At 43.9% G+C, this 70464-nt stretch overlaps 4 protein-coding genes, 1 long non-coding RNA gene and 1 pseudogene across 7 annotated transcripts; 3 read left to right on the forward strand and 3 right to left on the reverse strand.

Moving 5' to 3' along the window:
* Positions 1–1329: 1329 nt before the first annotated feature.
* UBR7 (ubiquitin protein ligase E3 component n-recognin 7) lies at positions 1330–23004 on the reverse strand. The gene is made up of 11 exons (XM_032287574.1): positions 22619–23004; positions 19702–19835; positions 19259–19319; positions 18124–18219; positions 15845–15898; positions 15225–15330; positions 13494–13696; positions 12870–13019; positions 11816–11978; positions 8625–8686; positions 1330–3582 (listed from the first exon to the last, which is right to left on the reverse strand). Exons 1-11 carry the CDS (start codon positions 22766–22768, stop codon positions 3490–3492), a joined length of 1272 nt encoding a protein of 423 aa, XP_032143465.1. The 5' UTR covers positions 22769–23004; the 3' UTR covers positions 1330–3489.
* GON7 (GON7 subunit of KEOPS complex) lies at positions 22940–25775 on the forward strand. Its single transcript, XM_032287575.1, has 2 exons — positions 22940–23230; positions 25381–25775. Exons 1-2 carry the CDS (start codon positions 23023–23025, stop codon positions 25473–25475), a joined length of 303 nt encoding a protein of 100 aa, XP_032143466.1. The 5' UTR covers positions 22940–23022; the 3' UTR covers positions 25476–25775.
* Positions 25776–26387: 612 nt separating this feature from the next.
* LOC116557846 lies at positions 26388–27699 on the forward strand (annotated as a pseudogene). Its single transcript, XR_004271728.1, has 2 exons — positions 26388–27314; positions 27372–27699. The product of XR_004271728.1 is annotated as a protein phosphatase 1 regulatory subunit 7-like (transcript).
* A 251-nt stretch (positions 27700–27950) lies between these two features.
* On the reverse strand, positions 27951–28670 carry LOC116557848. The gene is made up of 2 exons (XR_004271729.1): positions 28596–28670; positions 27951–28284 (listed from the first exon to the last, which is right to left on the reverse strand). It is a non-coding gene; the product is annotated as an uncharacterized LOC116557848 (long non-coding RNA).
* Positions 28671–44717: 16047 nt separating this feature from the next.
* TMEM251 (transmembrane protein 251) lies at positions 44718–46834 on the reverse strand. Of its 2 annotated transcripts, none has more exons than XM_032287579.1 (2): positions 46752–46834; positions 44718–45544 (listed from the first exon to the last, which is right to left on the reverse strand). In XM_032287579.1, the coding sequence occupies exon 2, from the start codon at positions 45526–45528 to the stop codon at positions 45133–45135; it is 396 nt and encodes a 131-aa protein (XP_032143470.1). In that variant the 5' UTR covers positions 45529–45544; positions 46752–46834; the 3' UTR covers positions 44718–45132. The 2 variants fall into 2 exon arrangements, with proteins under 2 accessions (XP_032143470.1, XP_032143469.1); XM_032287578.1 differs by having other exon boundaries at positions 46298–46754.
* Positions 46835–46868: 34 nt separating this feature from the next.
* On the forward strand, positions 46869–49584 carry MOAP1 (modulator of apoptosis 1). The gene is made up of 2 exons (XM_032287577.1): positions 46869–47229; positions 47426–49584. Exon 2 carries the CDS (start codon positions 47545–47547, stop codon positions 48601–48603), a length of 1059 nt encoding a protein of 352 aa, XP_032143468.1. The 5' UTR covers positions 46869–47229; positions 47426–47544; the 3' UTR covers positions 48604–49584.
* Positions 49585–70464: the final 20880 nt, after the last annotated feature.

A 70464-nucleotide genomic window follows, 5' to 3' on the forward strand; every position in this document is an offset into this window, starting at 1 on the left:
CAGGTGTTTATGGCAATGCAAAAAAGGATGAACAGTGATCCAAATGGGATGTGGCCTTACTGGCTCCTGGGAGGTCTGCCAGGTTGGTTTCCTGTACTTCCCAAGTTCCCCAGATGGCAATGACCTTCAAAAGCGGCTGGACCAGGCCGCTTCCTGGTCCTGTAACCATGCGGACTGATCTTTCCATTTTCTTCTGCTCCACTAATGTCTTTCTTTCTTTCTTTTTTTTTTTTTTTTTTTGAGACGGAGTTTCGCTCTTGTTACCCAGGCTGGAGTGCAATGGCGCGATCTCGGCTCACCTCAGCCTCCGCCTCCCGGGTTCAGGCAATTCTCCTGCCTCAGCCTCCTGAGTAGCTGGGATTACAGGCACGCACCACCATGCCCAGCTAATTTTTTGTATTTTTAGTAGAGACGGGGTTTCACCATTTTGACCAGGATGGTCTCGATCTCTTGACCTCATGATCCACCCGCCTCGGCCTCCCAAAGTGCTGGGATTACAGGCTTGAGCCACCGTGCCCGGCCAATCCACTGTCTTTCAAGGGAGCTGGAAGAACTGCAGACTTCAGGCATTGATTATAGAGTCGTCTCTTCTTAGCTATGTAAGCAGCTCCAGGACTATAGAGAACACTTCACCCACTTCAGTTTAACTTGCCATGGTGATGACCACAAGTCCACATCCAAGGTAGCAGAAGTTGGGAGGAGGCCAAAGATGGGCCATTACAGTGGCTTTTGGGTTCTTTTTATGCTTACTTTGAAATAATGGCTACTGTGTCGGGTGGACCTCACATTTTTCCTCAGGCTGTAGGCTCCAGCCCTCTCCCTCTGCACACGGAAGGACCTGAACACTGTGACTGGTCATAGCCCAGCCCATTGCTTTGTTCTGCTGTTCATCTAGACCCCAATTATTACAGCCCGGGAGGTATGGCGAAGTTGGGGGATGAAGGAGCTGTGCTCAGACCTCAGATCAGGCTGCATTTTACAGAATAGGAGGAGAATCATAAACTACCCCATGTCGTGAACAGTCCCTCTGCTTTGAGAGCAGGACCCCAGGGTAGGAAGAGCTGTTAGAATATACTATTATGTTTCTTCTTAAGAGATGAGGTCTCGCTCTGTCGCCCAGGCTGGAGTGCAGAGAGTAGCTATTCACAGGTGCAACCATGGCACTCTATAGCCTCCAACTCTTGGGCTCAAGCAATCCTCCTGCATCAGCGTCCCAAGTAGCTGGGACTACAGGTGTGAACCACCATGTCTGGATATATGCATTTTCTTATAACCTGCAGAGGAGGCTTTATAGACTTAAATATGACTAAAAACAATCTGAAAAGCAACTATTTTGTATTGGTTTTATTTAAATTTTACAGAAACCTGATCGGAGTTAAGTATGTAATTATAAGTCCAGTAACAATTTCTACAAAAATGCACATACAATGCCAGAATTCCTTAAAAGCAACTAATATCATATTTGTGTTTTGCATAAAACATGCATTAATATGTTGGCCAAAATCAGTCTCTACAAGAAGAGATGGTCCAATATAGTCAATAAGAAAGCTAGTTGTGAATAACAGGTAAAAAAAGAGGTTTCCAGTTAATGTGAAAGACGGAATAGTACCTTTCATAAAACGAGCCCTTCAGCGCTGGGATAACTGATTGGTACTATTGTGCTGCATGTAACGTAACGCATCACCTCCAAGACTTGGTCCTGATCGATCCTAAGAAGTAAGGGACTTTCTGGTAGTCACATCAGATATTTGAGAAGATTAAAAACTTCCAGGACGTGATGGTATACTAATAGTGCAACATTGCAGAAAGGGTTCGAAACATGCTCAGACTTGGAAGAGTTCCCAAGCTTGATAAACAATCTCAAAGACACCTGAGCCTTTGAACAGAACCCTCTGCAGAAGGCCAGCTCAGGGCTCACCAGCATGTCCTGCGGCCACAAGACCTTCCAGTTACACATACCACCCTTTGTGAGGATCTGTTATTAGAGACTGAATGCCAGAGAACATGGTTGTATCATTTCTTTGAGGCTTTGACTTTCTGTAAAGCATACATAGTTCATCTCGTCCAGGGATTGGGCACTCAAATAAATACATGAATGCCGGACACAAAAGGAATATTAATATACATGGCTGGCCCCACAGCCTCAAATGCTTTTGTTAACATACATCAAAGTGTGTCTCCTACTGTTCGTCCAGAGGGAGAGAGAAGCTGAGGCTCTATATAGATCACAAGGTGTTTCCCACATAGACTGAGGGGCGTCTCACATTAATAATAAGGAGGTGTCACATCAACTGAAAGGACTACCCCTCAAATGTGGGGCTCTATACAACCTTCCATGAGGATCTTAAAAAAAAAAAAATCTCATAGTTGTTATATACGTAAAACTCGTCATTCGTGCAGCCTTGGGCCTTGTTTGGAATCTCTTCCGCAGTCTGTCTCTTCCAAAACAGGGCTCACTGTCCTGCTTATTACACGTAAGCTAACTCAGGATCGGTTTTCTTCAGCACAGATTCAAGGGGAAAAAATAATAATTTATTGGAGTTCTAACAACATTTTCATAACAGAATATCAAAATAGGTCCATTTTTTATATATGCTTATGAATATCCCTGATAATATCAAGAAATCCAGAGGACTTCGTAAATCACCAAGATTTCACAGGGGTGAGACCCGGTCTGTTTTCTAGGCAGCAGAAAAGGGACTAGTATACTGGCAAATGTTCTCCAGGAAGCCCTGTGAGCGCTACAGTACTGAAATTCTAATTCTAGTGCCAGTGGAATAGTGAAAGAAAATTTCACTTTAAATGTATTAGTAAAATTCGTAACAAAGGTTTGCTTCCTCAACACTGTCATCCATTAATTTCCCACCTGTGACGGACATTCAGACCAGAAAACCATCAGTTCTGGTTACTCTGGAGGCTGGGCCCAGAGAAAACAAGTTCTAAGATCCTTTCTAAGCTATGACCAAACCTCAGAAAGCAGGGATGTGAAAGAAGGAGCAGACCAAGCGTGAGGAAGCTTTGACCCAAGGCACCACGATCATAGGGGTGAGGTGACCTGTTTAGGTTCTAGGTGACAGGAAGAGAGCCTTCTATGATGCCTGCAGAGGAGGTCCTAGAAGGCAACAGCTCTGTGGCAAAACACACACATCTGGGAGTGAAATAACAGATCATTAAACAAGAAACCAATTTGCTTTCTCAAAACCAAATCAAACTTTTAAAAACGTATGCAAATAACCCTGGGTGCACTGGAGTAGGTGTATACTGGAGAAGTCTCTGGAATGAGCTGCATTAGCTATGTCACAAAGGATGCTGGCTGTGAAGTCAGCATCCACACTGTGGCTACTGCAGCTAAGGAGAATGAAGGGAGCGTGAGGCCTCTCCAGACAGAGGACGGAAAGGGGGCCAAATGCGAACCACACCTCTTTTATTATTCCAAGAATAGGAAGCGGCATTTTCATTGGCCTGAATGAGAAAGCTTCACTCTCCACTCTAGCTGCAGTAATACTGCATCCCGTCCACTCTTCTTCTCTTTTTTGACTGAAACTCTTCAAAGAACTGCTGAATGTCCTCTCTCTTAACAACCTATTGATGAAAAGCAAAGATTATGAAAGAGAACTAACAGAATCACAATACAAGGCCATAGCATTCACAAACAAGTCAAATGATACTGCTAAGAATTATGTTAATGTGCAGTTAATGAGACCATCTCCATTTTCTAGAAGGGATACTCAGGCTCACAGGGCTGACCTACACAGAGCCGCACAGCTGGCCACAGCAGCAGAATAGTTCAAAGCTTGGTGACCCCTACCGCAGTTTCCCTTTAAAAAATGAGACAAAAGCAGCGCCTATCCAGCAGGGTCAGCTGAAGATCGGATGAGCGACAATGCCCATAAAACACTGCCTGGAATGTGGCAAGTTCTCAAGATGAGCTGAAAAGTGGCAGAGCCAGCACACAAACTGAGAACCCCAAGCCCTTCTCAGACCACTGCCCACACCCTCTTACCACAGCTGTTTCTGAATGTCCTCCAGCTCTGCAAAAGCACCCACAAAAAACAAAATGTACTATGCTGTGAGATTGTGCTTTCTTGACCAGTAACAGAGGTTTTAAGAAAAAGGAACTAAAATACCTTTCCGTCTTTGTCATCGATAAAAAAACAAACTTAGAATAAAAAATTAAAGATGTTTGCTATATTCACAGAAAAATAATTGGGAAAAAACCCAAACTATAGAAGCAGCACTTTAAGTAAATAAATCCATCTTATGCAATAAAAATGGGAAATTTGGCTGGGCACAGTGGCTCACGCCTGTAATCCCGCACTTGGGAGGCCAAGGTGGGTGGATCACGAGGTCAGGAGTTTGAGACCAGCTTGGCCAACATGGTGAAACCTACATCTCTACTAAAAATATAAAATTTTGCCAGATGTGGTGGCGAGTGCCTGTAATTCCAGGTACTAGGGAGGCTGAGGCAGAAGAATCGTTTGAACCTGGGAGGCAGAGGTTGCAGTGAGCCAAGACTGCACCATTACACTCCAGCCTAGGTGACGGAATGAGACTCTGTCTCAAAAAAAAAAAAAAAAGAAAAAGAAAAAATAATAAAGGGAAATTTATCTATTTTATTGGAAAAAGGATTTAGTGCTCCATACAAAGGTATTTATGATATTAGCAAAATAAAATATTACAAATAACAAAATAAGACAAAGGAAAATTACAAACAAAAAAACAAACTGGCCTAGGTGCAGTGGCTCATGCCTGTAATCCCAGCACTTTGGGAGCTGAGGCAGGTGGATCACCTGAGGTCAGGAGTTCAAGACCAGACTGGCCAAAATGGCGAAACCCCATCTCTACTAAAAATACAAAAATTATCAGGGCATGGTGGCAGGCACCTGTAATCCCTGCTACTCGGGAGGCTGAGGCACGATAATTGCTTGAACTGGGGAGGTGGAAGCTGCAGTGAGCCAAGATCACGCCACTACATTCCAGCCTAGGCAACAGAGTGAGACTCCATCTCAAAATAAACAAAAAAGCCAACTGGGACAACCCAGCAGTCCCCGCTCACCCCAACAGCGAGTCTGTGCCAACTGATCCAATTGAAAGCTGTGTAATGGCCATCACAAGAAACAAGTTCATTTATTTTTCAAGACAGAGTCTCCCTCTGCTGCCCAGACTGGAGTGCAGTGGCACAATCACAGTTCACTGCAGCCTCGACCTCCTTGGCTCAAGTGAACCTTCTGCCTCAGCCTCCCAAGGAGCTGGACTACAGGGTACACACCATGCCTGGGAAATTTTTAAATTTTGTGTAGATATGAAATTGCACTATATCGTCCACGCTGGTCCAAACTTCTGAGCTCAAATGATCCTCCACCTCTTCCTCCTGGAATGCTGGGATTACAGGTGTGAGCCATAACACCCAGTATGTTTATTTTTTAATAAGGTAACACATGTTTATTGTTAGGAAGGAAGGAGAGTGAGACAGGGAGAGTAAAGGAATGAGAAGAACACGTGAATGCATGTGAGCAAAAGGGGAAAGAGATATAGACAAAGTAAGAAAGAGGGGTATAAAGTGAAAACTTCTGTTTCATTCCCTGCGGTAAGTGCTACTAACATACTCAAAACGGCAATGCAATAACTTTGTCAGACCCATAGCTGATACACCAGTTTCATAAGCACCAAGAGTAATACTGCTGCTCAACCAGTGAGGAATCTGAACCCCTAACAGATTCAGGATGCAGAGGCTGAACACATCCTGAAATGACTGCAGCTCAAAATTCTAATGTACTTGGCTAAATGCCACAGCAATTTACACTTAAAAATGCTAACAAATACGATACTTGCAAGTTGCAAAATGAAGGATGTGTCCCTACCTCGGATTACAAACATAACCACTGAAAGGCCATAAGCAAGGATACTATAGGAGGAGACCTAACAACAGACAGATTAGACTGTGCAGCTTTTGGTTTCCAGATATCCTCAAATGGTCATAGCCAGTGTCCACAGTAGAAATGCTAGTGAATACTTGGGTTCAATAACAAATCAGTTTTTAATTTGCTTCACAAAATTTGTAATTTCTAAGTATTATTAATTATTACTGATTTTTAGAGACAGGGTCTTGCTCTGTCACCCAGGCTGGAATGCACAGGTGTGATCATAGCTCACTGGAGCCTTAAACTCCTGGGCTCAAGTGATCCTCCCATCTCAGCCTCCCAAGTAGCTGGGACAACAGGCACAAGTCACCATGCCTCGCTAATTTTTTTCTTATAGAGGCTGGGTATCATCATCTTGCCCAGGCTAGTCTTAAACTCATAGGCTTAAGCAATCCTCCCACCTTAGCCTCCGAAAGTACTGGGATTACAGGCAGGAGCCACTGTGCCCAGCCTGTTTCTTTTTTTGTCAGATACAAACATTAAATAAAAGGTAGTCCATCATCTAAGAACATCTACAACTTATTAACATTATCCCTATGGACAAATACAACCAAAGCAGATAAGCTTTATGGCAACCTGAGGTTTTTGTTTCTTTTTCTGTGAAGATCTGGTTAGTAATGTCATGGAATAAACCACAAAAATATCACATTTTTCTGACCTTTTAAACTATCGGGTCAGATAAAAAAGTCTCTCCTCAAGACTGGCTCTACGGCTGGGCACAGTGGCTCATGCTTTAGTTCCCGCATTTTGGGAGGCCAGGGTGGATGTATCACAAGGTCAGGAGTTCGAGACCAGCCTGGCCAATATGGTGAAACCCCATCTCTACTAAAAATACAAAAATTAGCCAGGTGTGGTGGTGGGTACCCGTAGTTCCAGCTACTCAGAAGGCTGAGGCAGGAGAATCGCTTAAACTGGAAGGCGGAGGTTTCAGTGAGCTGAAATCATGCCACTGCACTCTGGCCTGGGTGACAGAGCGAGACTCCAACTCAAAAAAAAAAAAAAAAAAAAAAAGTGGCTCTAGTGATTACAAGGACCCAGATGCTGAAGATACCTTTGAAGACTTTTGAGTAAAAGTCTCCAGTGCACGTGAAAAAAAGAGAATATACCTAATTTTTTTCCTTCATGTAATTTTAAGTAATGTGTGTGATAAACTTAATAAAGAACACTGACCACAAAGGCGTGGAGGTGCAACAGCACCAGCATCAAGACGGCATGCCTGCACACTATTAGAAACACCTCGAATGTCCATTGATAGTTCAGAGGTTACCACACTGAGGCAGAGTGCACCATTACACCCATGAACATTCTTAGTTCTAGCATGAGAGAAACTTGAGTCTATATTAACCAGAGGACAGTCTTTGTAACAGAAACAAGAATAACTACATTAAGTTTTAACAACTGTGGGAAAGTAGGAAGTATTCCCAGTGATGGGGAAGAATAGTCTCTAAAAAATGAGAAAACCATTTAGGAGAAGGCTCTTTTAACTTCTAACTTTACAATTCATTTTGCAGAAAGGCAGCAGGCAGCACTGTGACCCCATCCAGAAATTCAGGCAGTTAAATGTTCTTCCCACATTTATAAGAAAGTAAAAAACAACCTAAAGGAGGTAGGCAGAGATGACATCTTCTAAGAAAGCAGGGCTCAACCAGCTTCCTGAGTAGCTGACAGGTACAAGCCACCATGCCCAGTTTCTTTCTTTTTTTTTTTTTTTTTTTTGAGACAGCATCTCAGTCTGTCGCTCAGGCTAGAGTGCAATAGCATGATCTCAGCTCACTGCAACCTCCATCTCCTAGGTTCAAGCGATTCTCCTGTCTCAGCCTCTGGAGTAGCTAGCATTACAGGCACCCGCCCTCATGCCCAGCTAATTTTTGTATTTTTGTAGAGACAGGGTTTCACCATGTTGGCCTGGTCTTAAACCCCTGATCTCTATATGCCTCAGCCTCCCAAAGTGCTTGGATTACAAGAGTGAGCGACCATGCCCAGCCACCATGCCCAGTTTCTATTCTAAACTAAGGAACATAGAATCCCAGAAAATGGATCTGGTGTTCATTTTTCCTGCCCAGTCATTTTCCCCTCTCCCTCCCAAAGATGCATGCTTGAAGGTCAGATCAGCAGAATTAGTACAGCAGATTCTTTCCAATGACCTTCTGCTCAGCTACAACTACTCTCTCAGAGGCCATGGGACTGCTCCCTCCCATCATTCCTCCTGGCCTAGCTGGGGTGAGTAAGGACTCCCAGTGTGACTCTGGTGTTTCACTATCTCTTAGTGATTTCCCTTAGTTGCCAATATGCATAAATATAGTCCCTGCATTCAACTCTCAAGTACCCATTTAAGTCATAGTCATTTTTATTTTATTTTTAAGATGAAGTACCGTTTTGTTGCCCAGGCTGGAGTGCAATAATGCAATCTCACAATCTCAGCTCACTGCAACCTCTGCCTCCCGAGTAGCTGGAACTATAGGCACCCGCCACCACACCTGGCTAATTTTTGTATTTTTACTAGAGATGAGATTTCACCATATTGGCCAGGCTGGTCTCAAACTGCTGACCTTGTGATCCACCCGCCTCGGCCTCCCAAAGTGCTGAAATTACAGGCCTGAGCCACCCCGCCTGGCCAATTGAAGTAATTTTTATCATCAAAGAAAATAAACACTTCATTCAAATCTTACAGGGCTATGATTAGAATTGTTTAACTCAACATACCGTGCCTTCATCAGCAAATCTCTTGAGATAGTCTTTAAGTTCAGTCTTCAAATCATTGTATTCTAAATCAAAACCACAAAAGTACTTAAATTTAGACAGACCATTTGCTTTCAAAAACAAAATATTCTTTGCCATTGACACTTGAGTCTGTTAATACTGTAGTTTAAATAAAAATTTTCTTTAGTAAAGCTGCATAGAAACTCGTTCCCTATTTCTCCCAAATTCCCAGCACTTCCTCCATATTACTATCTGAGACACTTTTTCATTAAAAAATAAAAAGCAAAATTTTTTAAAAAGCAGAGCTATCCTAACTCCCATAAAGATTAACTAAGAACTTTTAAAAGGGCTTCCTATTTCTCTGGAATTCTAGTAGCTGAAATAACCTTGGACTTGTCAAACATTCATTCATTCATTCATTCAGAGACGGAGTTTCGCTCTGTTGCCCAGGCTAGAGTGCAGTGGCACAATCTCGTCTCATTGCAACCTGCGCCTCCCAGGTTCAAGCGATTCTGCCTCAGCCTCCCGAGTAGGTGGGATTACAGGTGCACACCACCACGCCCGGCTAATTTTGTATATTTAATAGAGACAGGGTTTCACCATGTTGGCCAGACTGGTCTTGAACTCCTGACCTTGCTATCCACCCACCTCGGCCTCCCAAACTGCTAGGATTACAGGCATGAGCCACCGCGCCTGACTGACTATCCATCCATCCATCCATCCATTTATTTATTTATTTATTTATTGAGACAGAGTCTCACTCTGTCACCCAGGCTGGAGTGCAGTGGCGTGATCTCGGCTCACTACAACCTCTGCCTCCCGGGTTCAAGCAATTCTCTTGCCTCAGCCTCCCAAGTAGGTGGGATTACAGGTGCCCACCATCACGCCTAGCTACTTTTTTGTATTTTTTACTAGAGACAGGGTTTCACCACGTCTGCCAGGCTGGTCTGAACTCCTGACGTCAGGTGATCCACCTACCTCAGCCTCCCAAAGTGCTGGGATTACAGGCATGAGCCACCATGTCTATTTTATTGATTGATTGAGATGGAGTCTCATTCTGTCACCCAGGCTGGAGTGCAGTGACATGATCTAGGCTCACTGCAACCTCTGCCTCCCAGGTTCAAAAGATTCTCCTACCTCAGCCTCCTGAGTACCTGGGATTACAGGCACACACCATTATGCCTAGCTACTTTTTTGTATTTTTATAGAGACGGAGTTTCACCATGTCAGCCAGGCTGGTCTGGATCTCCTAACTTCAGGTGATCCACGCACCTTGGCCTACCAAAGTGCTGGGATTAGAGGCTTGAGCCACTGAGCTCAGCCCAAACATTGTTTTAAAACTGATTCACTTAACAGTTTGTATTACAGGTATTGATTGACTTACCACCTATGCAACTTACGACCATTCGACTTTACAACCACAATTGCTAGCCACGACTGCTCCGCGTCTGGCAGTGCAAACATTGCCCAGCTGGGCGTACGACAGTGCGGACCAGCTTCCGGCAGCACTACCATCTCCGCGTGCACCATTTCAACTGTACATATAGTCTACTCAACTTTCGATCAAATCGTGTTACGACCGGTCCACGGTCCCGACCGTGGTCGTAAGTCGAGCACTAGCTGTATATACAAGGTACCTTGAGGGCTACAAAAATCTTTTAGGTGCAGCCTCTATCCTTAAAACATTTTTACTCTAATAAAGGCAAAAAGAAATTAATAGTTATAGATAAAAGACAAGGCCGGGTGCAGTGGGTCACATCTGTAATCCCAGCACTCAGCGAGCCCAAGGCAGGAGGATCACCTGAGCTCAGGAGTTTGAGTCCAGTTGGGGTGACATGGCGAAACCCTGTCTCTACTAAAAATAAAAGTGTTAGTGGGGGCTGAACGCAGTGGCTCACGCCTGTAATCCCAACACTTTGGGAAGCCGAGGTGGGTCGATCACCTGAGGTCAGAAGTTCAAGAGCAGCTTGATTGACCTGGTAAAACCCTGTCTCTACTAAAAATACAATTAGACGGTGTGGTGGCAGGTGGCTTTAATCCCAGCTACTCGGGAGGCTGAGGCAGGAGAACTGCTTGAACCTGAGAGGCGGAGTTGCAGTGATTGCGCCACTGCATTCCAACCTGGGCAACAGAGTAAGACTCCGTCTCAAAAAAAAAAAAAAAATAAAAAAAAAAAAAAAAAAAGGCCAGGCTCGGTGGCTCATGCCTGTAATCCCAGCACTTCAGGGGGCTGAGGTGGGCAGATCATCTGAGGTTGGGAGTTTGAGATCAGCCTGACCAAAGTGGAGAAACCCCATCCCTACTAAAAATACAAAATTAGCCAGGTGTGGTGGCGCATGCCTAATCCCAGCTACTCGGGAGGCTGAGGCAAGAGAATTACTTGAACCCGGGAGGCAGAGGTTGCAGTGAGCTGAGATTGTGCCATTGCACCACAGCCTGGGCAAAAAGATTGAAACTCTATCAAAAAAAAAAATAAATTATTAGTGGGGCACAGTGGCATGCACCTGTAGTCCCAGCTACTTGGGAGGCTGAGGCAGGAGAATGACTTGAGCTCGGGAGGCAGAGGTTGCAGTGATCTGAGAATGCACCATTGCACTCCAGCCAGGGCGACAGAGCAAGAACCCTGTCTCAAAATAAATAAAGAATAGAAGACAGAAATGACTGATGCCATAAAAGGGACATAAATGTGGTGGCATCAAGTGGAAATGGCTGGGACAGAAATCACTGAAATAAGTTTGGCATGCTGCAGCTGGCTGGTGGGTGGGGATGTAAAAGCCTGCAATTTAGGGGTTTAGGAGTATTTTCTCCTCTAGTGGCTTCCTGTGAACCACTGAAGCAACCTCGGGAACTGTCAAAATGGTGACATGCCTTGCTCAAAAAGATGACAGATAATGCTCAAAAAATTGTTTCGATGGATGGAAAATTTTTATTCATCCATCTACCCTGAATCAGAATAGCATATGTTGTGGTTTCTCAAGCATGTAATTATTCTAGCATGTAACTCTGATTCAATGGTAACAGCAGCTGAAAACCCAGCAATATGAAAATCAGGCAACTGGCTACAATTCAAGATTTTAATTCTTTGTATTAAATTAAAAATATGGGTATTTACTGGCCTCTTCATATTTTTTTACATAGTGAAGGAAACTTCATGAATTTTCACACACACACACACACACACACACAGTGCTTACCACAAATGAGTTCCACTTGCTGGACTCTGTTCATGCTGCTAAGCGTGTCCATTAGAGGATCTCTCCTGTCAGTGGCCTGCTCAATCTTGCCTTTGTTTTCGTAAGCCAGAACTGTGTCGTATTCATCTGTCAGGAACAAGACATCTAGATCTCCATACATTTTCTTTAGGAAAAAAAAAAAAAGTTTCCCCATTAGAACCGTATATCATTCTCAGAAAGTCAATTTCATAAGAATAACTAAAAATTTAATTTTTTAATATTAAGACCTAGAAAAACTGGAGCTTCTTAGCATAGAATTGATAGAAGGATTTACTCTTTTTGCCCAAATTTCTTTCAGAAATCTCCCAATTTCCCAGATGTCATATGGTCTATGAGATCTTTATTTAAAAAACATTGATTTACTGTACTTTTTTTTGAGATACGAGTTTTGCTCTTGTTGTCCAAGCTAGAGTGCAAGGGCATGATCTCGGCTCATTGCAACATCCGCCTCCTGGGTTCAAGCGATTCTCCTCCCTCAGCCTCCCAAATAGCTGTGATTATAGGCATGTGCCATCACACTCAGCTAATTTTGTATTTTTAGTGCAGACAGGATTTCACCATGTTGATCAGGTTGGTCCTGAACTCCTGATCTCAGGCAATCTACCCACCTTGGCCTCCCAAAGTGCTGGGATTACAGGCATGAGGCACCTCACCCGGTGGATTTACTCTAACTTTTAAGCAACATTTCCAAGCAACTTTTTGATATAACAAAGAACTGCTATTTGTCACTAAAATTAAGATAAGTAAATTTAAAATACTGCATAATTATCCATTTATTCCACAAACATTCCAACTGTAAGTACTATGTCATAAATTTGCTTAATGTAAAATTTTTGAGGGTCTCCTAAACTACATTAATTCCATAAATACATTTTTCAGGTGTTCTGTTCTCTTTTTTATGTTCTTTTATTTTCCTTTCTTCCTCTGGTACAAAAATTGAATTTTTTTTCCCAGGTGTTATTTTGGGGCACCAGTACACAAACCATGCTAACACTGAACTTAATCAGATACTTACCATACAGTCTTGGCAGGTGCACAACTTGCTACGCCAGTTCAGGGGCCAATAGGTGGCAGTGTCTTTTTTTATAAACTGCTTAGCTTTAAGCTCCTCAAGTTTGCAGCCAGATTTTGATTCTGCGTTGAGGCTTTCATTCTTAAACACTGTCTGAAATAAAATTAAATTTTGAAGCATATTTTTTAAAACTACCACAGTTTTCATAGTTTAGATTTTGTAAAGAGATTTTAGGCAAAGTATAAAATTAAAATCCAAAGCCATAAGTTTACAGAATTAATTCTGCTTTACTTTTATTTCTTTTCGAGACAGAGTCAGTCTTGTTCTGTCGCCTAGGCTGGAGTGCAGTGGCATGATCTCAGCTCACTGTAACCTCCACCTCCTAAGTTCAAGCAATTCTCCTGCCACAGCCTCCAGAGTAGCTGGGATTACAGGCATGCACCACCACCCCGGCTGATTTCTGTATTTTAGTAGATATGAGGTCTAACCATGTTGCCAAGGCTGGTCTCGAATTCGTGACCTCAGGTGATCTGCCCGCCTCAGCCTCCCAAAGTGCTGGGACTATAGATGTGAGCCACTGTGCTGAGCCTAGTTTTATTTCTTGATGGCTTATACTTCACACATTACCTGGAGATCAGATTCAGAACTAGAGCTAGCACATGGTTCACTGTTCTCTGCTTTAACATCCTGGACATCCTTTCCCTGTTCTGGAACATCCTCTTTGAGGGTACTATCTTGATGCTCTCCATTTTCAGGTTTAATAACTTCCTGATCACCTATTCCACCAATGTTCCGCATCAATCCATCATCCTCAGTGGATAGTTTGGTTACTGTGGGTTCAAAGAAAAAAAAGAAAAATATATACACACATATCTACTGACCTAACAGGCAATAAAATCCCAACAGACAATAAAATCACTTCTATTTCTTTGTTTTGAGACAGAGTCTCACTCTGTCGCCCACACTGGAGTGCAGTGGCACGGTCTTGGCTCACTGCAACCTCCATCTCCCAGGTTCAAGCAATTCTCATGCCTTAGCCTCCCAAGTAGCTGGGACTATAGGTGTGTGCCACCATGACTAGCTAATTTTTTGTATTTTTAGCAGAGACTGGGTTTCACCATGTTGGCCAGGCTGGTCTCGAATGCCTGATGTCAGGTGATCTGCCTGCCTCAGCCTCCCAAAGTGCTGAGATTACAGGTGTGAACCACCATGTCTGGAGTACAGTGGCATGATCTCAGAAAAAATAGCTTTTTCTTTTTTTTTCTGAGAAGAAGTTTCACTCTGGTTGCCCAGGCTGGAGTGCAATGGTGCGATCTTGGCTCACTGCAACTTCTGCCTCCCAGGCTCAGGAGATTCTCCTGCCTCAACCTCCCAAATAGCTGGGATTGCAGGCATGCATCACCATGCCTGGCTAATTTTGTATTTTCGGTAGAGTTGAGGTTTCTCCATGTTGGTCAGGCTGGTCTCGAACTTCCAACCTTAGGTGATCTGTCCGCCTCAGCCTCCCAAAGTGCTGGGATTACAGACATGAGCCACCACGCCTGGCCCTCTTTTTTTTTAGACAGAGTTTCACTTGTCGCCCAGGCCGGAGTGCAATGATGTGATCTTGGCTCACTGCAACCTCCACCTTCCCAGCCTCCAGAACAGTGACAAATACATATCTATTGTTTATAAAATACCCAGCCTAAGGTATTTTGTTCTAGCATCCCAGACAGACTAAGACACCACCCCCTCCTCAACCAATACCATGTGTTATAATTAATCACTTATTTCAGTTCCATTTATCTTTCAAAATCCTATTCAAAAACTGCCTCCTCCATTTTCTCTAACTCTAGTCTCATCAATACTCTGCATCGTATCATTTAAATATAAATTTGTTCTTGGTAGTATCCCAACCAATCTATGCACCTTGTAGAAAAAGAACATATACAATATATTTTTTTTTTTTTTTTTGAGACAGAGTGTCCTTCTGTCACCCAGGTTGGAGTACAGTGGTGGGATCTTGGCTCATTGCAACCTCCACCTTCTGGGTTCAAGCAATTCTCCTGCCTCAGTCTCCCAAATAGCTGGGATTACAGGTACACGCCATGACACCCGGGTAATTTTTGTATTTTTAGTAGAAATGGGGTTTTGCCATGTTGGCCAGGCTGGTCTTGAACTCCTGACCTCAGGTGACCCACCCGCCTCGGCCTCCAAAAGTGCTGAGATTATAGGTGTGAGCCACTGCACCTGGCCAGAATATGTACTATTTTATATGCCACAGAGCCCAGTTAAAAATAGTTGCTAAAAACTCTGAATTGAACATACAAATTTCACAAACACAAGTCTGTGGCACACCAACTTCACAAAGATACCTACCTGCCAATTGTGCAGCATAAGCCCACAAGAAAGAACAATGTTTCATGCAGGCCTGGCATACCATCTCTTGAAAATCCCCACTCTCAGGGGGAATGGCACCAAGATGCTGTGAATATAGAAAACCAAATATTTTCCTTGTGATTGCCAAATTGTCCAAAATGCCCATTATTTCATTTATACTGTAATAATACACTGATCATATTGTTGGGATTTATTTTTAGGGTTTTTAAAAAAATTTTATTTTTGAGATAAAGTATCCCTTTGTTGCCTAGGCTGGAATGCAACGGTGCAAAGTTGCTTACTGCAACTTCCACCTCCTGGGTCAAGCAATTCTCCTGCCTCAGCCTCGCAATTAGCTGGGATTACAGGCGTGCACCACTGTGCCCAGCTAATTTTTGTATTTTTAGTAGAGACAGGGTTTCACCATGTTGGTCGGCTGGTCTCGAACTTCTAATCTCAGGTGATCCTCCTGCCTCGGCCTCCCAAAGTGCTGGAATTACAGGTGTGAATCACCGCACCTGGCCTTAGAATTTATTTTTAGAAGAGTAATTATAATATAAAATATAACCTTTATCTTTTCGTGAAGACAATGGTTTCAAAATGTGAAACATTTTCCTTACCCTTCCGTGGAACCAGTCTTCACAGACTACACACTGGATCATCTCATCTGGAATCTAACAGAGAAAAGCAGTTTGTTAAGAATTACACTGAATTCGGGGACATGGAAGTAGCCCTGGCACATAGTAGAATAAGATAACGAAATATTTGTTCTACATGGACTGGTGCTCCAAAGGCTTACATTGAGATAAAATACTTTTCAAACATCTCAAAGCTCTTTCACATCAGTTACTTACAATCTGATTCTCACAAAACTGTACAGACAAGGAAGGCATTCCCAGTTTACACATAAACTCAGCCCCAGGCAAGCAATGTGAGTGGACCAATGCAGACGGTGAAATTGGCACTTTTTAGCGCACCATCCTTTAGGGATAGTATTCTCAGTTGTATTACTGTGTAAGGATGTTCACTCTAGCCTTCTTTATAATATTGAAAAATTAGACAACCCCTTTCTGCTGCAAAAAAACCATCCTGCCAAGTAAAGTAAATGTTATGAAAAACCCCTTGAGAGATTACTCCTCTAATTTGAATAAATTAAATAATTAAATGGAAAAAAAAATGAGCTAAAAAAATAAAAGTAACTTTCAGTGCTAAAAATATATATCTATATCTATATAGATATATAGATATATATAAAATAATTAAATGCTGGCCCTAGAAAAATAATATACCAAAGGACAAAGACTATTTTGGGTATGAGTTTCTTTTATTCCCAGGCTCTCATAACTACTAATTAACATTCCAATGTTGTTCTGTCCTTTTGCTATTGTGGCTTCTTAAATCTGAAAAAAAAAGCACATGTTGTGGAATGGGAGGAGCTATAACACTTTACTGCATATCTTAAAATATCCAAGTTTAAACTTTTATTTTTGTTAACTCAGAGACCTTCAATCTGTCCATCTATATAATTTGGCTCAATAACTATAGTTCCAAGGCAATTAGAAAGCAAGGAAGAAGCAGAAGGCTAATATCTCTAAAGACAAAAGGTACTCTTTCAAATCAGTAAATACCCAAACAAAACCCAAACCAGTCAAAACATGGGCTGAGGATAAGAAAGGACAATTCAGAGAGAAGGTTATTATGGACTTCGAATGAACTCATGAAAAGATGCATAACTTCACTTATGACCAGGGAAAGGAAAAAAATTTTAAGATATTATTCTTCATTTATCAGAACGGCAAAATCTTCAAAAACTGTTAATATGCAGCATTGACAAAAGTGTTGGGGAAAAAACACTATCATATACTGTTGGTGGTTCAATTTTTTTGGCAAATATGATCACAATTTTATTTTATTATTTATTATTATTATTTGAGACAGGGTCTCACTCTGTTACCCAGGCTGGAGTGCACTGCCACAATCCCAGCTCACTGCAACCTCTGCCCCATGGGTTCAAGTGATTCTTGTGTCTCAGCCTCCCAAGTAGCCAGGACTACAGGCATGAGCCACCATGCCTGGCCAATCACAATTTTAAATACCACAAATACACTCTGATCTGTTAATTCTACTGATCCATTCTATATAAATACTTGGAGTATACTCAGCTGTATTACTGTATAAGGATGTTCACTCTAGCTTTCTTTATAATATTGAAAAATTAGGCAATGACATTCTGCTACAGAAGAACAATTAGGTTGACTAACTTATGACATGTGAAGTTATAGGATACTCTGCAGCAGTTAGAACAGGGTAAGTGTGTTTTATTGACATGAAAGAATGTCTATGATATACTGGTAAGTGAGAAAAGTCAGTTGCAGAAGTGAGTGTACAAAATTTCACTTATGTTAATAGAAAGGAAACTACACACTGAAATACACATTCACTCAAACACTTTTATGTGCACAGAAAAAGGCCTAAACATATACACACCAAGCGTTAACATGGTTATGCCTGGGAGATAAGAAGCACAGGAGTGAGGAAGAACTCATTTTGAATTTTGCATATACTTCTCATCGTCATTTTTAAGAGGACACTGTTTGTATACCTCATTTCTTAAAGAGACACCAGAAATTGAAAGCCATTTCTTAGAAAGTGTTTGGGGGCTGGGAGGCAGTCAGGGAAGGAGAGGAAGGAAAGAAGCTCCGGCTTGGGAAAGGCCTCTCCAGTATTTCATCTCATGATATGAAAATGAATAGTTATGGTCCGATTATAGATCCAACCCAGATTCATAAGAAAAGATAAATCTAGAACCCTTTCACCATCCCACACTCTCTCCCGAAGAGCCAGAGGCATGCATATGACAGGAGGTTGGGTCCCCGGTTTTAACCTCCAATTCTCTTACCTCGTCTTCGGGATCAGGATAAGGTCTCTTGCAAATGCAGTACAATCCAAAAAAGTTGTCATTGTACTTATTGCCAGAATTTACCTTTGCTTTGTCCTGAAATATAATATTGACTTCAATAATAATATGGTCTAATTTTAAGTATAATTTCACACATTATAAAATTTATGCATTCAATACATTTCTACATTATTTCCCCAAGAGGTTCTTCTTTAATTTTCAAAGTAGGAGGAAAAACTCACTACTACTAAAGGGATTTTTTCAGAGTGAAGGGAAGAAATAAAATTTTTTTGTACTTTTTTGTGGTAATCAGGAAAGATTAAATACACATATTCCATAAAGTGGAAATAAAAGTTAATCATAATTATCAACATATGTGAACTGATATTGGCCTGGAATTTCAAAGTACTTCTTTTCTCTTTTTGATAGAGATGGGGTCTCATTATGTTGCCTGGGCTGGTCTGGGTTCAAGCCATCCACCCACCTTGGCCTCCCAAAGTGTTGGGATTACAGGTGTGAGACACCATCCCCAGCCTTATTTATTTATTTCTGAGGTGGAGTCTTGGTCTGTCGCCCAGACTGGAGTGCAGTAGCATGATCTCAGCTCCCCGTAAGCTCCACCTCCTGGGTTCAAGCGATTCTCCTGTCTCAGCCTCCGGAGTAGCTGGGATAATACGCGCGTACCAGCATGCCCAACTAATTTTTTGTATTTTTAGTAGAGATGGAGTTTCACCATGACGGCCAAGGTAGTTTTGAATTCCTGACCTCAAGTGATCTGCCTGCCTCAGCCTCCCAAAGTGCTGGGATTACAGGTGTAAGCCACCGGGCCCAGCCTATTTATTGTTTTTAAGTCATATCCTTTGCTTTAAAAGCCTCAGAGCATAAGCACAACCAATACAATTGAACCTGAATTACTTTCAAGTACATCTCTCCCCCAAACCTTTCATATTAACTACCATCTATCTTGTAGGCCCTCGACAGTTTATAGCTTTGCCAACTAAGTAAAAAATGAAATGCCCATCTGCAAAGAGTAAGAACTTATTTTTTGGAAAATATAGGTATTTGTTTTTTCCCACTCTGGCAAATATCAACCTCACCTGCTCTAACTACATTTATAGTTATAGTGCTTACTTACAGGAAATAATTTGCATTCTAAATTTTTAAACTTGCTGTTTCCACAATCACAACGAAAATTTCTGAAAAAAGGAGAAAAAGCCAATTTTATTTTTCTTCTTACAAAATCCAATTTAAAATTTCTTCAAGCATTCAAGCACATAATAAGACTATAATTCTGGAAATTAATATACACAAAAGCAAACAAAAGCAAATATTTATATCACATACACACAAACACACACAAGTAAAATGATGGCAGAGAAAGATGGTTAGTTTGAGTTTGTGCCATGTTTTTAAAGGCTCTAGAAACAATTCTTTCCAATTATATTATATAAAATAATTATATTAAATTTCACTAGTACAACTGCTTTGCATGAAAAAACAAGATTAGGAAAAAAGTGTAGATGGAAAAGAATGCATACATTTAGAAAGTATTTAATAACAACTTCTGACTATGTTTACCTTTTTGTGTATAGCTCAAATAGTTTGTGACTTCCATGACATTCGTAACTGCAAGCTAAACAAATTCCTGCGGGTTCTTCTCCCTCTGGGGTGCAGGTACTACAGGCATATAGTGCTTGTCTCTTTACTAAGCCCTAAAAGACAGACCAAAAATGGAAAAGAGAATTAATGTAATAGCATGGTTTATATAATACTCACACTAGGAACTGAAAAATAATTAAAATCAGATTATCTGTGGTCAAGATCATTCTGTAAAAACCATTAAGACAAAGAAGTTTACACAACAGAGAATCAACCAAAACACAGTTGCACGTTTCACATCTATACTAGCGATTTTCTCATGCAAGCACTTTCTTCTTTCTTTCTAATTTATTTTTTGCAGAAATGAGGTCTTGCTATGTTGCCCAGGCTGATCTCAAACTCCTGGGCTCAAGCAATTCTCCGCCTTGGCCTTCCAAAGTGCTGGGATTACAAGTATTAGCCACAATGCAAACCAACATTTCTTAAAGTGATAGGAAGTCTGAATTTGTCAGCCAGCTGTGAATAAATCAATCTGTTTAATCATTTTAACATGTGAAAACATAGGAGCATATGTATAGGTTTATATAATATCATACTTTCATCCTGGAAAATGTTTGTAAATCTACCAAAGAGATAATCAACACATTCAAAGAATCCCTTTGATTTTTAGGAGATGCATGCTTAAGTATTTAGAGGTATAGTGTCATCAGGTGTGCAACTTATTTTTAAATAGTTCAAAAATTTAAAACAACAAATTGTAAATAGAAAAGGAGACAAAACAATGTGACAAAATGTTAAAAGTGAATATGTATGCCGAGTACAGTGGCTCATGCCTATAATCCTAGCACCTTGGGAGGCTGAGGCGGGGTGAGTGGGGAATCACCTGAGGTCAGGAGTTTAAGACCAGTCTAGTCAACGTGGTGAAATCCCATCTCTACTAAAAATACAAAAATTAGCTGGGCATGGTGGTGGGCGCCTGTAATCCCAGCTACTCGGGAAGCTGAGACAGGAGAATCGCTTAAACCCCGGGAGGTGGAGGTTGCAGTGAGCCAAGATTGCCCCATTGTATTCCAGCCTGGGTGAAAAAAGTAAAATTTTATTCAAAAAAAAAAAAAAAAAAAAAAAGTGAATATGAATAAAAGGTATACAAGTGTTCATAATATTATTATTTCAATTTATCTGTAGATTAAAAATGCTTCAGGCCAGGTGGGGTCACTCAGGCCTGTAATCCAAGTACTTTGGGAGGCTGAGGTGGGCAGATCACCTGAGGTTGGGAGTTCAAGACCAGCCTGACCAACATAGAGAAACCCTGTCTCTACTAAAAATACAAAACTAGCCAGGCATGGTGGCGCATGCCTGTAATCCCAGCTACTCAGGAGGCTGAGGCAGGAGAATTGTTTGAACCTAGGAGGCAGAGGTTGTGGTGAGCTGAGATCGTGCCATTGCACACCAGCCTGGGCAACTAGAGCAAAACTGTCTCAAAAGAAAGCAAAACTTTCATAAATCTTAACAATGTTAAAAAACAAACAAAGCTTCAAAATAAAAAGCTTAAAGAAAAATAGGCAAAGCTTTCATAAATCTTAACAATGTTACCTTCCTCTAGGGAAGGAAGAAGATGGACAAGGAGGCTTCTGGGATGCCAGTAAGATTCTATTTCTTTTCTTTTTTTAAAGTTCCATTCCAATGAGCCTTTTGCACTCCTAATATTCTAGTTGTTGAACTGGGTGGTGAGAACATGCACACTTTCCTTTCAAGCTGTGTACATGATTTGTGCAAATTTCTGTATTTTTAAACCACAATAAAAAGAAAATATTAAGGAAATCCATTTTATAAAGGTAACTACACTTCAAAAATAGTTTACATGTAGATTTAGAACTTTTTTTTCCTTTTTTTCAACGAAAGCAGGGGAAAAATTGTTTTAGTGGTGAGCAAAGGCTTTAAAATACCTGGGGCTATGTGTGGATATCAGGTTTACTCAACACTTTGCAGTCTAAACTAAACCTGGTCAACAACGACAACTGGTATTATGATCTCAGTTCATACCACATAAGGAATGCAAGTCTCTCCCCTAATCTCTCCAGTGTTCCGGCTCACGCCTCTGCCTAGGTAACACTTCTTTCTACCAATTCTCATTCTTTGTCAGTTTTCTTCCTACCCATCCTTTTCCATTTTTGCACCTCGAAGTATAGGGTGAGTCACTATACACCACGTCACACCCCCTCAAACACTTGCTCACTCACAACGTCTTCCAAATGCCAAACAGATCCTTTTCTCCTCTCTCCCCTCCCTTGACAGAGTCCCTTGCTGTTCTGTTTCCGGTCTATTGCCAGGGGAGGGAGCGGACTGCAAATAGACATGGGTACTTGCTTCATTTTGCCAAAAAAGAAAGAAAGAAAAAGTACTAGCTAGCACTTGTCAAACTAAATTGCAGAGGAACAAGCTGTCAAGGAGCTCACCGCAAATCCCTATGGATTTGAAAATCTCTTTAACCTGACTCTCCCATTCAGTTCCCTAATAAATAAATAAATTATTAGGATGGGAAGAGCAAGGACAAAGATGTCTGGACCTGAGAGGTCACGGGGTGGTTTCGTGAAAAGCAGTGGGGCACCAAGAAGAAGCTGGAGAGGAGGGACAGCGGCTCAAGGACCCAACCAGGCGGGCCGGACGGAGTTAGAGAAAGGGGAGAGGGGGGCCCCTGCTGGACACAGGCTGAAGGGGGCCCAGGAGGCTGGGGATAAAAGGGCAGAGTGGGCTTGGGGTGAGGAAGCGGCAGACGAACGGCGGCCCCGGACCACCACTGAGGAAACGACTGCGGCAGCGGGAATAGGGACAGCCCAGCCGCGAAGGGGAGGTTCGGCGGGAGCCTGGGGAGACGAGGCCCGGGTCGCACGCCCACCTGCGAGTAGGAGCATTTCTCGGAGTCGCTGCCGCCCAGGACAGCGCACGCCTCATTCTCCAGCTCCTCGTCCTCCTCAAGGACGTCGACCAACGACACGACGGGCTCCAGCTCCGACTGCCGCCCAGCGGCACCCTCAGCTCCGGCCATCCTCAACTGTCACCCGAACAGCGGCTCGACCCTGGCGGAGGCGGGAAAAGCGGCCGTGAGGGGCGTAGCCGGAGGAGGCGGGGCCCGACCGCCAGAAACCAATGACAAAGAAAAAAAGCGAAGGAAGGGGGAGGAGCGACTTCCGACAAACGGAAGTCACTCCTCTCCCTTCTCCCGCCTGCGCCAGTCGGCGGCTGATTTCCGCCTCCGGGTGGCGCTTTCACTTGTCGCGTTCTGGAAGCTTAGCGGTCGCCATGGAGCTGCTGGGAGAGTACGTCGGGCAGGAAGGGAAGCCGCAGAAGTTGCGGGTGTCCTGTGAGGCGCCGGGTGGCGGCGACCCTTTTCAGGGCCTATTGTCTGGCGTGGCCCAGATGAAGGAGCTGGTAACCGAATTATTCGGCCCCCTGGTACAGGGGGAAGTGCAGCACCGGGTGGCGGCGGCTCCAGACGAGGCCTTGGATGGTGAGCTCTGAGACTGTGCTGCAACGACAGGAGGGCGGGGCGGGCGCCCAGGGGAAATCTGCTTGGGGAGCCTGTGTAAAGTGACAGACTTGGTCAAAGTGAGCCTCGAGGGAAGAAGAATTGCATCTAAAAATTTTTGGTGGGTCGAGGCAGGTGGCCTACGCCTGTAATCCTAACACTTTGGGAGGCCAAGGCAGGAGGATCACTTGAGGTCAGGAGTTCTAGAACAGCCTGGGCAACATATCGAGACCCCATTTATATTATTATTTTAAGAATAAATTTAAAAAATAAAAATTGTTGGCGTTTTCAACATATTTATTTGGACAGCTTCTACTCAAGCATTTCCACGACTCTTACCACTTTTTGATTTATATCACACACAGAAAAAGGAAAAAGTGCCAAATGCCTACTATTATGTGCTAAACCCTGAGCTGAGCCCTGGAGGAAGAATGAGGTGAATGTGACTGAGTTTCTGCCCTCGTTAAACACAAGGGGATTAGACAGGCAGACACTCTTACTAAGAGTGAAAGTGATTCTATGGCCCTCTGTAACTATTGCAAACCCAGAGACCCCAGGAAGGGTTCAGAGAGGACAAGACTTTTGAGCTGGGTGTTGAAGAAAATAGAAAGTTTTACCAGGTGTGAAACTACAAACATGTTTGGAAGAGTGCAGTCTATCGCAGAGTATGAACAGGTTCTGAAGATTGAGACAGACTTAATTTTAACACGAATTGACTCCCAGGGACTCTCTTGCTATATTCCAGTTCTGTAGGTGCAGTTTGAAAGTTGAAACATGAAGTTTAACTGCATTAATGTTTTTAAATTGTCTCGAATGCAAAACTAGACAGGTTCATTTTAACTGTCCTGAACTAAAAAACCCAAGAACTAGATATTGGAGTCAGGATTTACAATTCTTTAAGAAAAACTTAAACTGTACTTTCCTTCCATCTTGGGAATTACATCTTGATAATATGGATGTTGGCTATACTCAAAAAGAACAACAACAAGTGTTGGCTGGAATGTGAAGAAATTGGAGACCTTGTACATTGTTGGTGGAAATGTAAAACGGTGTAACCATTGGGAAATAGAATTCGGTAGCTCCTCAAAAAGTTGACCTGAAGTTATCACATGACCCAGCAGTTCCACTGGTAGCCCTCAAGAGAACTGGAAACATGTTCTCACAAAAACTTACACATGAATATTCATAGCATCATTATTTATAGTGGCTAAAATGTGGAAACAACAATTGGCTGGGCTTGGCATTACACCTTTAGGAGGTGGGAGGACCACGTGCACCCAAGAGTTTAAAGCTGCAGTGGGCTGATTGCTCCACCACACTCCAGGCTGGAGGACAAAGTGAGGCCACATCTCTAAAAATAATGATAATTTTAAAAAATAGGAATAATGCAAATATCTATCAACTGATGAGTGCATTAACAAAATGTGGTATATCCCTACAATGGAATATTACTAGCAATAACATGTAATGATGTATTGATATATGCTACAACATGAATGAACCTTGAAAACATTATGCTAAGTGAAAGCCAGACACAAAAGGGTACATGTTATATGATTTTGTTTATATGAATGTACAGAATGGGCAAATCCATAGAGATCAAGTAGATTAGCAAGCCGGGTGCAGTGGTGGGCACCTGTAGTCCCAACTACTCTAGAGGCTGAGGCAGGAGGATCACTTGAACCTGGGAGTGTGAATCTAGCCTGGGCAGCATAGCAAGACCCTGTCTCTAACAAAAATTAAGGGGAAAAAAAGTAGGTTAGTGGTTGCCAAAGGCTGAGGGGAATGGAAAGTGACTGCTAATGGGCATATCATTTATCTTTGGAATGATGAAAGTGTTCTAGAATTAGATAGTGGTGATGATTGCACAAGCTAGTGAATATACTAAAAACCACTAAGCTGTACACTTTAAAAGAGTGGATTTTATGATGAATGAATTGATATCTCCAAAAAGGAAAGTGATAGAAAATAAAGATTTTGAACACTGAAATTCTCAAAACCATTTTAATCTAAAATGTGCATGGTTTTATTTGTCCCTAAAGTGAAATGGTTTTACTCTCAACCACTTTAGCTATATATATTTCTTTCAACCACAGAACATATTGTCATACAATAAATATTTATTTTAAAAGGTGATGATGAAGATGATGCAGAAGATGAAAATAACATTGATAACATAACTAACTTCGATGGACCATCTGCAAAACGGCCAAAACCACCATCTTAACAATAGCCTTTATGACATTAAAAAGACTGCTATTCTATCCTAATTGTCACACTGGGACATTTAAGGAAGACTTATGCTCTAATTTGGAAAAGTATTTGTGTTCTTCTCCTGGGACAATTTTGTCGAAGAGAAAACTAGTTTTTCTGTTTCTGGCAAAGATAGTAAAGGTTTAGAAATAAAATCCATTTTCTTGAGAAATAATTTCAGACCATGGAAAATAGAACATAATGTATAAAATCCTCTAAGTTGGCAACTGAATTTTTACCATTGTTTTCTATTTTTCAAATAACCATTGAATTGTGTGATGTCTACATCTTTTAACTTCTGCTTCTGTTACAAAGAGTACATGTCACGGTTCATAGGCAGTAACATTTCAGAGAACTGACATGAGCAAGTGGTGAAAATTGGGCATTAAATGTAAAAATAACAGTTCTTCATAAATAGAAGGAAAATGAGGAAATAGAAATACTGAAGAGGAGAGTCCTTGAAAGAGACCCAAGGAAACCCTCAATTCACACCCATGTCTAGTATACAGATATGATGCCACTTAATGAATGTGCATAATCTGATGTATTATGTACCTTAAGAGAGCCAGGTGGGGTGGGTTATGTTTTTGTGCTGTGATATGGTATAAGGCCTTAAGCAAATCTAAGGCCTTAAGTAACCAATCTGTGTTGACTACAATTTAGATCTTTCCTCTCCTTCTGTAGCCATACTTTGATTTTGCTTTAAAAAGATTGTTTAGCCAGGCTAATTTTGATTTTGCTTTAAAAAGGTTATTCAGCCGGGCCTGGTGCCATACACCTATAATCCAGCACTTTGGGAGGCCAAGGCAGATGGATCACCAGAGGTCAGGAGTTCAAGACCAGCCTGACCAACATGGTGAAACCCTGTCTCTCCTAAACAAAAAATTAGCTGGGTATGGTTGTGCATGTCTGTAATCCCAACTACTTGGGAGGATGAGGCAAGAGAATCACTTGAAAATGGGAGGCGGAGGGGTTTCCTCCCGTCCCGATATCAAAAAGGTTGACAGGCGGGTCGAGTCTGAAGAATCTGGCGATGAAGAAGGGAAGAAGCACAGCAGTGGCATCGTGGCTGACCTCAGTGAACAGAGCCTGAAGGATGGGGAGGAGGACCCAGAAGAAGAACACGAGCTACCTATGGACATGGAAACCATCAACTGGACAGAGATGCAGAGGATGTTGATTTGAATCACTATCGCATTGGGAAGATTGAAGGATTTGAGGTACTGAAGAAAGTGAAGGCTCTCTGCCTCCGCCAAAATTTAATTAAAGGCATTGAAAATCTGGAGGAGCTACACGAGAGCTGGATCTTTACAACAACCAGATCAAGAAGATTGAGAATCTGAAGGTGCTAACAGAGCTGGAGATTCTAGATATTTCTTTTGATCTGCTGAGAAACATCTAAGGGATTGACAAGTTGACACAACTGAAAAAACTCTTCTTGGTCAACAAAATCAGTAAAATTGAAAACTTAAGCAACTTACATCAACTACAGATGCTAGAGCTGGGATCTAACTGCATCCAGGCAATCGAAAATATTGACACATTAACCAATCTGGAGAGTTTGTTTTTGGGGAAAAACAAAATTACTGAACTTCAGAATCTGGATGCGCTCACCAACCTGACGGTCCTCAGTATGCAGAGCAACCGGCTGACCAAGATCAAGGGTCTGCAGAACCTGGTGAACCTGCGGGAGCTGCACCTCAGCCACAACGGCATCGAGTTTATCAAGGGCCTGGAGAACAATAACAAACTCATCATGTTGGACATTGCATCAAATAGAATCAAAAGGATTGAAAACATCAGCCATCTAACAGGGCTGCAAGAATTCTGGATGAACGACAATATTCTTGAGAGCTGGAGCGACCTCGACGAGCTGAAGGGAGCCTGGGGACGGTGTACCTGGAGCGGAACCCCCTGCAGAAGGACCCCCAGTACCGGAGAAAGGTCATGCTCACCCTCCCCTCCATGCGGCAGATCGATGCCACGTTCATCAGGTTCTGAATCCTCCTTGCTCCTCACGGCGTCCCTGTCCTCGAAAGAACTGCCCAGCCACAGTTTTTTAACCCACCTGTTGCTCCTGAGGTCGTCACTGTATCAACAGTCACAAACCCAACGGCAATAAAGGCACTGACGATAGCTGACGCATGATGCCACACACGTTTTCAGATGCCATTGCAATTAAACCTTGCCACACAGTCCTCCTGGGTGAGTGTTGACAGTTACTGTAGCCACACAGAGAATACTGGAAACATCATGTTCATTTACTAGAAATTCCTTTATTTCCTCCTCTCAGAAGGCGGTCACAGGCTCCACCTAATCCATGTGAAACACAGGGCCAGAGAGTGCTTAATGGCATTCACGTGCAGTCCGGGTGGCGCTCGGGGGCTGGCCCGGCTGGCCCCAGTCCTGGTTAGCAGGGTTCAGGCAGGCCTGACCTGCAACAGCTGAGGTTTTTTAAATCAGACAAGGCCATTTTTTTTTAAATTATGTAAGTTAAAAAAGCATGGGTAAAAGCTGCCTCAGGCCTGTGTGCTGTGTTCCTTAGAGCTCTCCTTTAACGAGTGCCGGGCAGGCTGACTGCTTTCACGTGTACCCGTCAGTCCTTGCCGCAGCTCAGGTGGGTGTAGGTGAAAGCTCAGGTGTGGGGACGGTGCCCCATGTCCACGCGGTCTGTGCTGCTGCCAGAATGAGAGCCCAGTAAATCTCCAAAGACGGCCTCCAAGGATCTGAACTCTTGGCCACTTGTGTAGTGGCTTCCTGTTCTCACCCCATTGTTGTTTTGCCTTTTTTTTTTTTTTTTTGGGACGGAGTTTCACTCTTGTTACCCAGGCTGGAGTGCAATGGCGCGATTTCGGCTCACCGCAACCTCCGCCTCCTGGGTTCAGGCAATTCTCCTGCCTCAGCCTCCTGAGTAGCTGGGATTACAGGCACGCGCCACCATGCCCAGCTAATTTTTTGTATTTTTAGTAGAGACGGGGTTTCACCGAGTTGACCAGGATGGTCTCGATCTCTTGACCTTGTGATCCACCTGCCTCGGCCTCCCAAACTGCTGGGATTACAGGCTTGAGCCACCGCGCCCGGCCCCTGTTTTGACTTTTTAAATATAAAATGTACATTGACAGACAAGAAAAAAAAAGAAAATGGGAGGCAGAGGTTGCATTGCACTCCAGCCCGGGCAACAAGAGCAAAACTCTGTCAAAAAAAAAAAAAAAGATTACTGAATCCTTTTAAAAATATATATTCCTAAAATATGTATGTGTGTGTGTTTCTTTTCTGTTTGTCAGTGGGACTAAGGCATTTTATTTACTATGCATCCTTCCTGATTTAGATAGCTACAATGCAAAGAAATCAAGTAGCATGTATTTAGTAAAATACAAATAGTCATGAAATTTTTTTTTTTTTTTTGAGACGGAGTTTCGCTCTTGTTACCCAGGCTGGAGTGCAATGGCGCGATCTCGGCTCACCACAACCTCCGCCTCCTGGGTTCAGGCAATTCTCCTGCCTCAGCCTCCTGAGCAGCTGGGACTACAGGCACGCGCCACCATGCCCAGCTAATTTTTTGTATTTTTAGTAGAGACGGGGTTTCACCATGTTGACCAGGATGGTCTCGATCTCTTGACCTCGTGATCCACCCGCCTCGGCCTCCCAAAGTGCTGGGATTACAGGCTTGAGCCACCGCGCCCGGCCATAGTCATGAAATTTTAGAGTTGGAAGTAACCTTACAAATTATGTGATTTATTTCAGAGATAAATCTCAGGATAGGTATTTGCCCTCAGATTACAGAGCTAATCATTGACAAACTGGGTTACATAAGTAGCCCTTAGTTTGTTTTTTGTTTTTTTTTTTAATTTTAATAGAGACAGGATTTCACCATGGTGGTCAGGCTGGTCTCGAACTCGTGAACTCAAGTGATCCACCCTCCATAGCCTCCCAAAGTGCTGGGATTACAGGCGTGAGCCACCGTACCCAGCCTAGATATTTTTAAAGCTGATAAAAGGTCAGAGAAATCATTAATCAATTTGTGTTTTTTTTCTTTTTGTTTTTTTTTTAGACAGGGTTTCACTCTGTCACCCAAGTGGAGTGCAGTGGCACGATCTTGGCTCAGTCACTGCAGCATCCTCACCCCAGTCTCAGATGATCCTTGCACCTCAGCTTCCCGAATAGCTGGGACCACAGGTATGCACCAGCACACCTGGCTAATTTTTTGTATTCTTTGTAGAGACAGTTTTACCACATTACCCAGGCTGATCTAGAACTCCTGGATTCAAAGGATCTGCCCTCCTCAGCCTCCCAAAGTCCTGGGATTACAGGCGTGAGCCACTGTGCCCAGCCTAGTCAACCTTTATGAATCACTTTTATTATTAAAACTTTTAAGTGAAATTCAATTTATACACCTTTTCTTATCCTTGAAATATTGTTTCACTTGGAACAGCAGGCTTCCATTAAGTACTCTTAGGCAATCAAAACAATGCCAACTAGAAAAAGTTATAGATGTTCCTGGACCTAAGACAAAAAAAAAGTTATAGATGGTCAGAAATTATCTTTGTTTCGTTTATGATATTTCTAATATTTAACTTATTTATTATAGTACTATTATCTCTATACAATCATTAAAGAAAACAGCTGGCTGGATGTGGGGGCTCATACCTGTAATCCCAGGACTTTGGGAGGCCAAGGTGGGCAGATCACCTGAGGTCAGGAGTTCGAGACCAGCCTGACCAACATGGAGAAACTCTGTCTCTACTAAAAATACAAAATTAGCTGGGCGTGCTGGCACATGCCTGTAATCCCAACTACTCGGGTGGCTGAGGCAGGAGAATTGCGTGGACCAGGGAGGCAGTGGTTACAGTGAGGTGAGCCAAGATCACCCCATTGCACTCTAGCCTGGGCCACAAGAGTAAAACTCTGTCTCAAAAAAAATTTTTACCTGTGTATTTTGAAAATAGATCACATTGTTAAATTGGTATCTGAACCTTTTCTCTGAACATTTTACGTTTCCTTCTTTGGAAAATGTGTTTATAAAGAAGAAATTTCAAGATAATATTTGCGTTTGTGGCCCAGTGTTTTTAGATTCTGATTTGTAAGGTTGGTCTTTTAATTAATTTTAATACTGATTTCAATTCTGTCTTCTTCATAAGCAGGCTACATGTTTGACAAAGATGGGCCAGTATAGAAGAAATGCCATGTTTTCTAATCTGCTGCTGCCCTTGGGTCTCACCCAGGCTGGAGTACACTGGCACAGTTAGGTCACTCCAGCCAGGAATTCCTGGGCTCAGGTGAGCCTCCCACTACAGCCTCCCAAGCAGCCAAGCACTAGGTGTGTGCTAACATGCCGGGCTAATTTTTTTTTTTTTTTTTTTTGAGATGGAGTTTTACTCCTTTTGCCCAGGCTGGGTGAAATGGCATGGTCTCAGCTCACTGCAACCTCCACTTCCTGGGTTCAAGCAGTTCTCCTGCCTCAGCCTCCCAAGTAGCTGAGCTATAAGCACCCACCACCATGCCCAGCTAATTTTTGAATTTTTAGTAGAGACGGGGTTTCACCATGTTGGCCAGGCTGGTCTTGAACTCCTGACCTTAGATGATTCGTTAACCTTGGCCTCCCGAAGTGCTGAGATTACAGGCGTGAGCCACCATGCCCAGCTGCCAGGCTAATTTTTAAATTTTTTTGTAGAGATGGGGTCTTGCTTTGTAGCCCTGGGCGGTCTCAAAACTGGCTTCAAGTGATCCTCCTGTCTTGGCCTCCCGAAGTGCTAGGATTATAGGCATGAGACACCACACCTGGCAAATTTGCTTTCTATGGTACAAACAGCCACAGGCAAGCAGAATAAAGTTACTCTTTGAAACAGCTCCAACTTTACTTTTGAACAGGAAAGTCAACAGCACAATCCTACCTAAAAATAAGCTTGACATTAGACTTAGATAAATCTTTTAAAATGTGAAACATATGGAATTTATGCAAGATAGATGTGTTTTCTAAAAGTAAGTCCTTTTGCGTCACAGTAAGAAATGTTTATTTTAATAATAGAATTCTGTGGCCAAGGACAAGAACTTTTACTCTTATAATAAGTTGTGGTTGCTTGGCTATCGTATTAGTTGGTGCAAAAGTAATTTTAGGACATTTAAACCTTTTTTCTTTTGAGAATAGAGTCTCGCTCTGCTGTCTAGGCTGTAGCACAGTGGCGTAATCTCAGCCCACTACAGCCTCCGTCTCCTGGGTTCAGGTGATTCTCCCACCTCAGTCCCTTGAGTAGCTGGGATTACAGGCGTGTACCACCACACCCGGCTAATTTTTGTATTTTTAGTAGAGACAGGGTTTCACCATGTTGGTCAGGCTGGTCTCGAACTCCTGACCTTGTGATCCATCCTCCTTGCCCTCCCAAAGTCTTGGGATTACAGGCATGAGCCACCGCACCCGCCCATTGAAACCTTTTTGGGAAGAAAAATTTACTTTGAAAACATAGGGAAAAAAAAGTATGGGAGGAAATCAATTCCCCCCACCTTCCCATTTAGAAATGGGCATTCAGAATCAGAGAATTTTTTTTTCTTTTTTTGAGATGGTCTCTGTCACTCAGGCTGGACTGCAGTGTCATGATCATAGCTCACTGCAAATTTGAACTCTTAAGGGCTCAAGCAGTCTTGAGTTCAATAGCTCAAGATTTTTGAGGGTTCAAGCAATCTTCCCAGTTAGCCTGTAGAGTAGCCGGGACTACAGGTGCATGCAACCATGCTTGGCTAATTTTTTTAAATTTTTTGTAGAGACAGTGAGGCGGGGGGCCTCAATTACGTTGCCTAGGCTGGTCTTGAACTCCTGGCCTCAAGTGATCCTCCTGCCTCACCCCAAGAGCTTGGATTGTAGGCGTGAGCCACCACGCCCAGCTTAGACTCAGGATTTATGCTTCTGCCACTAGTTGCATTTCAAATCCTGGGCCAAGTGACATCCTTTGTCTATCTACTTCTTATCCTTTAGGTTTCAGTTTAAACATTTGCTGTAGGAGAACTTTTAAATTTTTTATAATTGAGAAGGCCTGTACTTTAAAAGAAATAAAGTTTATGTTTTCTTCCAAATGAGAAAATCAGTTGGAGATATCTGTGGCCCTCAATTTATTATGTAGTACTTTTATCTACTTTCTATTTAACCTAAAGATACAACTACTTCTCAGTGAAGTTGTTCAATCAATTTAAGTGTAGATCATCATTTATTATATTGCAATAAGATCCATACATAAGACAACCTGAGGCCGGGTGCAGTGGCTTACGCCTGTAATCGCAACACTTTGGGAAGCCAAAATGGGCAGATCACCTGAGGTCAGGATTTCGAGACCAGCCTGGCCAACGTGGCAAAAACCTGTCTCTGCTAAAAATACAAAAAATTAGCTAGGCATCATGGTGTGCACCTGTAATCCCAGCTACTAGGATGGCTGAGGCAGCAGAATCACTTGAGCCTGGGAGGCAGAGGCTGCAGTGAGCCAAGATGGTGGCCACTGCACTCCAGCCCGGGTGACAGCAAGATGTCGTCTCAAAAAAAAAAAAAAAAAAAAAAGACAACTTGAAAACCTAAGCTTTTTCACTCAGTTGCTCAGTTGTCAACCTCTATATGTTATGACAAAATCTTTAGAAACAATTCCTTGTTTGAACTATTGTGATTGGTAGTTGAGCACCACACAGTTCAAAACTATATCCATACTGGTGATGGGTGCAGATAAACATGTTTGGGGAGATTAATAACATTACAATGTAAAAATCCAGAAACCACAGTAGAAAAGATTAGTAGGTCGGGCGTGGTGGCTCACGCCTGTAATCCAAGCACTTTGGAGGCCAAGGTGGGCAGATCACCTGAGGTCGGGAGTTCAAGACCAGCCTGACCAACATGGTGAAACCCCATCCTAAAAAAAAAAAAAAAAAAGATTAGTAAATGTGATTCATAAGAACTAAAATTTCTGAACATTCTGTAAATGTGGTCAAAATAGAAACAGGGAAAAAGTATTTAGTATTTTTGAACCAATGACTAAGAATAAATTCTTTTATGTAGATCTCTTATGTACAAGTCAGGAAAATGCAACAGAGAAATAGGCAAAGGAAAGGAACCACAACATTACAGAAGAAATACACATAGCTTTTCAGTGAAAAAAAAGTACACTTCAAAGATGTTATAATACCCACAAAGTAATTCTATTTTTTACTTTTCAGACTAAAAAATCAAGTTTTGATGCAGTATTGCGCTAGAAAGGATGTGAGGGCTATATTGATGGCGAAGAGTGTAAATTGCTATAAGCTCTTAGTCAAGTTGACAATTCTGGTTAGAATGTTAAATGTATGTGCTCTTTGACTCAGCAATTTCATGTATAGAAATTTGTCCTACAGAGTAACACACATTCACAAAGATCTGTTTATGACTATTTGTCGCAGCATTATTAGTAACAAAAGGCTAGAAACAACCTAAATGTTTGTCAGAAGATCATAATTAGATAAAAATAGAGGAAACTTAGTACAACAATATTGTGCAGCCATGAAAAAAACTAAGGTATAGTTCTATACGCTGTTAAGGACCAATCTCTGAGATACGTTAAATAAAAACTAGCAAGATAGAGAACTGTATAAAATGCTACTATTGGGAAATGTAAGCTAGATATACATGTATCTCTGAAAGAATAGCCCAAATACCTCTGGGAAGAGGGAGTAGCAGTTGGGAGTGAGGGAGATTTTTCATTTTATGCCCTTTTGTTCTTTTTCCATTAAAAAAATTTTGTATGTAATTTTCTGCATGAATACAGATGTTATTTTGAAACTTTCCATTTTTAATTTTTATAAAAAGTTATGCTTGAGATTTAATAAGAACAGACCAGCCATACTAACAGTTTAAAACACTGTCATGGCTGGATGCAGTGGCTCACGCCTGTAATCCCAGCACTTTGGGAGGCTGAGGTGGGCAGATCAAGAGATCAGGAGATAAAGACCGTCCTGTCTAACACCATGAAACCCCATCTCTACTCAAAATATAAAAAATTAGCTGGGCGTGGTGGCACACGCCTGTAGTCCCAGCTACTCGGGGGGCTGAGGCAGGAGAATTGCTTGAATCCAGGAGGCGGAGGTTGCAAGTTACTCCAGCCTGGGTAACAGAGCAAGACTCCGTCTCAAAAAAACAAACAGAAAACAACCACTGTCATGTTAGTAATTCAGGGAAAAAAATAACCAGTTCAAACTTTAAAAGCAAAGCAAAAAAAAAAAAAAAAAAAAAAAAAATCCACATTTTCCATTCAACTGCTTTGTCAGAAGATGGAGGAAAAGCCCAGTGTGGTGTCTCACACCGGTGATCCCAGCACTTTGGGAGGTGGAGATGGGAGGATCCCTTTAGCCCAAGAGTTCGAGACAAGCCTGGACAACAGAGCGAGACCTTGTCTCAAAAAACAAGAAAAAAAATAATAATGGAACTTCCAGAGAGTAAGAGAGCTGGGCTAAATATGAAATAAGATACCATAAAAAAAGAGAAGAGGTATTTCTAAAACCAATGTGCCTAACCTTGAAAAAAATGGTCCTATAGCCAGTATATTATTTTCAAAGTATAAAATGAATTTCACAATGTTGCTGTAAGGATTCCACTTCTCAGGTGACCTTAGAGATCAGAATCGCTCTATTTAAAGACATGGCCCAGGAAACTGAAGTTAGACAGCTTCTATTTAAATCTTTTAAAAAGTAGCAGCTGACATTGGGATAGTAACAGGCCATTGGGGTGCAGTTTTAAATAGAGATTTATTCCAATGCCAAAAATTCTACTGGGAATGGAAGTACCTTCTAGAAACAGTAGTTTAAATGAGTGCTTTACGGGTCCAAGATATTGAACACCAGAGTACTGGAATTCTATACTATAGCTCTAAGAGTTGTGACACAGCTGGGCACAGTGGCTCATGCCTATAATCCCACCACCTTGGGAGGCCAAGGCAGGCCGATCACCTGAGGTCAGGAGTTCAAGACAAACCTGACCAATATGGAGAAACCCCGTCTCTATTAAAAATACAAAAAGTTAGCTGGGCATGGTGGCCCATGCCCGTAATCCCAGCTACTCGGAAGGCTAAAGCAAGAGAATCACTTGAACCCAGGAGGTGGAGATTGTGGTGAGCTGAGATCATGCCACTCCACTCCAGCCTAGGTAATAAGAACTAAACTCCGTCTCAAAAAAAAAAAAAAGAGTTGCAACATTTGGCCAGGCACAGTGGCTCACACCTGTAATGCCACCACCTTGGGAGGCTGAGGCAGGAGGATTGTTTGAGCCCAGGAGCTTGAGACTAGCCTGGGCAACATAGCAAGACTGCATCTCTTTTTTTCGAGATGGAGTTTTGCTTGTTGCCCAGGCTGGAATGCAGTGGTGCCATCTCGGATCACCCCAACCTCTGCCTCTCAGGTTCAAGCAATTATCCTGCCTCAGCATCCCAAGTAGCTGGGATTACAGGCATGCACCATCACCCTTAGCTGTTTTTGTATTTTTAATAGAGACGGGGTTTCTCCATCTTGCTCAGGCTGGTATCGAACTCCTAACTTCAGGTGATCCGCTCACCACAGCCTCCCAAAGTGATGGGATTGCAGGTTTGAGCCACCATGCCCAGCCAGATATTAACTTTTAATCTTTATTCTATCTGGACAGTGAACTAGGTTGTTTTGGAGTCTAGCAAGAGAAGTGTACCATGGCAACAAGAATTACTCATTCAATAAAAAGTTACTGAGCAACTACTATATGCTAGGCACCATTCTAGGCATAGGGCCTGCAGCAGTGCACAGAGACAAAATTTCTGCTCCTATAGAGTTTAGATTCTGACAAAATGTATAACAGTACATAATGATAAGTGCTGTGGAGAAAAACAGGTAAAGTGATGCTTAATTTTAAATAAGGGTCATCAGAGGCACCCTCACTAAAGTGACATTTCAGCAGGCCAGAGTGAAGCATCCAGGTAGAAGACACACTGAGTGTAGAGGCCCTGAATCAAGAATCAGCAGGAAGACCATTGTGGCTGCAGTGGAGTCAGAGGCAGAGGGATTAGTAGAAAATGAAGTCAAGGGCTGGGTGTGGTGGCTCGTGCCTGTAATCCTAGCATTTTGGGAGGCTGAGGCAGGCGATCATGAGGTCAAGAGATTGAGACCATCCTGGCCAACATGGGAAAACCCCCTCTCTACTAAAAATATAAAAATTAGATGGGTGTGGTGGCACACGTCTGTAGTTCCACCTACTTGGGAGGCTGAGGCAGGAGAATCACTTGAACCCAGGAGGTGGAGGTTGCAGTTAGCTGAGATCACGCCACTGCACTCCAGCCTGGTGACAGAGCAAGACACCATCTCAAAAAAAAAAAAAAAAAAAAAAAAATTAGGTCAAGGGCAGGGCAGGGCCACTTATGAACTGCCAGAACTTCCCATGGCAAGGACTTTGCCTTTCATTCCGAGAAGGGAAGCTATGGGAGGACTTTCTTTTTTTTTGAGATGGAGTTTCGCTCTTACTGCCCGGGCTGCGGTGCAATGGCGAGATCTTGGCTCCCCGCAACCTCTGCCTCCCAGGTTCAAGTGATTCTCTTGCCTCAAGATTTTTGAGAGGAATAACATTTTAAAAGGATCCCCCTGGCCACAGGAATGATAATAGACTCGTAGGAAACTCAAGGAACAGATTTTGGTGAGTAGAAAGATCAGCAACTTAGATTTGCATAGGTTCAATTTCATGTATCTGGTAGGACATCTTACCAAGCACCATGTCAAGGCCTGTCAGCCAATTGGATAGTCAAGTCTGGAGCTCAGGAGAGGGATCCAAGGTAGTGACATAAATTCGTATATTTATTTATTTTGAGACAGGCTCTCATTCTGTCCCCCAGGCTGGAGTACAGTGGTGCAGTCTCCATTCACGGCAACCTCCACCTCCCAGGCTCAAGTGATCCTCCCTTATATGCCTCCCAAGTAGCTGGAATCACAGACACGCGCCACCATGCCCAACTAATTTTTGTATTTTCATTTATTTATTTATTTTGAGACGGAGTCTTGCTCTGTTGCCAAGTCTGGAGTGCAGTGGCGCGATCTCTACTCACTGCCACTTCCGCCTCCCAGGTTCAAGCAATTCTGCCTCAGCCTCTCGAGTAGCTGGGACTACAGGCGCATGCCACCATGCCTGGCAAATTTTTTGTATTTTTATTAGAGATCATGTTAGCCAGGATGGTCTCGTGCTCCTGGCCTCATGTGATCTGCCCACCTTGGCCTCCCAAATTGCTGGGATTATAGGCATGAGCCATGGATGAGATGTCCAAAGGAGATACACAAAAAAAGAACTGGGGCACACCAACATTTAGAGGTTGAGCAGATCCCCAACAAGGAACCAGCAAAGACTTAAGGGCTTCTGAGGGCCAGGAGTGGTGGGCTGATGCCCGCAATCCCAGCACTTTGGGAGGCCAAGGTAGGCAGATCACTTGAGGTCAGGAGTTGGAGACCAACCTGGCTAGCATGGTGAAACCCCGTCTCTGCTAAAAATACAGAAATTAGCTGGGCATGGTGGTGCTGTGGTCCCAGCTACTTGGGAGGCTGAGGTAGGACGATTGCTTGAACCCAGGAGGTTGATGGAGGCTGCAGTAAGCCGAGATCGTGCCACTGCACTCCAGCCTGAGCAACAGAGCAAGAGCTTGTCTCAAAAAGGAAAAAAAAAAAAAAGCTGGTGAGGAAGGCGGCAAACCAGGAAAATATATAGGACGGGATCATCTAATATATGGTGCCACATGTGCTATTTAATAAGAATTTAAAACCCAGTTTCTCAGTCACATTAGCCACATTTTTTTTTTTTTTTTTTTTTAATAGAGACAGGGTCTCACTGTTGCCCAGGCTGGGGTATAGTGGTATGATGACCATAGCTTACCACAGTTTTGAATGCCTGGGCTCAGGGGATCTTTCCGCCTTAGCTTCCCAAGTAGTCAGCATACAGGTGTGAGTCATCACACCAGGCTCATGTTATCCACGTTTCAAGGGCTCCTTTCAGGTGGCTATGGCTACTGTTTGGACAGCAAAGAAACAGAACATCGCCATTATTGCTAAAGTTCTACTGGCCAGTGCTGGTCCAGAAGACAACTGAAGAAAGTATCTCAAGGACAGGGAGTGTCAAAAATGGCTAATAGCTGGGCGCGGTGGCTCACGCCTATAATCCTAGCACTTGGGGATGCAGATGCGGGGGTATCATGAGTTCAGGAGATTGAGACCATCCTGGCCAACTTGGTGAAGCCCCTTCTCTACTAAATTAAAAAAAAATTAGCTGGGTGTGGTGGTGTGCGCCTGTAGTCCCAGCTACTCTGGAGGCTGAGGCAGGGGAATCGCTTGAAGCCAGGAGGCGGAAATTGCAGTAAGCTGAAATCACACCACTGCACTCCAGCCTGGCAAGAGTGAGACTCCATCTCAAAAAAAAAACCAAAAAAACTGCTAACAGTAATTTGAGGACTGAGACCTGACCATTGGATTTGGTTATGTGTAAGTGACCAGCAACTTCCTGACAGGACAGCAGTTTTGGTAGAGTGGGAGGCAAAAACCTGACAAGTATCTTCAGGACAAACTGGAGGAGAGGACTTGAAATCAAGAGGCGACTCTGAAGATGTGCAATTAGGACGGCTAGGGTGAATTTAACTGCAACATATTTGTTGAAGCTGTTCCAAAGATAAGCACAACTCTCATAACAGTTGAGTTTTTGGTAAACGGCACATAAAAACCCCATGGACCAGTGATTTGCAACCCTGAGAGAATCACTTGAAGATTGCTCGGGGTCCATCCCAGAGATGTAACTGGTTGGAAAGGGATGCTGGCATTGTTTAAATGTAAGTTTTCCTTGGGAAATTCTAATGTACATACAGCTACAGTCCAAGACCTACTCACGGCCTTAGACCAAAGCATAAATACGAATGCATGATAATTCCCAATCATGGTCCAAAATTATATTGAACTTCTTATATCAGAAAATTTATTAAATGATGGCACATATTTGATGCAAAGATGAGACATGGCATTGCAGTAAGTTTTTCTGACAGTTTTGGAGACTGAGAATGTTAAATCCATCAAATGGAAATCAACACTAGATAATCTTTTTTTTTTTTTTTGAGGCAGAGTTTCACTCTTGTTGCCCAGGCTAGAATGCAATTTCGGCTCACTGCAACCTCCGCCTCCTGGGTTCAAGCAATTCTCCTGCCTCAGCCTACTGAGTAGCTGGGATTACAGGCATGTGCCACCATACCCAGCTAGTTTTGCATTTTTAGTAGAGACAGGGTTTCTCCACGTTGGTCAGGCCAGTCTCAAACTCCACACCTCAGATGATCTGCCCGCCTCAGCCTCCCAAAGTGCTGGAATTACAGGCATGACCACCGCGACCTGCCAATAATCTTAAAAAAAGAAAAAAAGACTAACCCTATTCACCATGAACAAATGTGCTGGTTTCATTTCTTTGTGGGCAGAGTTACTCATAGGAGCATTTTATCTGATGACTCAACTTCCCCAAAGGAAAGCTTTCTGTTAACTGTAAAAACTTTGAAATAGAATCGAATTCTAACTTTTAGGGAATCACAACTTTTACTCTAAAACTGGTATTATGAGCAATTTAATATTAAAAAGGAGACAACTTAAAAACTGGTAGCATCTTTAAAACCAGAAAATTTACATGGGGACTAAAGTTCCATGAATTACGTGTTTCTGTAATTCCGTTTTCTATTCCCTATACTGGCACTTTTGAAAAAATAAAATATCTGGCATATTTCAGTGAAAAATCTCAACAGGATTACTTTATTTCACATATAGTTGCAAATAAAATCACCTATAAAATCCTTGTAGGATACAGCTCTGTTTTTCTCATCTCTGGAAGTTTGAGTGTTTACTACTTATGAGTCCTTAGAATGTTTGTCCCCTCTTTAAAATCCCTGAAGCACTTGTTATATTTGCCATTCATCTCACTAAGTAATCCTGTACTCACTGCTTTTTGTACTGTGATATGAATATGAAATAAATAGGTTGGGTGCGGTGGCTCACACCTGTCATCCCAGCACTTTGGGAGGCCAAGGCAGGTGGATCACCTGAGGTCAGGAATTCAAGACCAGCCTGGCCAACATGCGAAACCCCGTATCTACTGAAAATACAAAAATTAACCGGGTGTGGTGGCGTACGCCTGCAATCCTAGCTACTCAGGAGACTGAGGCAGGAAAATCGCTTGAACCCAAGAGGTGGAGGTTGCAGTGAGCTGAGACCACGTCATCACACTCCAGCCTGGGTGACAGAGCAAGACTGTCACTCTGACTCAAAAAAGAAAAAAAAAAGAAAAAGAAAAAAGAAAAGAAAAAAATTATGATCTGCTATCATATATAGATCTCCTAGCCATCAATTTCAACCTCTTCTTCCTCAGTCTAAGAGCTAAAAGATTAAAAACTGTATTTAACTTTTCCCTCTTTACCTAAAAAAATGCTTTGAACTATTAAATAGCCACAAACTAGAAATAATCCATAACTTGGATAAATAGTTCCTAAATAATCAAAAAGCAGATTAAACCTGTAATCTGAAATTTAGTAATTACATCTGGAAATACTAAATTTACTACATTAATCCTACTTTAATTATTTTAATATTTCTACTATCAAGGCAAAAGCCAATATAATCTTCAAAGACAGAGTTGGACTGAACATTTGCTTACCAAATCCCAAAATACTAGAATTTGAAGTATAAAAACAGATGATTCTACTTCATTAAAAAGGAATTACTACCTTACAATACCAGTGGCAAACTCACAACTTTGCATTACATAAAGCATTTTTTGGGGGGGAAAGGAATTTTGCTCTGTTTCCCAGGCTGGAGTGCAGCGGCACAATCTCAGCTCACTGCAATGTCTCCCTCCCGGGTTCAAGTGATTCTCCTTCCTCAGCCTCCCAAGTAGCTGGGATCACAGGCACACACCACCAGCCCTGCCTAATTTTTGTATTTTTAGTACAGACGGGGTTTCACCATGTTGGTCAAGCTGGTCTCGAACTCCTGGCCTCTAGTGATCTGCCCACCTCAGCCTCTCAAAGTGCTGGGAGTAGCATGAGGCACCCCTTTTTAATAGAAATGGGGTCTCACCAAGTTGCTCAGGCTCATCATGAACTCCTGGGCTCAGGCAGTCCTCCCATCTCTGCCTCCCAAAGTGCTGGGATTACAAGCGTAAGCCATCACACCCAGCCTACATAAAGCGTTTATAAAACAAACAAAAAAAAACCCTGAAATAGTTTTCTTAAATCACTGCCTCAAGACTAATAAAACTGGAAATTCTCAGTGATTTTCCTCAAATTACTTTTTTGAGAAGCAGTATATAGGATGGTAAGCTGGAGATCAGAAGCTGACATCCTGAGTTCAAACCTTGGCTCTTCCACTTCCTGGCTGTGTGACTGTGGACAAGTTATTCCTATGTGTTTCAGGTTCCTTCTTCTGTAAAACACTACTAGTAGCAATATAATACCTGCCTCACAGGACTGTTGTGAAGAATAAATGTAAAATACTCAAAAGATGCAAGGGATTTTGTCATCTGACCCTCACAGAAACAGGTATTTCAAACTGCTGCTTACTTTGAGAATTCCATGTATTGTATCAAAAGATGTATCATTTCAGTAACTAGACCTTTGGAGGCAATGAGATAAATGGGACCAATTTATCTGAAGGATCTGATCTGCTACTTTTGCATCACAAAGGTACCTGCTTTATTTTTTAAGTAAAAGCTTATAATGGAATATTCAGCCTTCCTTTCTGGTTCAGTCAGATGGAGTAGAAAGATGAGGTTGCTAGGAAACTTTCAGATTTCTAGTAGACAGTTGAAGAAAAACTTGTCAATAATATTGCCATTTCCATTCTTTGGCATAACTGGGCAAACAGTACCCAGTGCTAAAACATTTGTCATTTGTGAGAAGCACTATGCCTCTGTGGTTAGTAATGAAAGCATGAGAAGGCCTGGTTATAGCCCTGGCTCTGCTACTCGCTGTGACCTTTGGCAAGTGACTTGACTTCTCTGCCTTGTTTCCTTATCTGTGAAATTTGGATAATAATAGACATCATGAGTTAATTTCCATAATGCTTTTAGAATAGGGCCCAACAGAATAAGCACCAAAGTGTTAAGATTATTAAAAGCATAAAATGTTTTCCAGTATTAATGACATAACTATATAAAAATATATCTTGGGCTGGGTGCAGTGGCTCATACCTGTAATCCCAGCACTTTAGGAGGCTGAGGTGTGCAGATCACGAGGTCAAGAGATTGAGGCCATCCTGGCCAACATGGTGAAACCTGTCTTTACTAAAAACACAAATATTAGCTGGCCATGGTGGTGCGTGCCTGCACGTGCCTATAGTCCCAGCTACTCGGGAGGCTGAGGCAGAAGAATCGCTTGAACCCAGGAGGTGGAGGTTGCAGTGAGCCAAAATTGCACCACTGTACTCCAGCCTGGCAACAGAGCGAGACTCTGTCTCAAAAAATATATATATACAAATGTACATATACACACAAATAGATACATATATATATACATATATACACACACACATATATATATACACACACGCATATATATATATATTGATCTTACACAGAAAGAATCAATTCTACTGTGTCCATGTATTAGTTATTTGTATTAGTACCAGATGTGAGGCAGTACAGATGCAAAGAAGGTACAAGGATCACATCTTGATGTAATTAACCTCCTGCCTGAAGAGCTGACTTTGGGCCAGGAAAGAAAATCAGAAAGATTATGACTTGATAGTATATTTAGAGGGATCTCATGCATCGGATAAGGACTGGACGAAATTACCTGCTACAGTCTGGGCGTGGTGGCTCATGCCTGTTATCCTAGTACTTTGGGAGGCTGAGGTGGATCACTTGAAGTCAGGAGTTCAAAACCAGCTACTAAAAAATACAAAAATTAGCCGGGCATGGTGGTAGGTGCCTGTAATCCCAGCTACCTGGGAGGCTGAGGCAGAAGAGTAACATGAGCTTGGGAGGCAGGGGTTGCAGTGAGCCGACATTGCGCCACTACACTCCAGCCTGGGTGGCAGAGCAAGGCTCTGTCTCAAAATAAATAAATAAATAAAATTAAATGAACACAGCTGGACATGGTGGCACACACCTATAATCACAGCACTTTGGGAGGCTGATGCAAGCGGATCACCTTAGGTGAGGAGTTTGAGACCAGCCTGGCCAACATGATGTAAACCCATCTCTACTAAAAATATAAAAATTAGCCAGGCATGGTGGCAGTTGCCTGTAATCCCAACTACTTGGGAGCCTGAGGCAAGAGAATCGCTTGAATCGGGATGTGGAAGTTGCAGTAAGCCACTTGCACTCCATCTTGGGCAACAGAGCAAGGCTCCATCTCTAAATTAATAAGTAAACAAACAAACAAACTGCTATATTCTCATTGAACACATTGTTTCCATCTTCTATTTGTAAGTTATTTTAAGCCTTTCAACATTTAACATTTAGTCTCTTCCCAAATAGTTGTTTTTGAGATGGAGTTTTGCTCTTGTTGCCCAGGCTGGAGTGCAATGGCGTGATCTCGACTCACCACAACCTCCGCCTCCCAGATTCAAGTGATCCTCCTGCCTCAGCCTCCCGAGTAGCTGGTATTACAGGAGCCTGCAACGAGCCCAGCTAATTCTGTATTTTTAATAGACACGGGTCTCTTCCATGTTGGTCAGGCTGGTCTCGAACTCCTGACCTCAGGTGATCCACCCACACTGCAGCCTCCCAAAGTGCTGGGATTACAGGGGTGAGCCACCACGCCCAGCCTCCCCAAATAGTTTTCTAAATCAGTGGCATTGGGGCACATGTTCTCAGGGCCTCCTGAGACTGTCACAAGTCATGGAAAAAAAAATTTTTGTAATTAAAAATAGCTAGGCATGAGGGCTTACGCCTGAAATCCCAATGCTTAGGGAGCCAGAGCGGGGAGGAAAGCTTGAGCCCAGGAGTTTGAGACCAGCCTGGGCAACACAGCGAGACTTCATTCTCCACTAAAATAAAAAAATATAAAAAATAAAACCAGTAGCATTAATAATTATTCAGCTAGCTATTACCAAGAGGAAGAATGAATTCTGCTTATCAAGACAGCCAACACCTCAATAACTTTTAGCAATTCCTCAAGCTGGACAGCAAGTATAAACATTTGGCTTAGCTACAACAGAATGAATTGGTGTTTTAGTGTGAAGAATTTTAAAGCGAGCCAAGTAATTGTATAAAATTTAAATTTTATGATCATATCTGGACCTTTTTATACTTAACACAATGGAAATGTTCATAGTCATTTTTTTCCCCAAAGGAAAAATTTCTGAATCATCACTATGTTGCACAGTAGAATAGAAATACGAATTCAGGTACTTAGTCAAGTTTCTAAAGAATGCAAATAACAGGTAAGATTTAACTTCCAAAGTCTGAAGTTATCAACATGATTTTGTAGTACTCTATCTCAGGCTTTACCTAAAAATTCATTATTCAGATAAAGATAGCCCCCTAATCACATGTTTTTAAAAAGCCTCTGCCCCACCACAACTTCCTGAGATCTGTGAAGAAACTGCAGTCTTGTGATCAGACTCCATATAGTACTGGCAGTTTTGTAATCATAGGGAAAAAACGGTGACTGATTTTATGTGTCAATCAGTTGTAGTCTGCTGATCTGATTAGATGCCTTGACAAATGCCTGGTGGCGATTGCAAATAACTGCCAAACATATAGGGATGATACAGTAGCCCACTGTTTTGGGATCAGCTCTTGTACAAGAGTAAAGGAACAAAAACATCTGTAAGTAAGGTACCAGAAAAATAATTGTCCACAGCCAAAAAGGCAAGGAGAGTAATCGAGCTTTCAAGGAGTGTGTCCATGTGGTTCCTTCAAGGGGCTCCTCAGGGTGCTGTTGAATGTGTTCCAATGCCAGCCTGTTGTAAGTCTCATTAATTTCAAAAACATAGTAAAATGCTGCTGCACTGGCTAACAGATACAATCCCACTCCAATCCATCCCATCCGCTGACGGAAGTTCATCATTCTCCATGCTCTGTGCCTTCAAATTTAAAAAAAAAACAAAAACCACAATTAGGGTCTAGTAATGCTGTCATGGCAACTATTCCAAATGTGCTTGCTTTATCTCCAAGAATTCTAAAATATTGCACTAACACACTTAAGATTTAAAATAATTAAATGTAACACCTATTAAGAAATGTAAAACTTGCAGGTTGTTTTATGTAATAGTTACAAGCAAGTAAAAAAAAAACTGATTTCAGTATATATTGAGTTTTTTTTTTTTTTTTTTTTTTTTTTTGAGAGTCTCGCTCTGTTGCCCAGGCTGGAATGCAGTGGCAGGATCTCGGCTCACTGCAACCTCCATCTCCTGGGTTCAAGCAATTCTCCTACCTCATCCTGCCGAGTAGCTGGTGTTACAGGTGCCCACCACCACGCCCAGCTAATTTTTGTAATTTTAGTAAAGACGGGGTTTCACTATGTTGGCCAGGCTGGTCTCAAACTCTTGACCTCAGGTGATTATCCCGCCTCGGACTTCCAAAGTGCTGAGATTAAAGGCGTGAGCCACCGCCAAGTTCTGCTTTTTAATGGGAATCCCACAGAATAAACCACTGCATCCTACTTAAACAGGTTCAGAATACCCGCTCTCCAGAAATTGGAATTAAGCTAGTTTCCCACAGCACATTTCACTTTGACAGCTGAAATACTTTCTGGCTTAACAGTACTGCTTCAGACGTGAATACGGGGTGCTACAAGTCAAGACCCCAAGTTAAGACAATAACTCCTAAGCACTTACAATGGTCCCGAAAATCTTCCTGTTCCCACGGCAAGCGTTAAAGAGTCATTCAGCTCTGAATAATCGGGTGGCTTTGGCATTTCAGAGAAAGCCACCATAAAAATAAATCCCCTGGGTCACCCGGCTCAGAGAGAGGTGAGCGCCGCCAGCCTGAAGCACCAGCTACTAGTGATTAAGAACAGCGTGACTGCGGCGGGTCACGCGCTGCCCGGTCCCCGTCGCCGCCGCCGGGGCCCCACTCTGGGAACCCGACCGGGCCGGGAGGCGCCCCAGCCACCTGGGCCTCCCGGCGGCCGGCCCCGCCCCCTACCGAGCTGCGGCACCGGCACGCAGCGACTAGGGCTGTGCAGGAGGCGCCAGGCCTCGGCCTCGCCTTCCTGCAGGGCCGCGAGTCCAGCGCCAGTCAGCGGCCGCCGGCAGAGCCTGCCTGCAAAGCTGAGATACCGGATCTCACCTTCCTGTCCCGGGTGGCCGGCCCACCCGCCGTCCCGGATACCGCCGCAGTCGGGGCTTCCGGCTCGGGCCGGAAGCGCACGCGCCCCGCCCCCCAGAGGCCCGCCCCGCTCATGACGTCAGAGTGTCCCTGCCCACCGCGCAGCTTCTCTGAGCGAGAACAAAGCGGCCGGAATAGGGGCTGGATAGCCGGCTCTGGCATTGCAGGTGGCAGCGCGTCCCTTCAGGTTGGCGGTTGTCTGCGCCTAGCGACTCAGCGCTCCTCAGCCTTGCCCTCTGGTGCCCGCTCGCGACTGTCATCGCCCCATCACTCCTTGCTGCGGAGAGCATCGCAGGGACTTGGAGGACCGGCATCGGTCGCTTTGGCCCCTGATTGTCTGTCCGAGCCGAGGGGAGCTCGCCCTCCCGCGCCTTCTCTGGGCCTGGCCAGGCACCTTGCCCACCGGCGCACGGACGCGAGCACGGAGCACTAGATCACGGTGAGGGGAAGCGGGCCCGGAACGGCCCTGTAAGCCCGGCAACCGCTACGCAGTTGGGCTGGGAGGGGGGAGGGGCGCGCGCCGCAATGCGGCAGACGTGGCGTCGCCTCGGGATGCAGGATGCTCCGGGCTTAAGGTCTGCACGTGTGCCCTGGACGTTGGCACCTTTAGCTAACCTGTCTGCTCTGTCTTGCAGGCCGCTGGACCTCGCCACGTTGACAAGATTTTCTCTGGGGTACCGCGGAGGATTACTTTGAATTGCGGTGGCTGCCTGTGGCCTGGAATAGTTAGAACTTGTCTATTATTTCCGGCACCATGACTTTGAGGCTTTTAGAAGACTGGTGCAGGGGGATGGACATGAGCCCTCGGAAAGCGCTGTTGATTGTCGGCATCCCCGAGAGCTGCAGTGTGGCAGAAATCGAGGAGGCTCTGCATGCTGGTTTATCTCCCCTAGGGGAGTACAGACTGCTTGGAAGGATGTTCAGGAGGGATGAGAACTGCAAAGTAGCCCTAGTAGGGCTTGCTGCGGAGACTAGTCGTGCACTGGTCCCTAAGGAGATACCGGGAAAGGGGGGTATCTGGAGAGTGATCTTTAAGACCCCCGACCCAGATAATGATTTTCTAAGCAGATTAAATGAATTTTTAGAGGGAGAGGGCATGACAATGGGTGAGTTGACCAGAGCTCTTAGATACGAAAATGGCTCCTTAGACCTAGGGCAAGGCATGATCCCAGAAATGTGGGCCCCTATGTTGGCACAGGCATTAAATGAGGCTCTTGAGCCTGCCCTGCAGTACTTCCACTATAAAAAGCTGAGCGTGTTCTCAGGCAGTGATTCTCCAGAACCAGAAGAAGAAGAATTTGAACCCTGGCTGTTTCATACTACTCAGATGTTAAAGGTGTGGGAGGTGTCAGATTCAGAGAAGAGAAGGCGAGTGATAGAGAGCCTTCGAGGCCCAGCACTTGATGTTATTCGTGTCCTCAAGATAAACAATCCCTTAATTACTGTCGATGAATGCCTGCAGGCTCTTGAGCAGGTATTTGGGGTTACAGATAGTCCTAGAGAGTTGCATGACAAATTTCTAACCACTTTCCAGAAGGAGGAAGAAAAGTTGTCAGATTATGTACTAAGGCTGGAGCCTTTGTTACAGAAGCTGGTACAAAAAGGAGCAATTGAGAGAGATGCTGTGAATCAGGCCCGCCTAGACCAAGTCATCGCTGGTGCAGTCCACAGAACAGTTCACAGAGAGCTTAATCTGCCAGAGGATGGCCCAGCCCCTAGTTTATTGCAGTTACTGGTACTAATAAAGGATTATGAAGCAGCTGAGGAGGAGGAGGCCCTTCTCCAGGCAGTATTAGACGGGCATTTCACCTGAATCTCAGGGAATCAGGAAGGGATATGGCAATGAGCAGAGCATGAAAGTAGAACAGTCTGTACACTCTTGTGACACATAAAATCCCTACCTTGTGCTGCCAAGTTACTCGTTTTTGTGCAGTTGTCAGTATAAGCCCTTTGTTATTTCTGTGCCTATTTAAGATCTAAAGGTGTCATTGACTAGGAAGGATGTAGTTCTATACTGCTATTTACCTATTTAAATTTATCCCTGTGAATATCTTGTTTGTTGTCGTTGAGACCGAGTCTTGCTCTGTCGCCCAGGCTGGAGTGCAGTGACACGATCTTGACCCACTGCACCCTCCACCTCCCGGGTTTAAGTGATTCTCCTGCCCCAGTCTCCCGAGTAGCTGGGACTACAGGTGTGTGCCGCCACACCCAGCTAATTTTTGTATTTTCGGTAGAGACAGGGTTGCACCATGTTGGCCAGGCTGATCTCGAACTCCTGACCTCAAGTGATCCACCTGCCTTGGCCTCCAAAAGTGCTGGGATTATAGGTGTGAGCCACCGTGCCTAGCCTCATCCCTGTGAATTTCTTATTGTACAAAAGTTCTCTAACTACTTGTGTACAGTGCTCTGAGGGGACAGACAGGGCTCAGGTGCATATGCTGATCAGATCTCATTAAACTGTCAGCTTGTTTGGTACCAAGTGCAAGTGTGCCATGTCACATGTGACCGTGTTGGATCATTAACAATTTTTATGTATGTACTGACCTACATTTATGGTGAAGATTATGAGCAGAAGTTAAGATACTAAGTTATTATCTGTATGAATCAGAATTATATTGATTCTGTACAAAAGCAAAAGGCACAATTGACTGCTGATTTAAGTTTGCAGTGACCATCTTTAAACACAGATTTCTGCTATGTGTTATCAAAATATCTAGTTCTGAGTATCATTTTCACAATTGTTAATGAAATTATAGGTGTGAACTTCTAAAATAAAAGAATGCTAATAAAATGATTTTGTCTGTTTTGTTTATACCAGGGTTCCAAGAGAGTTCCCAAAGCATTAATCTGCAAACCACTGAACCTACGCAGACTTAGTTCCTTGGATTCTTTCCTCTTGGTGCTGAGGAGTGGGACATTGTTTTCTAAGTGAGATTGCTGAGGGGACCTTCTGCTGAAGCAGTAAAACAATTGTATTACTGCTTCTACTGTAATATTAGCTGACATATGGACTCTGAATAGATTAGACGGTGTAATTCTGATCTTGTTTATATATGTGTAGTCATTTGGAGCATGCAAGGCACTGTGACACGGGCCACTCACTTGCCCCCTTAGTAGTGGGAAGCAGACATGGTGAGTTCATGCACAAACAGGTGTTAATAGGTGTTGCACCTCTCCATATGTGAGGCACTGAGCTGAGGGCTTAAGACTGCGTCATTACATTTAGACTACAGTCCCTGCCCTGGAGGTCTATTCAGGGTGAGTGATGATCGCTGTGTTGAACACCAGATATGGAGCACCAGTGAACAGGTTTGGTCCCCCTACAAGCTCAGTCTTTTATTTTCCCCAGTGTATGGATGAGACTGAGAAGCTAAGTAACTTGCCCAGGGTTTCACAGCTAGTGAGTGGCAAGGCTCAGACACTTCCAGAGTTCTTGATGTTAATGTATTCTGTGCTGCCTTATTCAGAAACCTATCAGAAACCTACTGTTTCCCCATTTTACAGATGAGAAGCTTGAGGATCAGAAAGATTCAATGCCAGGGGCAAGGGCTCATAGTCTCATTCCAGAAAGCCGTTCTTTTTTTTTTTTTTTTTTTTTTTTAAGATGAGGGTTCTCCATGATGGCCAGGCTGGTCTTGAACTCCTGACCTCAGGTTAGCCACCCACCTTGGCCTCCCAAAGTGGTAGGATTACAGGCGTGAGCCACCATGCCCGGCAGAAAGCTGTTCTTAAGGTGTTCTGACGTGTATCTGGTAAAAAAAAAAAAACCTACATAATTTTTGTTTATGTTTATGGAATCATGTAAAATAAAATATACTCCCCTTAAATAGCTATGTTTCAACTGGGCGTGGTGGCTAGCGCCTGTAATCCCAACAGTTTGGGAGGCCAAGGTAAGTGAATCACCTGAGGTCAGGAGTTTGAGACAAGCCTGGCCAACATGATGAAACCCCGTCTCTACGAAAAACACAAAAATTAGCTAGGTATGGTGGTGGGTGCTTGTAATCCCACCTACTTGGGAGGCTGAGGCAGGAGAATTGCTTGAGCCCAGGAGGTGGCGGTTGCAGTGAGCCGAGCTTGTGCCACTGCACTCCAGCCTAGGTGACAGCGAGACTCCATCTCAAAAAGAAAAAAGAGGCCGGGCGCGGTGGCTCACGCCTGTAATCCCAGCACTTTGGGAGGCCGAGGCGGGTGGATCACGAGGTCAAGAGATCGAGACCATCCTGGTCAACATGGTGAAACCCCGTCTCTACTAAAAATACAAAAAATTAGCTGGGCATGGTGGTGCGTGCCTGTAATCCCAGCTACTCAGGAGGCTGAGGCAGGAGAATTGCCTGAACCCAGGAGGCGGAGGTTGCGGTAAGCCGAGATCACGCCATTGCACTCCAGCCTGGGTAACAAAAGCGAAAACTCCGTCTCAAAACAAAACAAAACAAAAAAAAGAAGGGAAACCATCGCAGATCACAGACTAGAGACTGAGGATGGAGGTGGTGAACTAAATGTAATGTGTCCCAGAAGGGATCTTGGAACAGATAAAGGGCACGAGTGGAAGAGTGGGATCCAAGTACAGTTAGGAGGTCAGAGCTAACAGTAATGTGCCGATGTTAGTTTCCTGGAGGAGCCAAATGTACCATGGAAATGTGAAGTAACAATCGGGGAAAGTAGGTGAGAATACAAGTGCTCTCTGCACTCTTTGTAACTTATCTGTAAGCCTAAAACTGCTATAAATAAATAAAATGTTCATTGAAATACATAGATATCTTGGGTTCCTAGATGTTTCAGCAAAAAGAGTAAAAAATAAAATTTAACAAAGAAGGGCTGGGTGTGGTGGCTTACACCTATAATCCCAGCACTTTGGGAGGCTGGGGCAGGTGGATCGTTTGAGCCCAGGAGTTCAAGGCCGACCAGGCCAACACAGTGAAACCCCGTCTCTACAAAACCACACGTGATGGCGCATGTTTGTGGTTCCAACTACTTGGGGGGCTGAGGTGGGAGGAGCTCTTGAGGTGGGAAGTCGAGGCTGCAGTGAGCTGAGATCGTGCCACTGCACTCCATCCAGCCTGAGCAACAGAGCAAGACCCTGTTTCAAAAAAAAAATAAAAATAAAAAAATCTATGTAGACATATACACACATATGGACAGATGCATGCTAATAACAAATGACCTGGGATGCCAACCGGTAAAATAAGTCGTTTCATTCATTGAAACACCACTAGGTGGCAGTTAGCACAAAGGGCAGGCCCCAGCCAAGCCAAAGCAGGGAAAGGGATTCTTATGTAAACAGGGTCATATCTAACCCTGGACAGCTAGAACATTACTCAAGCTTTTATGCAGGAAAATATTTTTCAGTACTCAGTCTAGGACAATGACTTCTCTCTAAGGTCCATGACACTTCTAGAATTTTCTAATTCTTAGGATTAAGCAATCCTCCTGCTTCAGCCTCCTGAGTAGCTGGGACCACACATGCATGCCACTATGCCCAACCAATCAATATTTTCTTTTCCTTCCTTCCTTCCTTCCTTCCTTCCTCCTTCCTTCCTTCCTTCTTCCTTCCTTCCTTTCTTTTTTTCTTCTTTCTTTCCTTTCTTTTCTTTCTTGTCTCGCTGTATCGCCAGGCTGGAGTGCAGTGGCGCAATCCTGGCTCAATGCAACTTCCGTTTTCTGGTTTCAAGCGATTCTCCTGCCTCAGCCTCCCGAGTAGCCGGACAACAGGCACGCGCCACCACACCCAGCTAATATTTTGTACTTTTAGTAGAGACGGGGTTTCACCATGTTGACCAGGATGGTCTCGATCTCTTGACCTCGTGATCCGCCTGCCTGGGCCTCCCAAAGTGCTGGGATTACAGGCGTGAGCCACTGCGCCCAGCCTCCTTTTTTTTTTTTTTTGAGGTGGAGTCATTCATGTTCTGTCGCCCAGGCTGGAGTGCAGTGGTTCAATCTTGGCTCACTGTCACCTCCTGGGTTCAAACAATTCTCTTGCCTCAGCCTCCCAAGTAGCTGGAATTACAGGTGCGCACCACCATGCTCGGCTAATTTTTTGTGTTTTTAGTAGAGCTAGGGTTTCACCATGTTGGTCAGGCTGGTCTCTAACTCCTGACCTCAAGTGATCTGCCCACCTCAGCCTCCCAAAGCGCTGGGATTACAGGCATGAGCCACCGCACCCAGCTCTTTCTTTTTTTCTTTTTGAGACAGGGTCTCACTCTGTCACCCAGGGTGAAGTGCAGTGCCAGGATCCTGTTTCACTGCAGCCTTGATGTCCCGAGCTCATACAATCCTCCCACCTTAGCCTCCGGAGTAGTGGGGACCACAGGCATGTACCACCATGCCCAGCTAATTTTTTGTCATTGTAGAGTCAGGTTTCACCATACTGCCCAGGCTGCTCTCAAACTCTTGAGTTCAAGAAAGCCGGCCAGGCGCGGTGGTTCAAGCCTGTAATCCCAGCACTTTGGGAGGCCGAGGCGGGTGGATCACGAGGTCAAGAGATGAAGACCATCCTGGTCAACATGGTGAAACCCCGTCTCTACCAAAAATACAAAAAATTAGCTGGGCATGGTGATGTGTGCCTGTAATCCCAGCTACTCAGGAGGCTGAGGCAGGAGAATTGCCTGAACCCAGGAGGCGGAGGTTGCGGTGAGCCGAGATCGCGCCATTGCACTCCAGCCTGGGTAACATGAGTGAAACTCCGTCTCAAAAAAAAAAGAAAGAAAGAAAGAAAGAAAGCCACCCACCTTGGCAAGAGCCAAGAGCAGGCATGAGGAAATGAATATAATCATTGGTGAGCCTGTTTCTGCCCTTATAACCGAAACCCAATACATTCCCTCTCTTCTCTGTCTCCCTCCAATAATAACAGCAATAATACAGCCTAGCTTGCGCTACAGAAGAGACAACGCTGTTCGCTGCCACCCAGCACAGCAACTATTAACGCTTTTCCTCTTTTGTAATTAAGATTTGTTCACCCAATTTACAGAACCGTTAATGTCAGAGGAAGCTCAGCCTCTCCCTAGCCCTAACAGGGAAAGTGGGTGGTAAATCTTTTATTGTTGTTGTTTTTGTTTGTTTATTTTAGAGATTGGGCCTCACTCTGTAGCCCATCCTGGAACGCAGTGGTGCAATCATAGGTCACTGTAGCCTCGAACTCCTGGGCTCAAGTGATCCTCCTGCCTCAGGCTCCTGAGAGAGTGGTAAGTCTGTTAAGTTGAAATGATTTGGTATCCTTCACCAAACTGCTTGCTATAGGCATGGACAAATAATGCAAGTCTAGCTAGTGAACTATGAGCAGCTACTTTTTGACCTGTATTATAGGAGCATAGACTCTGGTGCCAGATTGTCCCAGGTCAGATCCTAGCTTCAGGCCAGGCACAGTGGCTCACACCTATAAGTCCCAGCACTTTGAGAGGCTGAGGTGGGTAGATCATGAGGTCAGGAGTTTGAGACCAGCCTGGCCAACATGGTGAAACCTTGTCTCTACTAAAAATATAAAAAAATTAGCTGGGTGTGGTGGTGCATGCCTGTAATCCCAGCTACTTCGGAGGCTGAGGCAGGAGAATGGCTTGAACCTGGGAGGCGGAGGTTGCAGTGAGCTGAGATTGTGCCACTGTACTCCAGCCTGGACAACAGAGTAAGACTCCATCTCCAAAAGAAAAAAAAAACTAAAAAAAGGTTCCAGCTTCACCATTTTCTAACTCTGTGACCTAGGGCAAGTTTATTAACCCTGCCTGGGAGCTCAGTTTCCTCAGCTGAAAATGGGGATAGTAATAAAACTCATTCACAGCGTCATTGTGAGGACCCAATGAACCTGTACGTGTACCTGTAAAGTGCTGTCAGCCACTGCACAGTGAATACGTACTCAGTAGATAGCTCTGGTCTCTGTTCACCACTGCTGTGTCATAAATTAACCCGAAACTTGTGTCTGAAAGCAGCGATGGTTTAACAGCTGTTATCTCACAGTTTCTGTGGATCAGGAATCTGGGAGCAACTGAGATGGAAGGTTCTGGCTCTCACAAACTGCAGCAGAGCAGCCAGCTGGGCCTGCAGCCGTGACTTAGATGATCGCCTCTCACACTCACCCACGTGGGCCTGTCCACCGGGCTGGCTCGTGACATGGGGCTGACTTCCCCTGGAAACAAGTGATCCAGGAAAGAGTGAGAGAGAACACCCAAATGGAAGCTACCATCTTTTAATCATCCTGTCTCAAAAGTGACATCCCAGTGCTGTGTCATATTCTTTTTTCTTTTTCTTGAGAAGGAGTCTTGTTCTGTCACCCGGGCTGGAGTGCAATGGCACAATCTCAGCTTATTGCAACCTCTGCCTCCTGGGTTCAAGCAATTCTCCAGTCTCAGCCTCCTGAGTAGCTGGGATTACAGGCATCTGCCACCATGCCCGGCTAATTTTTTGTATTTTTAATAGAGATGGGGTTTCATCATGTTGGCCAGGCTGGTCTCTAACTCCTGACCTCATAATCTTCCTACCTTGGCCCCCCAAAAGGCTGGGATTACAGGCATAAACCACCACAACCAGCCTTCATATTATTTTGTTTTGTTTTGTTTTTGAGACGGAGTCTCACTCTTGTTGCCTAGGCTGGAGTGCAGTGGCACGATCTCGGCTCACACAACCTCTGCTTCCTGGGTTCAAGCAATTCTCCTGCTTCAGCCAGCCGAGTAGCTGGGATTACAGGCATGTGCCGTCACACCCTGCTAATTTTGTATTTTTAGTAGAGACAGAGTTTCTCCATGTTTGTCAGGCTGGTCTTGAACTCCCAGCCTCAGATGATTTGCCCGCCTTGGCCTCCCAAAGTGCTGAGACTACAGGCATGAGCCACTGCACCCAGCCTTTGCTGTGTCATATTCTACTCATTAGAAGCAAGTCGGCAATCCAGCTCATACTCAAGGGGCGGAGATTCCACATGGGTGTGGATTCCAGGAGGTGGGAATCACTGGGGCTGTCTTAGAGGCAGCTGCTGACAGCTGTTAGTTTTACCTTCGCAGAGAAAAAGCCTATGTTTTTGTTACTTTTACTTTATATTTTACCTGCGAATGACCAAATTCCTCTATTACAACTATGTTAAATGGTGAAACCCCGTCTCTATTAAAAATACAAAAATTAGCCGGGTGTGGTGGCGGGTGCCTGTAATCCTAACTACTGGGTAGGCTGAGGCAGGAGAATTGCTTGAACCCAGGAGGCAGAGATTGCAGTGAGCTGAGATCGCCATTGCATTCCAGCCTGGGTGACAGTGAGACTCTACATAAAAAAAAAAAAAAAAAGAACTAGGTTAAAAGGGAAAAAATCCTCCATACATTCCTTCATGTATCTGAGTAATAAGCACAGAATTGCCCTGTGTCCATTCTAAAGGTTGCTAGAGGCCATTTGAGGTTCACTGGTGAATAGCCAGCATATGTTCACCTTTTTAGCGTACAAGCATAAGTGCCTCCTAAATCTTCCTACTCCAAGCCGTAATGCCTGGCTGCTTCTCAGCTTTCCCCATTCCCTTCTGATCTCACTTCCCTCCCTTCTTTAACAAGAAGCAGTAACCTGCTTGGCCCCTGACACTCTTACACCTCTTTCGGAGTAGGAAGAAGACTTACCTCCTACCAACCAGCTTCTGGATTCTAAGCAAATGTACGCTCACTATCCGACAAAAGCTTTTATTTTTATTTTTATTTTTTGAGGCTGTTTTGTCTCACTCTTTCGCACAGGCTGGTGTACAGCGGCACTATCACAGCTCACTGCAGCATTGACCTCCCAGGCTCAAGCGATCCTCACACCAGCTTCCTGAGTAGCTGGGACTACAGGTGCATGCCATCACACTTGGCCACTTTATTTTATTTTATTTTATTTGTTTGTTTATTTAGAGATGGAGTCTGACTCTGTTGCCAGGCTGGAATGTGGTGGTGCGATCTCAGCTCACTGCGACCTCTTCTTCCTGGTTACAAGTGATTCTCCTGCCTCAGCCTCCTGAGTAGCTGGGACTACAGGTGTGTGCCACCATGCCCAGCAAATTTTTGTATTTTAGTAGAGATGGGGTTTCACCATGTTGGCCAGGATGGTCTCAATCTCTTGACCTCATGATCCTACTGCCTCGGCTTCCCAAAGTGCTGGGATTACAGGCGCGAGCCACCACACCCAGCCATTTTATTTTTATAAAGATGGAGTCTTGCCACGTTGCCCAGGCTTATCTCGGACTTCTGGGCTCAAAGCGATCCTCCTGCCTCAGCCTCCCTTAGGCTTACAAGCATGAGCCACCATGCCCAGCAACAAAAGCTATTAAAGTGTGCATTCCTTTTATCTAACATATTAACACAGAAATGTTTCCCAATAAACTAAATAAAGATGCCTACAAAGAATGGTTTTCACTGCAATATATATATATATTTTTTATAAAGATGGGGTTTCACCATGATGGCCAGGCTGGTCTTGAACTCCTGACCTCAGGTGATCCACCCACCTCAGCCTCCCAAAGTGCTAGGATTACAGGTGTGAGTCACTGTGCCTGGCCTTCACTGCAATATTTTTATAATTGTATAAAAAATTGGAAACCATATAAACATCCAATAATAACTGTAATATTGAATAAATTATTCAATGTTCAAAGGACTATAAACTCAGTAGCCATTTAAAAAATTTGTACTGAGGGCTGGGCACGGTGGCTCATGCCTGTTATCCAGCACTGTGGGAAGGTGAAGTGGGAGGATTGCTTGAGCCCAGAAGTTGGAGACTAGCCTGGGCAACATAGTGAGACTCCATCTCTATGAAAAATAAAAAAAAATTAGCTAGGTGTGGTGGTGTGTACTTGTGGTCCCTGCTACTTGGGAAGTTGAGATAGAAGGATTGCTTGAGCCTAGGAGGTCAAGGTTGCTGTGAGCTACGATCAAGCCACTGCACTCCAGCCTGGGCAATATAGCAAGATCCTATCTCTATATAAAAAAAAAAACAACTGACATTGAATTGCAATGTATCACAGTTGCTGTTTTTGTAGGTCAAAACTATTTGAATTTGGGTAATTTTACGTTTCAACCTAATAGAAGGATTTTTTTTTTTTCGCATACAAATAGGTTTACAACCTACCATGAAGTGAAAAAAAAGCTGGGTGAAGTGGCTCACACCTGTAATCTCAGCACTTTGGGAGGCTGAGGTGGGTGGATCACCTGAGATCAGGAGTTCGAGACCAGCCTGGCTAACATGGCGCCCCATCTCTACTAAAAATACAAAAATTAGCTGGGTGTGGTGGTGGGCACCTGTAATCCCAGCTACTTGAAAGGCAGAGGCAGGAGAATCCCTTGAACCTGGGAGGCAGAGGTTGCAGGGAAACGGATTTTGTGCTTTTGCATACCGCCGGGGCGACAAGAGGAAAACTCCAACCTAAAAAAAAAAAAAGGAAAGGAAAAAAAGAAAAAAAGCAGAGTACGAGAGTATTTATTTATGGAACAGTTTTTTGTATTGGCAAATACATATAAATTATTTGTAATGAAAAAAGTCTGGAGAGGCATATGCCAAAATGTTACAGTAGTTATCTGTGGGTAGCAGAATTATAAGCAATTTTAACCTTTTAAAAAATGAAGTTCCTGCTTTTCTCCAATGAATACTTCCTATTTGTATAATGTTTTCAGATTCTTGAATAAATGAAACAAGATAAACCACAAGAGAGAGATTGGGAGCTGGAGTCTGGGAAGTCAAGGCTGCAGTGAGCTGTGATCATGCCACTTGGACTTCAGCCTGGGCGACAAAGCAAGACCCTTTCTCAAACAAAACAAAACAAAATCTTTAACTTTAAAAATATCTGCTGTTGGCTGGGCGTGGTGGCTCATGCCTGTAATCCCAGGACTTTGGGAGGCTGAGGCGGGTGAATCATGAGGTCAGGAATTCAAGACCAGCCTGGCCAAGGTGAAACCCTGTCTCTACTAAAAATACAAAAATTAGCCGGGTGTGGTGGCGGGCACCTGTAATCCCAGCTACTTGGGAGGCTAAGGCAGGAGAATCGCTTGAACCCGGGAGGCAGAAGTTGCAGTGAGCCAAGATTGCACCACTGCACTCCAGCCTGGGCAACAACAGCGAACCTCTGTGTCAAAAAAAAAAAAAAAAAAATTAGCCGGGCATGGTGGTGGACACCTGTGGTGGGCACTTGTAATCCCAGCTACTCAAGAGGCTGAGGCAGGAGAATTGTTTGAACTCAGGAGGTGGAGGTCGCAGTGAGCTGAGACCGTGCCATTGCACTCCAGCCTGGGTGACACAGCAAGACTCCGTCTCAAAAACAAAACAAAACAAAACAAAAACAGTTGTCCATATTCCAAAACGTACTGATGTCTCTCCTCAGCAGTCGATGCACCCACTTTTCCCTGTTCTTTTAGGTTTATATTTGTTTTCGTCCTTGAGTGTCATTTTGGATGAGTTTCAGGTAGAAATAAAGATAACATGTGCATTCAATATACAGTATTTACCCAAATGTTTCTCCACAGGCTTTAAATATTTTTGTAACTAGCTTTATTGCTTCTTCCATTTGTTAAAATACTATCTGCTTGTTTTCAAAATATTCTCATACAAGGACAAATAGACAGGCTGCTAGAAATCACATCTCTGGATCAGGTACGGTGGCTCATGCCTGTAACCCCAGCACTTTGGGAGGCTAAGGCCGGAGGATTACTTGAGCCCAAGAGTCTGAGGCCAGCCTGGGCAACATAGTGAGACCCAGTCTTTATAAAAAATAATGAAAATAAATAAAAATTAAAAAAAGAAATCATGGACACAGTGACTCACGCTTGTACTCCCAGCACTTTAGGAGGCCGAGGCAAGCTGATCACTTGAGGTCAGGAGTTCGAGACAAGCCTGGCCAACATGGTGTTGCTCTGTCTCTACTAAAAATACAAAAAAAAAAAAAAAAAAAAAAAATTAGCCAGACATGGTGGGGGGTGCCTGCAGTCCCAGCTACTTAGGAGGCTAAGGCAAGAGAATTGCTTAAACCTGGGAAGTAGAGGTTGCAGTGAGCCAAGATCATGCCACTGCACCCCAGCCTGGGTGACAGAGAGAGACTCTCAGAAAACGAAACAAAACGAAACAAAAAAACAACAAAGAAATCACACCTCTTACCCAAAAGCAATGGTTAAAATTTGGGTCTACCATTACATTTCTTTTGAGACGGAGTCTCACTCTATTGCCCAGGTGTGATCTCAGCTCACTGCAATCTCCGCCTCCTGGGTTCAAGCTATTCTCCTGCCTCAGACTCTTGAGTAGCTGAAACTCCAGGTATCTGCCACCATGCCCGGCTAATTTTTTGTATTTTTAGTAGAGATGGGGTTTCACCATGTTGGCCAGGCTGGTCTTGAACAGCTGACCTCAGGTGATCCGCCCACCTCGGCCTCCCAAAGTGCTAGGATTACAGGCGTGAGCCACTGTGCCCGGCCAGACCTTTTCTTATGATACCTATAGCACACCTGACAAAATTATCAGAATGACTTAGTATCATTCAATACCCGGGTCATATTAAAATTTCCCCAGTTATGTTAAAAATATCTACTTACCAAAATAAAAAAGTATCTTTTTACAGTTGGTTTATGGGAATCCAGATTCAAAATAAGAGCCATGCATGACCCTTGGTTGCTATGCCTCAGAAGTGTTTTTTTCTTTTTTTTTGAGATGGAGTCTCGCTCTGTTGCCCAGGCTGGAGTGCAGTGGCGTGATCTTGGCTCACTGCAACCTCTGCCTCCCGGGTTCAAGCGATTCTCCTGCCTCAGCCTCCCAAGTAGCTGGGATTACAGGCACCTGCCACCACGCCCAGCTAATTTTTGTATTTTTAGTAGAGATGGGGTTTCACCACGTTAGCCAAGATAGTCTCTATCTCCTGATATTGTGATCCACCCACTTTGCCCTCCCAAAGTGCTAGAATTACAGGCGTGAGCCACCATGCTCTGCCAGAAGTGTCTTACTTAAAGCAGTCCCTGCCTTGTCTCTGTGCCATTGCCTTGTTGAATTTCAATTTTATGTTTTATTTATTTATTTTTGAGAAGGAGTCTCACTCTGTCACCCAGTCTGGAGTGCAGTAGCGCAATCTCGGCTCACTGCAACTTCTGCCTCCAAGCATCAAGCAATTTTCCTGCTTCAGCCTCCTGAGCAGCTGGGATTACAGGTATGTGCCACCATGCCTGGCTAATTTTTGTATTTTCAGTAGAGATGGGGTTTCACCATGCTGGCCAGGCTGTTCTCCAACTCCTGACCTCAAGTGATGCACCCTCCTTGGCCTCCCAACGTGCTGGGATTACAAGCATGAGCCACCTCACCCAGCCTGTTTTTTTTTTTCTTTTAAGAGACAAGGTCTCACTATATTGCCCAGGCTGGTCTTGAACTCCCAAACTCAAACAATCCTACTGCCTTGGCTTCCCAAAGTGCTGAGATTACAGATGTGAACCATCACACCTGGTCTTTTTTTTTTTTTTTTTTTTTTTTTTTAATATGTATGGGGTCTCATGCTGTTGCCCAGGCTGGAGTACAGTGGTACAGTCATAGCTCTCTGTAACCTCAAACTCCAGGTCTCAAGCAATTCTCCGGCCTCAGCCTGCCCAGTTGCTGGGATTACAGTCATGCACCACCAAACTCAGCTAATTTTTAAAAATGTTTTGTAGAGATGGGGTTATGCTATGTTGCCCAGGCTGGAGTGCAGTGGTATGATCATTGCTTACTTACTGTAGCCTCAAACTCCTGAGATCAAATGATCCTCCCATGTTAACTTCTTGAGTAGCTAAGACTACAGGCGTGTGCCACCAGGCCCAGCTACTATGATAAAGTTTAATGCATAAATTAGGTACAGCAAGAGATTGACAACAATAACCAACATAAAATAGAACAATTATAACAATATACTGTAGTAAAAGTTATGTAAATGTGGTCTGGCTCTCTCTCCTCCCTCGGTCAGAATATCTTATTGTGTGTAATATTTTCAGACCCCAGTTGACCGCAGGTAACTGAAAGCAGAGCAAGTGAAACTGTAGATAAGACGACTACCGTATTGACAGCTCCCACATTGTTCCCCGATGGTTTTGAGATAGTCCAATAGGGTGCACTGTTTTATTATGTTAAGATTTGTGAATGTGACTTGTGCTAATGAATCAGCTTAGGTCTTGCTCAGATGTCAAACTCTAGCCCTAGGCATTCTGTCCCCAGAGCAACTCCTGGACTCTGAAATTCAAACTTTTTCAAAAGACACCTGTTTTTCACTGGGAGCTCTCTAACACCATATCCAGGCAAAATTACCTTTGAATGAGATGGGATCTAGGAAAAGACAGAGACCCCAAATGCCAAACTCCTTCCACAGAGGCTATAGTGCCCAGGGGACACTGTGGCTACATTTCTTCAAGTTCATGCACAGACAGCTTCGGTTTTTTTATCTTCATATTTATTTATTTACTTATTTATTTATTTATTGAGATGGAGTTGTGCTCTGTCACCCAGGCTGGAGTGCAGTGTCACTATCTCGACTCACAGCAAACTCCACCTTCCAGGTTCAAGCAATTCTCGTGCCTCAGCCTCCCAAGTAGCTGGCACTACAAGTGTGTGCCACCATGCCTGGCTAATTTTTTGTTTTTTGTTTTTGTAAAGATGGAGTTTTGCCTTGTTGGCCAGACTGATCTCAAACTCCTGACCTCAAGTGATCCACCTGCCTCGGCCTCCCAAGGTGCTGGGATTATAGGCATAAGCCACTGCGCCTGGCCCAATTTTTAATTTTTTTCAGAGGCAGAGTCTTGCTGTCATCCAGGCTGGAGTGCAGTGGTGCGATCATAGCTCACGGCAGCCTCAAATTCCTGGGCTCAAGTGATCCTCCTGCCTCAGCCTCCCAAATTGCTGGGATTATAGGGGCATGCCTCCACCTGCTTTGAAGGAAGAAACAGACTGCTTTAAAAGAAGAAACATCCAAGAGTCCTTTTCTTGAATTACTGTTTCAGAATATTACTGAAATATGCATAGGAAAAGAAAACTTTTTCACAGGGGTAAAGGGATGACTTCTAATTGTCACCTCCTTCCTATATTTGAGGATCTGCCCACTGTATTCATTCCCGGGGCTGCCGTCACAAAGCGCCCCAAACTGGGTGGTGTGAAGAAACAGAATATGAATCTCTCATGGTTCTGGAGGCTAAAAGTCTAAACTTCAGGTGTCAGCAGGGTCATGCGCTCACTCAAGGCTCTAGGAAGTCTCTGTCCCTTGCTTCTCCCCGCTTCTGGTGGGTGCCAGCAATCCTCGGCGTCCCTTGGCTGGGAAACATCACTCCAGTCTCTGCCTCTGTGATCACGTGGCCTTCTCTCTATGTATCTCTCTGTGTCTCTGTTTTCTCTTTTTTTTTTCTTTGCTATTTTTTTTTCAGCACCAACTTGCTGTATGTTTTCTCTTCTTATAAGGACATCAGTTATTGGATTAGGGCCTACCCTAATTCAGTATGACCTCATTTTAACTTAGCTAATTACATCTGCAAAGGCCCTGCTTCCAAATAAGGTCACATTCTGAGGTTCTGGGCAGACATGAATTCCTGGAGGACACCATTCAGCCCCATCCATCCACCCCATGATTCTCACTGGGACAGGGAGTGAGGCAGCCCACCCACTTCTACAGAAAATGAAAACATTCGATACACACTTTCTCAGTCTCCCTGCAGGTGCCACACAGGTGCTTGACCTGGCCAGTGGGTTTGGCCAGTGGGGTATAGCCACATAGGATATTGTATCTGGAGACAGGGGTGCAAAGCAGCAGGGGTAGGAGAGATTCTTTTTTTCTTTTTTTTTCTTCAAGATGGAGTCTTGCTCTGTTGCCCAGGCTGGAGTACAGCAGCAAGATCTCAGATCACTGCAACCTACACCTCCCAGGTTCAAGCGATTATCCTGCCTTGGCCTCCCATGTGGCTGGGATTACAGGTGTGCACCACCACAACTGGCTAATTTTTGTATTTTTATTTTATTTTTAATTTTTGGAGAGAGAATTTCTCCTATCTGCTAGGCTGGAGTGCAGCGGCGGGATCTCAGCTCACTGCAACCTCCGCCTGGGTTCAAGCGATTCTCCTGCCTCAGCCTCCCCAGTAGCTGGGATTACAGGTGTGCACCACCACGCTCGGCTAATTTTTGTATTTTTATTTTATTTTTAATTTTTTTTGGAGGCATTGTCTCGCTCTGTCCCCCAGGCTGGACTGCAGTGGCGCAATCTCAGCTCACTGCAACCTCCACCTGGGTTCAAGCAATTCTTCTGCCTCAGCCTGCTGAGTAGCTGGGATTATAGTCATGTACCACCACACCCAGCTAATTTTGGTATCTTTACTAGAGACAGGATTTCACCATGTTGGCCAGGCTGATCTTGAACTCCTGGGCTCAAGTGATCCTCCCACCTCAGCCTCCTGAAGTGCTGAGATTATAGGTGTGAGCCACCACACCTGGCCTGGAGAGATTCTTAAAGCTGGTCATGTGTATTTTTTATATTTTCTGTCAGCTTTTGTTGTAGTAGCAAACACCCCCAAATCTCAGGGGCTTCCAACAAGAAGCATGCATGTCTCACAGTTCTGAGCATCTGTTTTGGGTGGGCTACTGATGGGTGGCTTCTGCTGGAATCTGACGATCTGGGCTCCAGACTGTAGGTTGGGTTCAGGTGTGATCCACATGTCTTATTCCAGAACCCAGGCGGGAGGAGCAGCCAGCTACCTGGGGTATGCTCTTCTCATGCAAGACGGCAGGAGTGCAAGCGCAGGGGCAGGAACCCAGGATGCCTCACAAGCTCTCTGTTCAGAACAGGCATAAGGTCTTTCACTTTGCCCATCACCCATCTATATGTGCAAATCACATGGCCAACCCAAAGTTGCGGGGGCAGGGCAATATACTCCACTCACAGGGAAGCACAAAGTGGGCGAGAGAAGGAATCCTCTCTGGAAAATAATAATAGAATTTGCCACACCACGGCAGCAACAGCTAGATGGCAGTGGTGTTCTTACTGGTCTGGATCTGGGCTGTGGTTCCAGCCCAATTTATCTTATTTTCGTAGAAATGTTGGGGGGGGGGTCTTGTTATGTTGCCCAGCCTGGCCTTGAACTCCCAGCCTCAAGCAATCCTCCTGTCTTGGCCTCCCAAAGCGTCAGGATTACAGGCAGGAGCCACTGTTAAGCCCAGCCATCTAATATCTGATCTGGTTTCTTTTCTTTTCCCTTTCCTTTTCTTTCTTTCTTTCTTTCTTTTTTTTTTTTTTTTTTTTTTTTTTTTTTTTTTTTTTTTAGATGGAGCCTTGCTATGTCTATCTCCCAGGCTGCTGGGCTGGAGTGCAGTGGTGCAATCTCAGCTCACTGCAGCCTCCACTTCTCAGGTTCAAGTGATTCTCCTGCCTCAGCCTCCCAAGTAAGCTGGGACTACAGGCATATGCCACCACACCTGGCTAATTTTTGTATTTTAGTATTTTATCTTATCTATCTATCCATCTATTTATTTTAGACAGAGTCTGGCTCTGTTGCCCAGGTTGGAGTGCAGTGGCACGATCTCATCTCACTGCAAATTACACCTCCTGGGTTCAAGCGATTCTCTTGCCTCAACCTCTCGAGTAGCTGGGATTACAGGCACCCACCACCACACCTGGCTAATTTTTTGTATTTTTGGTAGAGACAGGGTTTCATCAAGTTGGCCAGGCTGGTCTCCAACTCCTGACCTCAATTGATCTGCCTGCCTTGGCCTCCCAAAGTGCTGAGAATGCAAGTGTGAGCCACTACACCCAGCAATCTTTGTATGTTTAGTTGAGACGTGGTTTCACCATGTTGGCCAGGGTGGTCTTGAACTCCTGACCTCAGGTTATCTGCCCACCTCGGCCTCCCAAAGTGCTGAGATTACAGGCATGAGCCACTACACCCAGCCCTTCTTTTTTAAATTTTATTTTCTTATTTTTTACTCTTTTTGCTGAAACATCTGTTTCAATGAACATTTTATTTTATAGTAGTTTTAGGCTTACAGATAAGTTACAAAAGATCAGCCGGAGTTGGAGTAGACAGGTTGTCACCTGTCTAGTGTCTCTTAGCCCCAGGTCCACCTGTCTACTTGCTCTGGGGCTGGGACTCTGAAAACCACATTCCAGACGTCTTGGCCAGCTGGCTTTCTGGTGGGGTTAGCCCATCTAGAGAAAGACTGGCAGGAGGAAGCGAGAAGGGGCAGCCTCCCTGATGCTCATGCCCTGTCTGTGCTTTCTTAGCAACAGCAGACAGTCCCAGCCTCCAGATTCTCCCAGCACCTCACACCTGCTCCATCGCACACTCTCACATGCACTTGCAGCCACTGGGCAGTGCCTTCCACTCATGGCTTTTTTGGCGGGGGTCCTCCCCAATCACTGTCCCAGAATGGGGCCTCCAGATTGAGCATATCATCCCCCAGCGAGTGCAGCCACGGGGCCTCCTTCTGTCCCCATCACTGGGTAGCCAGACATACCCTCGAGGCTCTCAGGGATCCTGGAGTATTTCAAAGAAGAGTCCATAGTTTGGAGTCAGGTGGGACACGACCTTTAAGAGAGATAAAGTCTCATTATGTTGCCCAGGCTGGTCTCAAACTCCTGGCCTCAAATAATCCTCTTGCCTAAGCCCATAGAATTGGGATTACAGGCGTGAGCCACTGTGCCCAGCCTTTACTAGTTTTCCATCTACCTTGTGTTGCTAGCTGTTACCCCTGCTGGGCAGTCCCTGGTGAGAACCTGACTCCATTCAGTGTGCAGACCAACAGGTGTTACTCCCAGGGTCTCCGGAAGTTGGTGTGGCTCTCAACAGTGCCTCTCAAAGTCCCTCCCTCTTCCCCTCTTCCTCATTCACACAAAGGCCTGACTCTCTTTTCTTTCCTGATGGCCCAATAAAACTGAGCATCATTACCCATTGGAAACTGGTTTCCCTTCCCCTAGGGCTGGAGGGACTCATTCTTCAAATGCTACTGGAGAGGGAAGGGAAATATTTACACCAGTGTGTGATTGGGATGGGAGGCAGCAAGGGTGTGGGGGATTTCCTTCCCAGATTGGGTTGAATCCTACCAAGGCAGTGAAGAGAAGGAAGAAAAATGGAACTGTTAAAATTCCATATTTTAAAAGTTCCTATTCTGGCTGGGTGCAATGGCTCACACCTGTAATCCCAGCACTTTGGAAGACCCAAGTGGGCGGATCACTTGAGCCCTGGAGCTCAAGACCAACCTGGCCAACTTGGTGAAACCCTAGCTCTACTAAAAATCAAAAAATTAGCCAGGCGTGGGGGTGTGCGCCTGTAGTCCCAGCAACTTGGAAGGCGGAGGCATGACAATTGCTTGCACCCAGGAGGCAGAGGTTGTAGTGAACTGAGATGGGGCCACTGCACTCCAGCCTGGGCAACAGAGCGAGACTCTGTCTCAAAAAAAAAAAAAAAAGTTCATAATTCTGCCTCAGCTTTCAAACTAGAATAAACTTAAAAACACAAACAAAAAGTCACAAACTTTAAGTTAACAACATTAAATCAACCTGATGGTTGGGTGATGTTTTATTAAAATGGAATCACTGATGTGTGGTTTAATGGAAGAAAGATATATTTTCAACTTGATTTTTCTCAGTTTTTTTTTTCTTTTGGATAATGGATCATTATTTGAGTCTCTGATATAATCACTATTAATTTTTTTTCTAGATTGTGAACAATAAACTCTTTTTCAACCACCTACCTATCATTTTAGTGAGCCATTCAATTTAATCATATACTCCCAAAATATAATGCAGAAAATATTAGAGGAAATTTCTTTGCTGTTTATTTACCACCACACTGTCTACTACTGCAGAGTATAATTTGGGTGGGAAGAAGCTGGAAGTTGCAAAATTCATCTCACAGGACCACACAGCTCTCTTGCCATTTTGCTTGGTATTTGAACTCTGCTGAAATGTTTGCGTTTAGTGATACTGCACACTGACTCATCTGCCGTGAATAGGATCTTAGCCCAAATGGAAAAGCAGGTTTTAAAATCGTGAGCACTCACGGAAAGGATACAATAAAATAATAAAATAAAATAAAATCTTGCAGGCTGGGTGTGGTGGCTCACACCCATAATCCCAGCTCAGCACTTTGAGAGGCCAAGACAGGTGGATCACTTGAGGTCAGGAGTTCAAGACCAGCCTGGCTAACATGGTGAAACTGTCTCTACTAAAAATACCAAAATTGGCTGGATGTGGCAGCACATGCCTATAATCCAGCCACTTGTGAGGCTGAGGCAGGAGGATCGCTTGAACCCAGGAGGTGGAGGTTGCAGTGAGCCAAGTTGACTCCATGCCAGGGTGACAAAGGGAGAATCAGTCTAAAAAAAAAAAAAAGAAAAGAAAAAAAAAAATCATACAACACAGAGATTTCTGGGATAATAATCCAGATAATCCAAAAATGAAAACACAACATTCAAAACTTCTGGCAGAACTTGTAGATCCCCAGGAATATGGCTGCTCATCACAGTTGGAAAAGCACCACCCTGAGTTACTTGGGGAGGGAATTAAGATGAAAAGAGAGATTGCTCAGGGGCCACATGCACGGGCCTTGGAAATACCCGCTGCTGAACTGCAGAAGCAGCTTGGGAAGACCCTAATAGATGAAAGGAACTGGGGGTGAGTTTCCAAGGACAAGTGTAGGCCCCTCAATTACATGTGGGGAAGTGGGCCTCCTCTAGGAAGCCTGGGGCAAACCTGGCCAGAGTTGGGCTCCTTCTGAAAGCAAACCCCATAAGATGTACAACTGCCTTTCTTTTTTAAAAAAGTATTTATTGACCGGGCGTGGCGGCTCATGCCTGTAATCCCAGCACTTTGGAAGGCTAAGGCAGGTGGATCACCTGAGGTCAGGAGTTCGGGACCAGCCTGGCCAAGATGGTGAAACCCCGTCTCTACTAAAAATATAAAAATTGGCCAGGCGCAGTGGCAGGTGCCTGTAATCCTAGCTACTTGGGAGGCTGTGGCAGGAGAACAGCTTGAACCCAGGGGGCGGAGGTTGCAGTGAGCTGAGATCATGCCATTGCACGCCAGCCTGGGTGACCGGATAAAACCCCAACTAAAAAAAAAAGAAAAAGAAAGAAAAGAAAAGAAAGCCTGGATGCAGTGGCTCACTCCTGTAATCCTAACACTTTGGGAGGCCGAGGCAGGCGAATCATGAAATCGGGAGTTCAAGACCACCCTGGCCAACATAGTGAAATCCTGTCTCTACTGAAATTCAAAAAATTAGCCAGGCTGCCAGATATAGGTGAAGGGTAGGAAGGCAGCAAATCACGCTGCCATGTGTGTACCTATGCAACAATTTTGCATGTTCTTCACATGTACCCCAAAACCTAAAATGCAATAAAAAAAAAATGAGAAAAAAAAATTAGCCAGGCATGGTGGTGTACGGCTATAGTCTCAGCTACTTGGGAGGCTGAGGCAGGGGAATTGCTTGAACCCAGGAGGCAGAGGTGGCAGTGAGCCAAGATCATACCACTGCACTCCAGCCTGGGCAACAGAGGAAAACTCTGTCTCAAAAAAAAAAAAAAAAGTATTTATTTATTTTTGAGAGGGAGTCTCACTCCGTTGCCTAGGTTGGAGTGCAGGGGCGTGATCTCGGCTTACTGCAGCCTTGGACTCCTGGGCTCAAGTGTTCCTCCCATCTCAGCCTCCTGAGTAGCTGGAATTACAGGTGTACACCACCACACCTGGCTCCTTTTTTTTTTTTTTTTTTTTTTAAATGAAGATGAGGTCTTGCTATGTTGCTCAAGCTGGTCTGGAACTCATGGGCTCAAGCGATCCTCCCGCCTCAGCCTCCCAAAGTATTGGGATTGCAGCGGGTGAGCCACTGCGTCTGGCCTGTAGGACTGCCTTTCCACTGCTTTCTCTTGAAGCATGAGCTGCAAACTTCTTTAAAAAGACTAAAGTGAGTATGGTCTGGAAGAAGAAAAAAGAGAGAGAGGAAAGAAAGAAACTGTTAACAATGGTTACCTCTAAAAGGTAGAGAGGAGGTAGTCAGGGGACTTGGTTTCCATCCTAGCAAACTTTATGCATTTTTAACATAATGCATAAAGTAATTTATTTTATGATAAATTTTATTTATGAAAAATAAAATACATGTAATTTATTTTATGATAACTCAATTAAAGAATAAAGAGTGCCTCCCCTTTCCAAGACCAATACTGTAGCAGAGTAAGGGGCAGCCACACATCTAGGATTTTCAGGCCCAGCACCCAAGTCTGGTCTTCTGGTAAAGCGTCATCCCCTTTGGTTGTAAATGTAAGTCAAATTCCTCAAAGAACATTCAGAAAATGTAGGAAAGTGGGTAGGAATCAAATTCCCACCACTCTGAGACAATCACCATTAACATTTGTAAGTAAGTCTCTTCACTTTTTTTTTCTAGAGAGCATAACTAACTGGTACTCCACTACTTTTTTGAGGTATAAATTTCCTTTCCTTGATTGAGTGCAGTGGCTCACACCTGTAACCCCAGCATTTTGGGAGGCCAAGGTGGGCAGATCGCTTGAGGTCGGGCATTCAAGACCAGTTTGGCCAACATGATAAAACCCCGTCTCTACTAAAAATGCAAATATTAACTGGGCATGGTGGCACATGCTTGTAGTCCCAGCTACTTGGTAGGATGAGGCAGGAGAATGGCTTGAACTTGGGAGGAAGAGGTTGCAGTAAGCCGAGATGGCACCATTGCACTCCAGCCTGGGCGACAAGAATGAGACTCTGCCTCAAAAA

Source organism: Sapajus apella, unplaced genomic scaffold (genome assembly GCF_009761245.1).
Source record: "Sapajus apella isolate SASKATOON/1434 unplaced genomic scaffold, GSC_monkey_1.0 scaffold20, whole genome shotgun sequence".
In the NCBI taxonomy this organism is placed as follows: Eukaryota; Metazoa; Chordata; class Mammalia; order Primates; family Cebidae; genus Sapajus; species Sapajus apella.

Bases quoted from the DNA above. Each gene is read 5' to 3' on its own strand.
- GON7 (XM_032287575.1), top strand. From the start codon at position 23,023: ATGGAGCTGCTGGGAGAGTACGTCGGGCAGGAAGGGAAGCCGCAGAAG. The intron at 23,231-25,380 runs GTGAGCTCTGAG...TTATTTTAAAAG, and splicing joins TCCAGACGAGGCCTTGGATG to GTGATGATGAAGATGATGCA.
- TMEM251 (XM_032287578.1), bottom strand. From the start codon at position 46,395: ATGGTGGCTTTCTCTGAAATGCCAAAGCCACCCGATTATTCAGAGCTG. The intron at 45,545-46,297 runs GTAAGTGCTTAG...TTAAATTTGAAG, and splicing joins GGAAGATTTTCGGGACCATT to GCACAGAGCATGGAGAATGA.
- MOAP1 (XM_032287577.1), top strand. From the start codon at position 47,545: ATGACTTTGAGGCTTTTAGAAGACTGGTGCAGGGGGATGGACATGAGC.
- UBR7 (XM_032287574.1), bottom strand. From the start codon at position 22,768: ATGGCCGGAGCTGAGGGTGCCGCTGGGCGGCAGTCGGAGCTGGAGCCC. The intron at 19,320-19,701 runs GTAAACATAGTC...TCCTTTTTTCAG, and splicing joins TTTGAGCTATACACAAAAAG to AAATTTTCGTTGTGATTGTG. The intron at 13,020-13,493 runs GTAATGTGTGAA...ATTTTATTTCAG, and splicing joins GTTCTGAATCTGATCTCCAG to ACAGTGTTTAAGAATGAAAG.